A 71,241-nucleotide genomic window follows, 5' to 3' on the forward strand; every position below is an offset into this window, starting at 1 on the left:
CTGAACCTTTTACTTTTGATGAGGTTGGAGAATGGTCCAAGGTCACCTTGTCTTCATGGCACACAATTGTTAATTACAAATGCACACAACCACCCCACATCAGCAGGTTTGCTCGATCTTATAGTTTGTTAGTTAGTTAGACATAAAACAGATTTGTTACAAGGCATATTGCTTAAAATTTTTTAAACACTCACAGGCTCTGCCTTTCAGACCACATTATCACTGCACTTATACTTATGTTCTAACATTGTTAAGCGGTTATGTATTAAGTTAAGGTGGAATTCATGTAAGATTCTGCTGGAAGAATGGCACTTTTGGTCTAGAGTTATACAAAGGTGTCCAGTATCAATTGCAAACCTTATGAAAAAGGTGACATTCTTTATGAAGATTTTTACTTGAAATAAAAATGTCCCATTAATGTAATAGTCACACTGCTGAATTTGTTATTCATGAAGACAGATTAAATACTCAACTGCTGTTTTTTTAACATTTCTTACTATCTATCAACACCGGAACATATGAAAAGGAAAAATGCAAGAGCGCTTTTAGACTAAAAACAAGTCAAAAGATTTAGTAATATAAGCATATCCTTGTTCACTTGTTTAATGTTATTTAGTTGTTTGTAATATGTACTTTGATATCATAATTGTGCTGCTCGATTTGTACAGACAAACGTTAAATCAAATTAGTTGTATAATGGCACTTCGTATGTACATCTCCGAATCAGAAAACATAGCTAGGTGGATCCATCATAGTCTAGAGTGACTACGCCTCCTACTGGCCACGTATATGATGTACACGTGCCTGACGGTTTACTTAGTGACGTAAAGACGTTTCATATATACGGAAGTTGAGTAGGAAGTATGCGTGTGAATCAAGCAGAAAAATAATCTCGTTTGGTCGTATCTTATACCCGACAAAGGGCACAACAATTGCTAGAGTACATATTTCATTCATGATGCACTTTAGTTGATCCTCTGATTCTGCTCCATGTCACGTTTCATTATCTGGAGAAACATTGTCCCTGAAGGAGGACAAGCTTCTTCACAATGAGTACCCAAGATGTGTTGAAGAATGCCTCCACTCTTGCATCATACAATGTCTTACTTCAGGTAAAATAGCTAGCTGTGTAACACTGATCTGTGTCGAACTCCCATTTGTACCTAATGGCAAGAAAGATGGCGCGTTTAAGATGGTTTTGTATCATGCAAATGATTCGAGTAGTGTATGTGGCAAAGCATTGAGTAGCAAATGATAGTAATCTATTTCACATGAGAGAATCTTGGCTGAATTGATTTGTGTATTCCGTGTTTGTGTGCTACTCTTGGGACTTAAGGACAACTTAACTTCTTGGACATTTCTTTGCTAAGATCCGGGTCTATTTGTACTAAAGACATTTCATGTATTTGATATATTTCAGAATTTGCACACCTGATTAGATTTGTCAGCTAATCATCACAAGGTTGGTTAGTGAATTAGGTTTAACTGCTCAGGACTACAAAATCAGGGGATACCTAAGGAGTTAAAGACCTAGGAACTAGCTTACTAACGATTTCAATTATATGTCGTTAATAAACTATAATCGGGTCCCAGAACATGGATTGCAGCTATAAATCCGGAATCCCAGTTAGGGCAAGGGTTTGCCAACTATACCATCCATGTAATGTAACTAATCTATATACAATGTAAATTATGAACAAGTATGAATTAGTTAGTAAATATGTGCATCATACATACAAAATATGTATGATGCACAAGTACACAAGTATAAACCATGTGACCAGGCTAGTTATGGTATTTTACACAATTTACAGCTACGATCTGAGTAATAGTTCCAAGGGGAGGCAAGAGGATGAATTAGCTGGGGATCATTAGGGTAATGTTGGTATTGGTATTGACATTCGGGTTAACACAGCTACTTTAACGATCAGTTCCAGGACACCTACTTTACGTCCTATCTGAAAAATGTCACCCTACCCAGGGAAATGTCCCGTTTTCTGCCCTAGTGCATGGGATGTGATATTTATAACCGGGTAAGAGTGCCTCCTACTGGGATTCCAACACCACTTCCAGTTAGATCTGGTTTCCCATCCAGAAACTGACCACCACAGACCCTGCTTACTTGCATCTTGAACTTGCCACTTATCTGTAAAAAACTCACAAGTCTGTATGGTCTTGGATCAAATAAAGTTGGTGTATGTGATTCCATTCTCCAGACTCCCATAGACTCTCCCTGCGGAAAGATGTGGTCACAAAATGTTTTATTTATTTAGATATTTATGGCACAGTGGTCATGCAGACAGAATCTCCAAACCACAAATGCTCACTGTTTTGGAACTGTGTTCAGTCTGGCACTGTTTCATTCAATTAAACATTGAATACACAAATTAAAAAAACAATCTGAACACAAATTGTGACATCTGTGATCTTCGGGTAAGAAAAGTCCTGGGATTGAGTTTTGACTTGATTTGAATGAGCACTGAAAACTATTTTTCCTAATCGGAGATTGAATTTCCCAATTGTTCCCAACACGTTCCCAATTGTTTTGAAATTATTGAAGTCAGAGGTTGGGGGTTTCATTGTAAAAAGGCATTCATTTCATAAGTCTGAATTTGCTTCCTAATGAATATGCTCTTGGCTCTTTAGGTCATGTTTCGTGTGCTCACTTTTTTGCTAAACGCTTTTACACTGCGCTTTGTATCCAAAGAGCTGATTGGCGTAGTCAACGTTAGGTAAGACTAATTTCTTCTGAAAACCATTCCATGTGCTGCCCTATTCACTGCCTGAACTTGCAGTCAAACAGAAACGTGTTGTTGCTTTCAGGTTGACTCTTCTATATTCCACATTGGTCTTCTTGTCCAGAGAGGCCTTCAGGAGAGCCTGTTTGAGCGGTGGAACAGATCACAACTGGAGACAAGTCATCAACCTGCTATGGCTGACGTGAGTGGGACAATAGGGGAACTAGGTACTACTGGATTTGTTGGGTCTCGTCAGAACAGTGAGGTCTTTCATGAGCCCTGTCTGCTGTCTTACTATTTCTTCCACTCCATGTCTACAGGTTGCCGCTGGGCGTACTGTGGGCTTCCCTCCTGGTGTGTGTGTGGCTGTGGCTCCTGGAGGTTCCCGATCCTCACACCATCCCCCACTACGGACCTGCTGTGGGGCTCTTTGCCTTGTCTGCGCTGCAGGAGCTGCTGGCTGAGCCGCTCTGGGTCCTGGCTCAGGCCCACATGTTTGTCAGATTGAAAGTGATTGCTGAGAGCCTGGCCATGGTGGCGAAGTGCATTTTGACAGTGGTGCTGGTGGTCTCTGCTCCTCAGTGGGGGCTCTACATCTTCTCGGCTGCTCAGGTACAAAAGGCGTTGGATGATGCAGTTGGCCAATGAATGATGATCGGATATCTCTCCATTTTGTGTGTTTACCTACCTCTATCACTGCTTAGGGAGTGTGGTCACAGGGTTTTAATGGGAATGGTCCACAGGGTTAACCATTTTAATTTGCCGCTCCTTTCCAGCTGGTCTACACAGGTTTCCTGGTCCTGTGCTATGTTGTCTACTTCCTGCGCTTCCTAGGTTCTGAGGAGGCCAACAGCAAATGTTTCCCCCTCCAGCGTATGGCAGATCTGCTGCCTGCCAGAGTGGAAGGAAAGGTAGCACACCACAACTCCACATGAAACTCGGATACAGTACACCTGAAAGCAGTTGACTGACGGATTGGTTCATGCGTTTGCCAATTAATTCATCCAAATACTACGTTGGGTTTGTAATAGGATGTTGTCCCATTGTGTGCGTCCGTAGCTGCTGATTGACTGGACATTGGCCAGGCTGACATGGAGCTTTTTCAAGCAGTCCTTTCTGAAGCAGATTCTGACGGAGGGCGAGCGTTACGTCATGACCTTCCTCAGTGTGCTGAATTTTGGGGAGCAGGGAGTGTATGACATTGTCAACAACCTGGGATCCATGGTGGCCCGCTTCATCTTCCTGCCCATCGAGGACAGTTTCTATGTCTTCTTCGCTAAAGTCCTGACGAGGGGGCAACACATTAGGCAACAGAAGCAGGTCAGAGTTTGACGGTCAAAAAATTGTCACTTATGTCACCATTTGTCAGTGGCTAAAAATGTGTCAATTGCAACTGCATATTTAGAATCTAGAAACTGTATACTTTAAAGTGGAACCTGAAAAGGTTATGGTTAAACTCCAACATATGTATTAGACAGGACATAAAAATAAATGTATTATCAAATATCTTTTTTCATTTTGAGGAAGTCCAGTTGATTTAGAGTTTGGGCATACAGTATAGTATATATGAGAAACATTTCTTATATATAATTTGACAGATTTGACATCTGATGTGATACCAGATAGTTTGACAGCAAAAGAGAGAGAACACACAGGAGGAGGAGATTTGTCAGTAGCTAAATTATCATCCAAATTGGCTGACACGCCTTCATGCATGTGCATTGATAATGCTTGCTGATTGGTCTGCAGGAGGAGGTTGCCATAGCAGCTGAGGTTCTAGAGTGTCTGCTGAAGCTGGTTCTTGTGATTGGTCTGATCATTACAGTGTTTGGCTATGCATACTCTCACCTGGCCCTTGACATCTATGGGGGATCTATGCTGAGCAGTGGTGCAGGTGAGTCAATTTATGTTTGAAGTTAAAAGAATCAAACTTTATAGAGAAGAACTCTTTAGCAATGAACCGATTCCTGAAGATACTGGTTGGATGTGAGTGGTTGTGTGTAATTCATTATTTATTTTTTTGTTGAAGGGCCCAGTCTGTTACAGTGCTACAGCTGCTATGTTCTACTTCTGGCCGTTAATGGAGTGTCGGAGTGCTTTGTCTTTGCTGCTATGAGTAAAGAAGAGGTTGACAGGTGAGCTAGGGCAGGCTAACACATACACAGCCATCAGGAGCCAAGCACTAAAACATTATATATGACCCAAGCAAAGGACTATTCTCTATACTAGAGAATTCAACTAAATATGCACATATAACCTGTCAGATGCAGGACAGGTAACCATAAAAGAAAACAGGAATCAAACAAATGTATTTTATAAAGCTTTATTTTTATGTCAGTAGTTATCTGTTTACACAGATAGCTTGCCTAAAGCCCCAAAGAGCACAGTGGCTAGGAAACCTCCCTGGTAGGATCAGAACCTAGGAAGAAACCTAGAGATGAGCCAGACTTAGGGGGGTGGCCAGTCATCTTCCGGCGACGTTCCCCTACAAATCAATTCTCATGGAACTACTTGTATACAGCCATGTTTCTGTTATTCATGGAATGTTGTATTTATTTGAAGTTACAATTAGCATTTGACAAGTGAAATGTTGCTTCGCGCTGTGGTCTGTCCCCAGGTATAACATAGTGATGCTTGCCCTGTCCGTGTCCTTCCTCCTCCTGTCGTACGTGTTGACATGGTGGGCAGGGGCCATCGGCTTCATCCTGGCTAACTGTCTGAACATGGGCCTGCGTATCTCACACAGCCTGCTCTACATCCATCGCTACTTTCTTTCCAGCCAGTGGAGGCCCCTTCACGGCCTTAAGCCCTCCCCACTTGTAATGCTGGCCCTGGGTCTCAGCGCGACCCTCACCTCCCTCTCTGAGGTACCACGAGCCAATTAGGCTTCCCACTCACTCACTTCCATATCATACAGTCACACTCACCTGGAAGCGAGACCGTGGCCTCATTGTGACTCCTTGTTTAAATAAATTCTAAAAGACATACTTTATTTTACAGTTAGTAAATTCAGTTGATTAGTAAATACAGTTGATTCTGTCTCTTATCACACAAATGGGAGAATATAAACAATTGTATATTTATGTTCAGCACATACCAGATAATACTGAGCCTGGTTGCCTTGTCTATGTTCTACGGACAATCAGATCTGACTTTCATCTCTGCTCTGTTGTTTCAGGGTATGTTCTGTTGTGATGGAGGATGGTTGCTAAGGCTGGCTCACATCGCCGTGGGAGCTGGGTGTCTTCTTGGTGTACTGGTCACTGTCCTTCTCACAGAGACCAAACTTGTTCAGTTTGTCCAGACCCAGCTGTTACCTCGCTATGGGAAGAAACACACATAGTAGACATAATCAGAATGACCAAAGGATGGAGAAAGCTGAAGACAGTGACTTGTAGAGGAAAGCAGAAACCGCTGCTATCCAAATGAACCCTGTCATGGACTAGTGTGGAAGTCAGAATGTGAGTCACTGGCAAAACAGTTTCAGCTGGTGTGGTGTGTGTATGACCAAGCACTGAAAACATGTTCACCTGCAAATTACCATATTTTGTAACCAAATGTGTTTTCTGATTAATAAACACACACACACACGCAGATGCTGTTTGATGTAGCCTATGCCTGATCAGATGGAAGCATCTTGTCCCATGTTTGTTCCAAAACATTGCTAAATATTGACAAATATATCTACAAGCCCGAATTTGTAGGATGTCTGTGAATGTACACTGCATTGGGCAATGTTTTGCAGATGTACTTATAGAAAGAATTACCTGTTGTCAGGAGAAGGACTGGAGGAGGACTACTCTCCCAGTGGGGGGGAGTGGAGGGGGGGGACTCTGGACTGTCAGAAAGGAACCTTTCCTCCCTCTGTCTCACCCCTACTACAGATCCATACCCCCAGGACTGACCCCACTGCCAGTGAAGGAAACCCCTCGGCTCACCCTCTACTGCTACTTACACACAAACAGACCCGCGTTGACAGGAGTGTGTGTGCGCGGCTGTGTAACCCTGCTGTGTGTGTGCGCGTGCGTGCGTTCTGTCGGGGTCGAGATCCAGAAGCTCTGGACATCAGTCCTCTGGGCTGGAGCGTCGTGGACGTGGCCTAGTTCATCAGAACTGCTGAATGGGCCCCACTAGTACACATTTTCAGGGACCAGGTAGGGGGCTGGAAATATATTGACTCCCGGTGTTACGGAATAGGAGGATCAGTGGGCGAGGTGTCCAGGTAGAATGTAGGAGGGATGAGTTGGACACACACCGGCTACAGAGACCACACTCATCCCCAGGTGACAGCAATCAACGTGTGGTTCTGTGCTGTCCAGCCTGGTTAAGGACATCAGACACTGTCAGTATGTTGACTGTCAGTCCGAGTGCTGTTGGAGAGCTGAGTTTGAGTCCTTAGTTTAGGCTTTATATTGGCTTACCAGTAGACTGAGCTGGCCCTGAACTTGGATTGTTGCTGCCTCACTGGTACAACACCTGGTTTTACAAAACACCCAGCCCGAAACCCCAAAGAGCAAGCAACAACAATGTTGAAGCACAGTGGCTAGGAAAAACTCCCTACGAAATTAGATTTTTGTTTGTGTGGGCTGCAGGTGTGAAACTGAGATCTCGTCTGTTTTTCTTTACATTTTACACAGCGACCCAACTTTTGGAAATGGGGTTGTACTTCCAAAAAATACTTTTAAAGCCAAGCACCATGATTTCCCTGCTCCATCGTCTCCTTATTTAGTATTTTGGCTGACTGTAGTGTGCATGCCACCACCAATTGTGTACAGTGGTTCACCAACTTCCCCTGTTATGCACGAATGCTTATGCTCTCTTCCTGTGAGACCGGGTGTGCTTTCAAGTTATTATCTAGCTCATGTTAAGTGAGGTGTTAAAACATCAACACACTACTATTGCTCGACCAATACAATTTGCACTATTTCCTTCATTTTGAAAAAAATCTATTGTGAAAAACTACCAATAACTACCAAACGATATATTCAAATGCTACCAACAACTATCTATGATAGTATCCATTTCAAGACGTCTGGCTTGGTATAAAATGAAATGCCTCAAAATACTTAAATGTTCCTTTAATAATTTTACGTCTGAACTTCAGCTGGTTGATTTGATAGTGGATGAATTTGCCGTCTTCCTCACTGAATCTAGAAATCCCACAGTGTGCCTTTGGGGGCAGATCTAATGTGAGCTTTCGTTACTCAAGGATCTTTTCACCAAAACCCCTGGGCCGGCAGTATGGGCAGCAGGGGTTGATTTGGGAAGTGAGATCCCTACTCTCCACTTTCCAGTTGTTTTCTAAAACTTTTTGCAGCCTTCCTGTCTTCCCCCACAAAAACAATATTGGACTTGTCCTGCATGCAAGTAAACCCGTTATCGTCAAACAAACTTCCTCTGACTACAGAATGTTAATGCATGTGCGCTGCTGCCCGGCTCCTCTGTGTTACTTCAGTAACTTTAAAGTTTTTCATATCAAAATAATGTACAGGTACTCAAATACGGCGGCCGTTAACAAAAAGTCAAGCGGACTCATAATAAACGTCCTCAGTTTGTGTCTCAGTCGACGTGGTCTAAGACCCAGTCCATTCTGTCGGGGGTGTGTATGTAGCCCTTTAAATACGGACTGCGCTGTTTTGTTGCCCCCCATCTACACGTCTGTTACACACACATAACACGCACTTACTAATTCTTGTTTTTGTGTGTTGACAGGAGGTAGGCGGCCATACGCTGGTGTTGCTTAGCCTGACAACAGTACTGGAATGTTTGGGGCTGAAGCTGGGTCCTGCCATCTGTGCCACTTTATAGAGGGTCAAACTGGCATTTTACCAGCATTTATCATTACCAGAGTTATGTGTTGTGCGTGTGCACTGAAGCTCTTCACTAAGCCATTTTACCCAGTCCTGGCTCTTATCGGTTTCTCAGTTCCAAAAGGCAGCTTTATCAAATTATATAGAGAATCGTTTTCCATGTATTTCTACAGATTGAATATCCACGCTGGAGATTGATTTGAGGAAAACAGCTTTATCTTTTTTTTTTCTCCAACATGATCTAAAAAATGACTGGCACTGAGGGCAAAACTGAACAAGATCTTTAAGATGTCGTTGTATTTGTTACTCCTCTATCTACAGTAGTTCAGATTGTTTTTCTATGTTTTCGAATTATATATATTATATTATATTAGCTTGTTTTTTTTAATCAGGGCTGTCGGGGAATGTCTTGAAGTTTCAATTCAAGTTCACATTATTGATTACTTGATTTTACATTGCTTTTGCTAACATTAAAAATATGTTCTGGTTAATAAAGTAAACTAAAATGAGGTGTCATGAAACAACCTCAAAATTAATGTTCATGATCTGTTAGTTTCTTATCTGAATGTTAAAAGAATGATTGTAATTTCAAATTATTGTTTTTAGAAGTAATAAAATCAGTTTATTATCATCCAATAGTATTGTAATTTTTCTCTCAGGAAACTACCTTTAGTGAATTAAATCATAAATATAAAATAAAGGTAGGGCCCACCAATGAAGGTTTGGGCTAGCAACACTGAGGGTAATAACATGAAAGTTGAATACAATCCACTTTACATTTGACATTTAGCAGACATTATTATCCAGAGCGACATGGTAGTGAGTGTGTAGTTTTTATCATAATTACACCTCATGAGAATCAAACCCAAGACCCTGGCATCGCAAACACCAACTGAGCTACAGAGGACCTACAGTTGGGAGTCCACTATCGCTCCAGCTGTTCTCTCCATGATTCACTGTGTAAAAGGTTCTACTAGGTTTAATGTGAGACTTCTGTCACCACCCACCTCCAAATCGAGAGGAACAGCATGATGACAGAACAGAAGGAAGATGTGGGAACTGCACAAACATCTGACTGTTGAGACAGTGCTGAGTGTTAAATTGCTTTTGTTGTTATTTTTGGGGACAGGAATACAGTATGTCTTGGCAAAATAAGAAACAGAAGAGAAAATGTCATCAGAGGAGGTGTCGAGCATTTGACTGATTTGTGGTCTGTTATGTGTCCGTGGGGCGTTTCAACTATTCCAGTCCATTCCAACTATAGAGATTACATCATTCACTCCCGAAGAACAAACAGGAGAATGAGAGGGAAAGAATAAATAGGGGAGGAGTCCACTGGCCTACTGGATCATCTGCTGTGCCTGGGAACAGAATAACAGCCCCCCTGGAGAGTTACATGGTATGTTAGGCTGGACAGGACAAATAGGGAAAGATAAAGCTGAAAGACTGAGACAGAGAGCAGCAGTGATTCTAGCAATATACACACTACTTCAGTCAGTTGTCATGTCACAGGTAAGAATACAAGGCTGTGCTTGGGAGGGAGACATGGCAATTTCCCCAAGAGCTCATTGACAGTTTATCTGCCTAGTAAACATGGAGAAATACATAAGCAAATGTTCCTTTCTAATTCTTCCCACCAGCCAGAAGATGGGGAGGAGGGACAGCTGAAGCGTCCTGAGGTGAGCGCGGAGGATCTGATTGGAGCGAAGGATAACCTGAGCTCCGAAGGAAAGCTGAAGGGCAAAACCATACAAGTGATGGAGGAGTGCGGTAAGTAGTAGGACTTTTATAGCCATGCCTTTAGGATTAAAGTCTAGCGGGAAGGAGTGTAGTTAACCTCCAGTTTGTGCTTTTAATCACTGACGTAAGGTTGGAAACAACCATAGACTGTATGGTGAAGAGTGTTGTTGGACAAGAGTGGGATCCCAAGTGGAGGGGGCCTGCCTTACAGTGATTAGGTTTCCACTCCATATATAGCAGTTAAAGATGGTCAAGTCAGGGAAACTCACTGAACTGTGAAACAATCAACCATGGATGTTTATACATATCAGTCTTACATAGAGGCTGTGGTTGACTTCACAGTGCTTGTGGGATCTGTGTTGTGTTTACAGAGCGTATGGGTAAAGCTGCCCCGTCTGTGTTCAGCAATGTGCGTTCAGGGGGAGAGACCGTCTTCAACAAGCCCCAAGCTCGACCAATCAGGAAGTAGCAGAGACAGTGCCACCACTTGTTATACTCCAGCCTGGGCCGTGTTGAAACCCTCACAGAAGCCACATTAAAGGGCCTCGTGGTCTAGGATTATCTTCTATTAATAATGAATTGAAAATTGCTGTGGATAAGAGCATCTGCTAAAGGACTGATATGTAAAAGTAAAGTAAAAGCTTCAACCCTCATTGTTTCAGGAGTCTTACTTTCAAAAAAGGAGTTAATGTCAACTAGTCTGTTGACTAGCATGTGTTGGCTCTACTTAAACTTGGGCATGCATTTTAGGCAGACAAAGATTTTGGCCCTGATCCTTTTAAATGTGTTTAGTGGTGGATGTTGACATCACTGAGCTATGTAGTCACTTCCAGTCCTTGTTTTATTAGCTCCAGCTTTCACTGTCTTGTCTGATAAGTTCAAGCAAAAAAGACCAATATACAAATTTTTTATGTTTTCTTTTTTTATTGAGAAAAAACTAATCTTATTAACTTAAATCAGGATGTAAGAAACAACTACACTTGAGGTACAGATGGGGCAGCTTGAGGGGCTCTGATCAAGAGGATGAACGGATTGGGGGATAAAAGCAAGACTGCATGAACTTTATGCAAAACGCGGAGAGAGACTGCCAGGGTAATTCCTTTGAACAGATGCTAGCCTTATGGTAGACAGTGACGCTGGAGGGATGTGGAGGAAGGTTGGAAGTCCTCATTTCATGAACTTGTGTTGCTGGTCTTGGAGAATTTTGGCGGAGGACTTGGCATCGTAGAACAGTTCGTTGATCTCCTCCACCTGCTCCCGCTCCACTCCTTCCTTCCCCTGGACTCTGCCTAACAGACTGGCTGGGGTCAGCAGCTGCGTGGCATACCTGACAGGAGAGGAGGGGCAGAGTCAAACACACTGGGGGAGGAGGGCCGCTGCCTAGGGGCAATACGCCGGCACACGCCAATATCCACCCAGGCCTTTCAGTTTAAGTTCTTGATGATACAAAATGATACTTCATAATCTTATCCTGTGATGAAGTGGCTGTACACCGCATTGACAGTGTCTACACATACACCAATACATGTCTATCATGCCAGTTAATTAACATTGTGTCTAGTTGCAGTCTGGTGCTTGTTTCTGTCCCATTTAACACCTGCCGTTTGTAGGGGGGGGATGTGTTAGGTTGTGCCATGTTTGACTTACTTGATTAAGGTGAGGGAGGAAAACCTCTGTGAATATAGGACTTGGGTGAGCCCAATGGAAGGGCGTGTGTTTAACTGCTATTTAAGCAGGTGGTTTAGTTTAGCCAGGGTTGGGAGGCTGGTTTCAGGGGGTTACAGGGCCTGCCTGGCTATGTTGACAGTAACTTTACCCATTGCCAAGTAACAATTTTGGCTGCCTATAGCATGATTTGTAACTCAAGTTTACTGTCCAGTCAGGTCCTGTTTGAGGTTTCTTTCTGTTCATTTTTACATGGTATGCTAGGGTCTTATAATGTCACTGTACTTTTCAACATGGTGAAGACCAATTCAAATCATGAACAGATATTTGAGAAGTTGATTGTGCTGGTCATTGCCTGTCATCTCCCTTGGCTCTCAGCAACCCTGAGTTACGAGATCCTGTCTGTCCGACTAACTGCATGGAGATCAACACATAATCAAATGATAGGCTCCTCCGATACAGGCTCATCATACCGAAACCTAACCCACAGACCTTAATCACTGGACTTTGCCACCCCCAAGTGGACACACGTGAAATGTGACCCTCTTGCCCTTGTGACCAGACCTCAGACCGTACTGGACCTGGACTAGACACAGAGGAGTGTGTTCATAGTGGCAGTGGGTTACCTGAGGGTGGTTTTGGTTCCAATCTCTGATAGGTGACTGAGTGCCTCCTCACTAATGTTGATGCCCTCCGTCTGAGCACGGATTTTAATAATCTGAAAGAGAACACGTCATTAGTAACACAGGAGAGGTTTGGGAACCACTGCTCTAGACCACACAACTAAACCTTTACACGGGTAGAAATGGGCCTACATGGGTAGACTGTAATAAAAAGCTTTATAACAACAGTAACAATGGAAAGAACACTGGAGAGTAGATGTGCTCTAATTGTGTTGGTAACAGGTTTAAAAGCAATAAGGCATCTTGAGGGTTTGTGGAGTTTTTGTGATATGTTGCCAATATACCATAGGAAAGCGCTGTCCAGGCACTCCATATACCACACCCCATTGTGCCATATTGCTTACAAGGGCTATCAGCCAATAGGATTCAAACCACCTGGTTTATACAAGACCATATACCATGGGTGTGATATCACTACATCATTACTTTCATTATATCACTTTTTAATGCTCCAATTGCATTGGCAAACATTTTATAATAGCAAAAAGGCATCTCAAGGGTTTGTGTCAAAAGACCACAACCAAGTGCTGTGCCTTAGAAGAGAGCATAGCTGTGGTATGTTAGCCACACACCACAGCTCTTATGCCTTATTGTGATTATAAATTGTGTATCATCCTCATCTGATAGACAATAAACACACACCTGCTTCATTTCCTGGGGTGTGTACAGCATGGTGCGGATGATCATGACTCTGTCCAGCAGATCGAGGGGAATGCCATGAGGAGAGCTGATGTCCTCCGTCCCCCTGATGACACACACAGGCTGCTTAACCGGGCTATGTAATCTCCCAATACAAACTGTTACAGTAACACACACAGACTTCTAGATGCACCCCAGACACACCCACCTGATGAGGCAGTTGCCCCGATTGGAAGCGAACACGACGATGGGAGCGATGGTACTCTCCAAGGCTCGGTGCAGGTAGGTGAAACACTCGATGTCCAACATGTGCACCTCATCCACAAACAGCACCCCGGGAACCAGCTCAGCCACGCCCTGGTCAATGTAGCGGTTCACCACCTTGTTGATCTCAGCCCGCAGCTTGTCTGATGGACAGCAGGGAGAGTATATGAGGAGAGAGGAATCAGGCTCGGGAGCCAATCAAAAAGCCAGGATTTTTTTTATGATGGCGCATCATCACTTCTGTTGTACATAGCTCTCTGTGTTCATGATTCAGTCATCAAGTCTTTTTGCAAAGACACCATCACACTTAAAATACATGGATTTAAAACATACAGACTGGGTCAGCGGTCTACGTGGATTTAAAACATACAGACAGGGTCAGCGGTCTACGTGGATTTAAAACATACAGACAGGGTCGGCGGTCTACGTGGATTTAAAACATACAGACAGGGTCGGCGGTCTACGTGGATTTAAAACATACAGACAGGGTCGGCGGTCTACGTGGATTTAAAACATACAGACAGGGTCGGCGGTCTACGTGGATTTAAAACATACAGACAGGGTCGGCGGTCTACGTGGATTTAAAACATACAGACAGGGTCGGCGGTCTACGTGGATTTAAATCATACAGACAGGGCCGGCGGTCTACGTGGATTTAAATCATACAGACAGGGTCGGCAGTCTACGTGGATTTAAATCATACAGACAGGGCCGGCGGTCTACGTGGAGTTAAATCATACAGACAGGGCCGGCGGTCTACGTGGAGTTAAATCATACAGACAGGGCCGGCGGTCTACGTGGAGTTAAATCATACAGACAGGGTCGGCGGTCTACGTGGATTTAAATCATACAGACAGGGTCGGCGGTCTACGTGGATTTAAATCATACAGACAGGGTCGGCGGTCTACGTGGATTTAAATCATACAGACAGGGTCGGCTGTCTACGTGGATTTAAATCATACAGACAGGGTCGGCGGTCTACGTGGATTTAAATCATACAGACAGGGTCGGCGGTCTACGTGGATTTAAAACATACAGACAGGGTCGGCGGTCTACGTGGATTTAAATAATTGATAGGGTCGGCGGTCTACGTGGATTTAAATCATTGACAGGGTCAGCGGTCTAGGCCATACCTGTGATCTCAGTCTTCTTGGGCTTCATCAGTTGTCCCATCATAGACAGAATGTCTTGTCCTCCCTGGAAGGAGAGCAACCACATTTTAAGAACCAGAAATGAGGTGCAGCAGTGTGTATTTGTGCAGGGCAGTGTGGTACCCAGGGCCCAGGTTAGTGTGTTTATATGTACCTGAGGTCTAGCATTGGCCACATCCAGGTCGTGGAGTGTGACGTCTTGAATGATCTCTTTCTTCTTGTGGACGTCTCCCTTGGGCAACGGCACATACTCCTCAGCCTCCAGGTCAAACTCTGTGGCAAACGTGTCACATCGACCTTGTCTCTGCGCACACACACACACACACACACACTTCATTGAATTCCAAAAATCATGTGGCTTCGATTGCTTAATATCAGCAGGGTTCGACAATAACGATGGCCAAGGGCCAGTAAAAAGGTCGGATTAAAAAAGTCAGACTAAATAAAACTAGCAAGTCACTGTCCTGATCAGGCCACTGCAAAAACAATCGCATTAGAAAATGTAAATCCTCCAGTTGTTCCATAATCTGGCACACTCACTAATAAGTACCTTGCAGCTCTTTGTGCATGCTGTTGGCCAGTTAAGAGTTGGGCAGTGATATGCCCGTGGCTGTCTGGCATTGCTTTTCAATAAAACATTTAAAAACTTGTGCGAGACACTGAAATGAAGATGACAGCGAAGGATACCTACGACCTGTTTCAACTTTGATGGAACTCAGATGAACTGTCGTCTGCCGTCAGATCCCGGCTAAAGCGGACAAATAGGAGTCTTTTTACAAAGACACTGACAACTTTCGCAAACAGTCCTTGACCAGCCATGCCAATAGCAAACCGCAACTGGTCTGCATGACAGCCAAACGGGTGGCTGACAATCCATCTTCAGGGCCCTTTACCGTACTGATCAGGAGTTTAAATGCAGATGCCCATTGGTTGATTGCCCAACTTATAACAACCACATACCTAGTAACTAAGACAGACCAGCCATTTGCCTGGTTCCCTGGGGATGAATGAGTTAGTGTTTTGTTTGAAAGTCAAATGTTTTGTTGATTAATCCTTTTATAAAACTTTTTCTAATTAGAAAAGTGATGTAATATATATTTATATATCCAGAATGCATAACAGAAAGGATTAAACATGTAATCTTTTATGTAACAAAAGCATTTGGTAATATGATATAATGCTGATAAATAACAATTAGAAGGAGTGACAGTAAAACATTTTTTTGGGGCCAGTAATGTTGAGCCCTGATCAGTAATGAAAGCCTGCTCTGACAGAGGCCGTTCAGGCGTGTCACACGGGGCTGGTATTTTAGAATCTTGTCAGCTAGGACACACTCCATATAGCAGTCAAAGAGCATCCCTAACCCCTCCCTCAGGCCTGCCAACCCCAAGTCGTAAATTAACCGCATGTGCAACAGACTCCATTAGATTTAACTCGGTGATACACACTGATCAGCCATAACATTATGACCAACTGCCTAATATTGTGTAGGTCCCCCTTTGCCGGCAAAACATCTGGGTAATCTGGAGGCCAAGTCAACACCTTGAACTCGTTGTTGTGTTCCTCAAACCATTCCTGTACATTTTTGTTTTGTGGCAGGGGGCATTATCCTGCTGAAAGAGGCCAATGCCATCAGGGAATACCGTTGCCATGAAAGGGTGCACATGGTCTGCAACAATGTTTAGGTAGGTGGTAACAAAGTAACATCCACATGAATGGCAGGACCCAAGGTTTCCCTGCAGAACATTGCCCAAAGCATCACAGGGGCCAGTCTTCGCTCCCCACGCACATCTATGAGCCTTGGCCACCCATGACCCTGTCGCCAGTTAACCACTTTTCCTTCCTTGGACCAGTTTTGATAGGTACTGACCACAGCAGACCGGGAACATCCCACAAGGTCTGCAGTTTTGGAGATGTTCTGACCCAGTCGTCTAGCCATCACAATTTGGCCCTTGTCAAAGTCGCTCAGATCCTTACTTTTGCCCATTCTTCCTGCTTCTAACACATCAACTTTGAGGACAGAATGTTCACTTGCTGCCTAACATATCCCACCCACTAACAGGTGCCATGATAACGAGATTATCAGTGATATTCACTGCACCCATCAGTGGTCATGTTATGGCTGATCGGTGTATAGAACAGATCATGGTTTGTATACTACCAGAGTACTAGACAGAATTTTCTTCATAGAACCTGTAACCTCCTATGAAGAGTAAAGGTGAGAATGTATCTGCAGCAACATATACATGGAATAAAGAGAATGGTCAATACAGTCCATTACAGCGAGGGTTCCCTGCTGCTAGAGGCCAGTCCAGTGTTGCCATAGTTGAAGCCAGCAGATACCAAGGAGTGTCCTGGATTTAGGAAGAGATGATCCATCACAGACAATATCCAGCGAGACAAAACATCAGTCGGCTATGACTCCGTTAGAGGCAGTAAAAGAGGCCAGGAAGTCCTCAGTGTTCATGGCAAGTGGGAGCTCTCCTCCACCAGTCCAGTTGAAGGGAGGCACTGGCAAACTCTCTGAACGTTGCATTGTTACAGATAAGCATGTACAATAGGTGTTTCAGTCTGTTAGCAATATCAATGCATTGATCATTCAGGACTTCCAAAACATCTTTTCTGCTCAGGAACTTGACATCAAATGTGGTGTTTAATCATTGCCACTTCTCACTACTGAGAAGGGTGGTAATCCATTTCCCTCAGAACCTTTTGTAATATGCACACAGACATCAAATCCTGAGTCAATCCAAGGCGAGGTCAGGTGAATGAAACTAGGCCAGCCACTTAAAAGGGGAATCCGTAGAAGGGATGGGAGGGGGAGCAGGTGTCTGATTGGACTGAACTTGAGGAGAGAAGAGGCAGGGCATGAAAGAGATATAGGATGAAAGAGTGAGAAGGGGTCCAGCAGGAACTGTCAACAGCAACAAATGTATAGCGCACACTTCCCCCACCAGCCCACCTGCACTGATTAAAGAAGCCGTCAACACAGGCATCAACACAGGCCACGAGGCCAGAAGGAGCAGAGGACAGATGCACCGATAAGGGGAATAAAACCCAGGGGTGATGAAGAGCTGGAAGAATGAGAGGGGTCCCTTCCAGTATACAGTGAAGAGATTAAACAAAGCCAGCATGGAAGACTGACAGGGATCGAACAGAACAGGAATGAAAGACCACAGGACAAAGCACAAAGCACTGTGTTCTTTACGCGTTTCTGTAGTTACGACAGGCAGTTCCCTATTGGTTTGGAAGAGTAGAAGCCCAGGTCAAGTGCAATGTGTTACATGCCAAGAAAAGTAGCTTCATGATGCTATAACATCATCAATTTGTTGGCCAACTGAAAGTTGAGCGGGGAGAAACAGAATGGTTTCATTTAGTCAGTGCAACAAATATCCTCCATTGGTTGGGCAGGCATGTCTGTATAGCCTCACTGTCTTGTTACATGACTTGCTTAAACAAGAAGTCAGTAGAACCCATTGAAGGAAATCCTTTACGCTGTCAGCCATCAGCTTGCAGTCTCTCTACCCGACCACAGGGAGTCACTAGAAAGTCTTCCCGGCTGGCGAATCCTCCCCTAGCCCTGCGTGTTACAGGGCCAATTATGCACCTCTCATCGGAGTCTCCCGGATTGAAGCCAGGGTGTAGTGGCACTTCAGAGGCCAAAGTTTGTCACTTTGTGCTACTGAATACCTTGTGTAAAAGTACTTTGGCTTTGAACAGTTTGACCCAGTGTAAATGAGTAGTCTCTCATGAGTAGGGAGACTTTTTGAAGTGTTTATACAGTATAGAACTTTCATAGGAGGAAGGACATTGATACCTTAACAGCTCCACTGTTTGCTTCAATATAGATGACATCTCCCACCTCCACCCGTTCCTTCTGAAGGCTTTCATAGATACTGGGGTCCAGCTACACACAAACAATAAAAAACAGACAGACAATTAGACCAAGCTCTATGCATGCCCTTCAGAAGACAGAAGTTGCCACTATATAGAAATCTAAGGCTAGTCTTGACCCCCCCCATTAACTGATATCATTTGGATTTTAAGAGGTTATCGTCTGATCCTAGAGTTGTGTCTAAGGGAAACATCTACATGAACTGGTCTGCTGACTCATGCCTGACCTTGAGCTGCTTGGTGCCCTTGCCGGTCTTCAATCCGATGATGACGTGGCTAATTGTCTTCCCATAACCACCCATGGGGTTCTCTGTCTCACAGGGCGTCAGCTCCGTCACCTCACCCTCATACACCTCCTTGGTTTCCTTAATACGCAGGCCTGGAGGAAAAAAGCCAGAGTCAGACACACATCAGTAAAACAGGGAAAGTCTTTGGTCTACCTGGTTGACAATGAATTAGAAAATGTGTGTTTGGGTGCGCACGCGTGTGTGTGTGTGTGTGTGCCCAGGCCATGTAATGTGATTACACTGTAGCCCTTGTTCCCTCTGCGTGCAGCCTCTCGGTGTGAGTGACACACAGGTGGCTGGGCGCTGGAACAGTCGGGGGGAAGCCACGCTTCTGAGGGAGAGTACGTCTGTCAGAGGGTGTCGACAGGCTCAGAATGTACCCCACCCTTAACCTCTATCCTAAAGCCTGTCTGTTCCCCCTGGGGGAGGGGGGGGGCTCACCACCACCCCAGTCTCAAGCTAAGCCCCATTTCCGTCTCTTGCGACAGGTAATGTCAACAGTCTAGCAAACCCTATTCCCCTGGAAGGCTGCCCCCCCACGGCGTCACCTGCCACACTATCCCCGCCCTTAGTCCTGCTTCTTAGCCAAGTTGGACAAACACCTGGCGGTGGCGTCTATTCGAATGGTGGTGCAACAGGTGAATAAAGGGTGCAGCTTTTACAGGTCTTTTCAACCGGGACTGTGTGTGTTTAATCCGCTCCATGTGTCCCTGTGTGGTGCGTGCCCCTCACCTATGGCCCTCCTAAAGTTCTCCATGAGCACCTCTGTTTTCTTGATCTCAGAAGAGTAGACCTCACTGCCCACCATGGGGCAGAAGGGCACCTTGTTGCCCAGCTCCTGTGCCATAGCTAAAGCCAGGGCAGTCTGCATGGGGGATAGAGACGGGTCGGTATTAGTCTATGATGTTGTGTATTCTTTCTATTACTCTGGAGGCCATGGGAGACATTGTGGCATCAGACGAATTCACAATTATTTTCGGGTATCACTGACGTAGGCAGGAAGAGTTTGTTCACCTTTCCTGTACCGGGAGGTCCAGCCAGTAAAACTGCCCTTCCTGACATCTTCTTTGAGCGGATCAGCTCAACAATAATACCACAAGCCTGTAAACAGGAAAGGAAGTTAACGGGGGGAAATGTATATACATACACAAACATCCAAACACCTACGACAAAATTGCTAATAAATGCGGTGAGCACAGCAAAAACGAAACATACCCTTATGTCTAGCCGGGTTAGCAAATGGAGAGGATATAGCCAGCTAGCTGGCTGGCTAGCAAACTAACTAACTTACCTCTCTGGCGTTCTCCTGTCCAACAAGCCCAGCCGCATTTTGCTTTGCGTTCCCGGCCTCGTCTAGCCCGAGTCCTTTCACATGGCTGTGAGACGCGATACGCTGTGTTTTCGTGGTGCTTTTCACTTCCTCTATCTTCATGGCGGTACTACGTTTAACGTCTTCTATACAATAAAAGCAGACAATAATGCAACCTTGTTTGTTATTTGTTCACTGTTAGTTAGATAATCCGCGTCCAACTAAAAAATAAACACACAGAGCCTTTCTCTGTTACTATCCATGTGGGTTACCAAGGAAGTTGAAGGAAATACCGCTCGAACGTTTTTTGTCTACGATTTGTCTACGAGGTACACTATTGGATATAGGGATATTGTAATCTATGACGATTGGACAGAATCATTGTCAATTTTAATGACACGGTTTTTCCACGCCTCTTCTTTTTTTTTTTTTTTACTTCCGCTTGTATCCAATTGACCTACGTTACAGAAACAGGTGTACACTGTGATTTTGGTTCCTGAGAAAAGTGCATCCCATCTCATTAAAACATTTTTTTGCAACATAATTTGTGTTGGACCCTATACGGATATTTCCAACCATTTTATATTCAGCCTAATATTTTGTAGCCTACTTGTAATACTTGTAAAATAGACCTAAAATTCTACTCACGAAAGGACTGTTTTCACTGATACACAGGAAGACTAGTTGATCTGAAAACGTTGGAGTAGTTTAGCAGCTGATGTTAGCTAGGTATAATGTAAAAAATTATGAATGCGTTGATTAACCTTAGGATGAAAAGGCATTAACTTATTCAGTGAATGTTAGTTTAATGTAAAGGTTGTGAATATTGTTACGTAAACTACATTTCAAAGTCCAGCCACCCGCAATAGTGTCCGATTGAGGTTGCGACCCACAGCAGATAGCTACATTATCAGTCATGGCAGACTCGGGTAACAGCCACCCGAAAACACTAAATTTTAACGTGGGGGTACTTGGGCATGTCGACAGTGGGAAGACGTCCCTTGCCAGAGCACTCAGTAGCACATCGTCCACAGCAGCATTTGACAAAAACCCCCAGTCCCGAGAGAGAGGCATCACGCTAGACCTCGGCTTCTCTTCCTTCACGGTGGACCTCCCCGAAAAACTGAGGGAGGACTCCAGGCACCACGGACACGAGAATCTGCAATTCACTCTGGTGGATTGTCCTGGACACGCGTCGCTCATACGCACAATCATTGGGGGTGAGAGGATTAAATGAGAATAATCTTATTGTACTATTTAACTGCAGACACCAATCATGAATGAATGAATCGTAAATAATTTACACAGAAAAATACTGGTCCGATAACCGACATCTAGTACCACAGGATTAGCAAGTAGCAAAATCCAACATATCATTACTAATCCGATGACGATGTCCATATGGATAATTGATTGAGGGTGTAAAAAAATACCAACACTGTAGCCTATAACTGTGTCTAACTGTCTCATGAGTTCAGAGTTCAGATGGCTACGCAAAGCTCTGAGTTCAGATCCAACCGGTAGATGGCGACTGGGGAGTGCAGGATAAAGACCACACACACATACCCCATACAAATATATATCTACCGATATATACTAACCTTTTCACTTTCCAAGTAGAAGAGAGAGTGAGAAAGAAGTATATTGAAATTCTAATTCTATTCTATACATCACAATGAGGAAAAAGAGCAGTGTCTGTATACTTATTGAATTGACTGGTTTGTAAATGGTACTGACCCCAACGCTTCTCCTGACTCATTCTTCTTTTCTTAAATATTGCTGTCCCCTTCCCTCTCTCTCTTGCTCTTTCTCCCGAGGAATGCTTTTAAGATTGATTCACCTTGTTTTATTATTTGTCTTGATATCAGGATTTGACTTTTCTGTGGAGGGCTGTCAGTGGTTGGGTTCAGGACAGGCAGGAAGGACAGAGTTGAAGGAAAGCTGGAGACGGAATGTAGATGTATACATACACCCTTGCGCTGAGCAATTAGTTCCTTTTTGTGGTTGGTGTTTTTTTTTAAATGATAAAAATAATAAATATCCGTTTTCAATTGGTGTTTAGTTTATTTCCCTTGTGGGGTCGGATATGTTCCCTGCAGAACACTTCCCAACGTCTCTCAGTTCGTTCAAATCTTGACTTAATTTCCTAAATGCTTTGCTTAAGACAAAAAACACATTAAATGGAATGGAACCAATGTCTGTTGAATTAGTTAGCTAATCATTTAAATGTTGGTTAAATGCTCCACACTGACACACACACACACACACAGAGGGAGTATGGTGTCTACGGCTGGTGTACAGTATGCTGTATAATACCAGGGTGTCCCTGTGGATGGCACATGCTGTGGATTAGGGCGGAAGGAAGGTGTAGCGATCAGGGTATGTTCTAAACTTCCCCTCCTGTCCCCAATGGGGAGAGCACAGGAAAGAAAGACTGCCAAAGAGAGGCAGAGAAGTGAGGGGAGCACAGGAAAGAAAGACTGCCAAAGAGAGGGAAAGAAAAGAGTGAGAGGAAAGACAACCAGGGGAGCTGGGCTTCTAATTTCATCCCTCAAGCCCTCCTCAACGTGTTCCACTCCCCCATTTGTTTCCCCCTCTCTCTCTCCTCCTTCACTTGTTATTCTTGGTAGTGTTGTTCTGGTCCTGCTACTCCATTGGTTTCTCAACTTCTAACTTTGGTAATAGGGGTCCTCCCAGAATCCTGTGTAGATCAGCTGTAACCAAATAGTATGAGTTTTGGACAGGCTCATTATTATGGCGAAGTCATATAGCATACATTAACTGGGTGTGTGCGTGTGTTGGTGTGCGTGCGTGCGTGCTCCAGGGGCTCAGATCATAGATCTGATGATGCTGGTGGTAGATGTGGTGAAAGGCATTCAGACCCAGACAGCTGAGTGTCTGTTGATTGGAGAGCTGACCTGCCCCCGCATGGTGGTCGTCCTCAATAAGACTGACCTGCTGCCCCCCAACAAGAGACAAACTGCGGTCGACAAGATGACCAAGAGACTGCACAAGACCTTGGAGAACACGAGGTAACATACGCACACACACACACACACACACACACACACAAACACACACACACACAGTAATACTGACCTTTATTTCATCCCTGTTCGTCAGATTTAAAGACTGTCCTGTGATTGCGGTTGCAGCAAAGCCTGGGGGTCCTGAGGCCCCTGAAACTGAGGAGCCACAGGGAGTGTCTGATCTAATAGAGGTAAAACACAGTGGAGCTTTAGGGAGTGTCTGATCTAATAGAGGTAAAACACAGTGGAGCTTTAGGGAGTGTCTGATCTAATAGAGGTAAAACACAGTGGAGCTTTAGGGAGTGTCTGATCGAATATAGGTAAAACACAGTGGAGCTTTAGGGAGTGTCTGATCGAATATAGGTAAAACACAGTGAAGCTTTAGGGAGTGTCTAATCTAATAGAGGTAAAACACAGTGGAGCTTTAGGGAGTGTCTGATCGAATATAGGTAAAACACAGTGAAGCTTTAGGGAGTGTCTGATCTAATAGAGGTAAAACACAGTGGAGCTTTAGGGAGTGTCTAATCTAATAGAGGTAAAACACAGTGGAGCTTTAGGGAGTGTCTGATCGAATATAGGTAAAACACAGTGGAGCTTTAGGGAGTGTCTGATCGAATATAGGTAAAACACAGTGAGCTTTAGGGAGTGTCTGATCTAATAGAGGTAAAACACAGTGGAGCTTTAGGGAGTGTCTGATCGAATATAGGTAAAACACAGTGAGCTTTAGGGAGTGTCTGATCTAATAGAGGTAAAACACAGTGGAGCTTTAGGGAGTGTCTGATCTAATAGAGGTAAAACACAGTGGAGCTTTAGGGAGTGTCTGATCGAATATAGGTAAAACAAAGTGGAGCCCATGACAGGCCTGCTCTATTCTTCGTTTGGTTTCATACCGGTGGCTTCAGTTATACATACCATCCATCCAGTAACCTTATTGAAATGCTACAACGAAAGGTTGATATGAAGACACTGTCAGGAAGCCAGATGAAGACTGTCTCTTTGCTCCATGTGTGATTCTGAAGAACGCTTGTATCTATGATGACCATACAATGTTATGGCAGCAGTTTGGACAGTTCTCTGTCTGTGTCTCCATCTCCGCTAGCTGTTGAAGAGCCAGGCATACCTCCCTCGCAGAGACCCAGGGGGTGACCTGCTTATGGCCGTGGACCACTGCTTCTCCATCCGTGGTCAGGGCACAGTCATGACCGGAACTATCCTGCAGGGGGCGCTGGCTGTCAATGACACCGTGGAGATCCCGGTGCTCAAGGTACGGTCACTGACCACAGAACACTGATTCTCATGGCCTCTGAAAACAGCCCTCACAACTGGCCGTCAGTCACAACACCCACGTCACTGGGCAACAGTTAGCTGCGGTACTGCTGAACATCACAGAACATTACTCCATTACAGTGGTTCTCATTTGAAATAATGTGATATTACAGAAGGAAGCCATGGGAGGGTATTCCCTGCTTGCTATAGACAGGGGTTGAGAGTCATTGAGGTTGTAGGAGAACCCTAATGCAGGCTCAGTAAGGCTAGAAGCTCCAGAGTTGTTTTCAAGTTCATAAGTTGACTGAAAGCGCACGGAGAGGTAGAAGAAGGGATGGGTGAAAGGGGGAGGAGGATGTGTCTGTGTGTATTTTTGGGGAGGGCAGGATGGGGATCCTGGGAAGGAGGGGTGGGGTATTGGCACTACAGAGGCGCTCTAATTTAGACCAGATGCAGTCACTCACACTAGTAGGCCAGCCTAGTCTAAACACCATCTTATTGTATTGAACTATACCACTACTGGGGTGTCATTATAAAATCCTCCACCTGGTGGTGGCAAAAGCCTGGAGATCCCAAGAAATTAGTCAGATTCAGCGTTCACTGACAGGGAGAAGTAAACGGTGGTAAAGCCACACCAACCATTCTCACCAAGTCTTCAAACAACCCAATGAACGCTCCATAAAAAAACAACTTTCAGAGTTTATTCAGTGTCAGTTAATGTCTCACCGGCTTAAATTACAGTGGATTTTGCTGTTACTAAGAATATTGTTGAGGTTAAGGGGGGTCCTTGTGAATGTACCTGTATTTTAGGGAATCTATGAATTGTAATTTGTATTTTTTTTCCCATTTCTAAAAGCTGTTCTTGCACAAATATGGGTTGTTGAGTTATATTCTGACTGGCTTTGTCCTTTAACCCCTAGGTGACCAAGAAAGTCAAGTCAATTCAGATGTTCCGGCGGCCGGTGACTGGAGCCATGCAAGGTGACCGCGTGGGCGTGTGCGTGACCCAGTTTGACCCCAAATTGCTAGAACGGGGGGTGGTGTGTTCTCCGGGTTCTCTCCGTACCCTCCAGGCAGCCATCATCTCTGTGAGGAAGATCGGCTACTTCAAGGGTTCCCTGGCCACCCGCGCCAAGTTCCACATCACCGTGGGCCATGAGACCGTCATGGCCCGGGTGACCTTCTTCGGTCTGCCCCCCGAGGAGACCCTCCAAAGCCCCCAGCCGCCTGCCCCAGACGCCCGACCCCTGGACACACCCTTCTCTTTTGACCGGGAGTACTTCTACCAGGATGAGTATGTGATTGGCCAGCGGGAGGCCCAAGGGGCTGGGCCAGACCCGGAGCAGTGGGCGCTGCTGGAGTTTGAGCGTCCGGTCACGTGTCCTGTGCTCTGCTTGGTGATTGGTTCTAAGCTTGACACAGACATCCATGCCAACGCGTGCCGGCTGGCCTTCCAGGGGCGGCTGCTGGAGGGCTTCGAGGAGAAGAGCTACGCGGAAACGACACTACCCAGGCTACGAATCTACAAATCCAAACACAAGGAGGGCCAAGTTGAACGGGTGAGTCTGCCTCATCATTCACCCTGGTCTGACCTCATCCCCCTCAAGGCCCGGAGCTCCGGGCTGGTTCCCCTCTCCCGTTCTGTTCCCCCCTCAGTCCCCCTCTCTTACTCCTCCCCCTCCTCTCACTCCTCTCCCATTCTTTCACTCCTCTCCCTCCTCAGTCCTCCTCAATCCCCCTCTCTCACTCCTCTCCCATAATTCCCGTTGCTCCAGGGGCAGCAGGATCTTAGCTCCCATCGTACGGCCACATACCTCCAGTGTAGGGTATGCGGGGCCTTGATGTGTTTTCGCCTGTGACAGGCGTGTGGCCCTCTGACGCCAGTGGACAGACAGACGTCCCGGAGCTCTGACACACCTGAGTGAAACAGGAGCACACCCACATGGCTGTCTGCATTCCCCTCTGCCTACACTCTGCAGGGTTGGGCAACCTGTCCAAACATCCATACACCATGGAGTTGGCTTTTTCTTAGTCCAAATAATAGTAGCCTTGTAAGTTATTTGTTAATTCATGTGTAAATTGTTGGGAACTTTTGTTTCCCTTTTGGCTACTTTCCCACATATAGCCTACTGCTTTGCGCTAAATAATAAATGATACAGAGAAAGTCATTGTTTTTAAACGATAGTGAGGGAAAGAAAAATGCTTCCTTGCCCGTTTGGAGGCTTTTCTGATTCAGGCCGAATGTTTAAGGTCAGCCAGCGGATCTGAACCAAGACTGTTGCAGAAAATAAAAGATTTGTTTTCAAGCGTTCAAATAATTAATAAGAGCGAACATTTTTGTCGTGTGTTATTTCGATGAGTGAAACAAATATTTTATTTTGGCTACGTAATTTTTTTATATTCAAGCTTTATAAGGAATGTATACATAGCGTATTCATTTGTGTAATATTACTGTTGACTTGCTGTTGTAAATAAATCTTGTGAGACATCCTGTCAGGAGGCACAGGTATGGGAGGCAGGATCTTTTGCACTTAACGCTATCCAAGGACATTAATAAACCCTTCAGCCATATTACTACTGGTTCTATTTAAGTGGAACCTGTCATGGGAACATTTTCTGCATCCGTGTTTACTGAAGTCTATGGTTACTTTTAGGTTTTGCTAAGCAAGTAGTGATTTTCAACAGCAATTTAACCTCCCATTTTGATAAGTCTGCCTTACAATTGTTTCGCAATTCTCTCTCATTATTATACTCAGCAAAAAAATACTTTCTACAATAGAATTCTGTTAGGACAATAGAAACTTGGATTCGGTGGTTGATCATGAAAAGGGACAGTGATAAAAACCCTGTTCTCAATTAGACTTTTTGCACGGCTTTCAGCTCTCCACTCGCTCTTTCTGCAATATACATTGTCCTCTTGGATTAAAGGAATTGTCTAAATACCACGTACTGTATGTTTTGAAACATGAATGATATGGTCAATTGTAGATACAGGAGTTTGGTAAAACACCGTTTGACCTGTTGCCCTGCTTGTGTCTCAGGCTCCGGTTCCAACCCGGTAACAGAACACGGTGAAAGATCGTTTTCCGCATGGTGACGTCGTTGTCATTGACGGGCTGTGTAGCGTGGCTGACAGATGCTTGTGGGGATCCGTCACCCAGCGTTAGTCTCTCTTCATCTGGGGATTCTCTTGGTCTGTTGTCTGCGTCGGCTGGTCTGAGTGTTGTTTACCACCCAACATGTTGGTAAACAACACTCTCAGGGTCGCTGACAGGTCGGAGGTCAAGTGCGTGACTGCTGCTAGCTCCGCTGGCTGTCACAGTTACACAGCAGTCATTGACCCTGTGGTTGAAGCGCCTCTTTGGGGTCAGAATGGGGTTATGTGACATCGGCGTGGGGGCCCCTCCTAGAAAGAAGTCCTGTTTGTTATGGCTTTGTTTCTTCTAACAGGACGCATACCTGAGATGTTTCCTTGTCTAATTCATAGCTCAGTCATTGTGTCTGACATGTACACCAACTGTATCTCGTCTCTGGTCACGCATCACGTCAACCTGAACGTCAGAGAGAGGAGCAGCGCGGAGGTTTAGGGGAGGAGGGGACCAGGAGGGAGACAGAGTGGTGCCCTCCCTTTATCGGATCAGTGCCGGATCACAGAGTCTCCCTGATGGAGAGATAGGGGAAATATAAACACACAGAAGAAATATGTGAAGGAATGGAGAGGAGGGACAGACACATGGACGGCAGCTCGGGAGGAATGTGGTTCAGGGGTTTTGGGGTTCAGGGCCGTGGTACTGGGGTCAACACATCGCGCACATGCAGCAGTGTGTTCCCGACATCAAAACCAAACACTGGGGTATTATACTGCCTGCCTAAAGGAATGCAATGATATGCAGGATATTCATATCTGTATGATGTTGAAAAAAATCGTATATTACTTTCTTGTGTCTGTTACTGTAAACAGCTGATTTAATATTAGGTTTGCTTAGGCCTATTGCATTAGAATAATTCAGTCATTCATTTTATTAAATTATTTTCTTGTATGTGTCACTGGCGCCTCAAGTCTCCTCCTCCTCTGATCAGGTGACAGATGACTACACTGCGATTGGAAGGAACCTGTTCAAGAAGGAGACCAACCTCCAGCTGTTTGCCGGGTTGAAGGTCACACTGTCGACCGGCGAGGCGGGGGTCATCGAGGGCGGGTTCGGACAAAGTGGAAAGTTTAAGATCCGGGTGCCAGGTAAGCAGGCTGGGGTGTGTTAAGGACTAGACCCATTCTAACGATGGGTTAAAAACAGAGGATAAACGCGGGTATCACCATCATATTCTAGTTGTTTCCTTCATGTTCAAACGCCGCCATCCGTTGACAATCAGCCTGTGATCTGGGTCCATCATAGTGTGCCTTTCCTTGGGTTAATAGTTGAAATAAGTACTGTACAGCTACCAGTTTATTCAGAGTCTGTTGGTAATAAACATTCCATTAGTTTATTTGTTAGAATAACGCAGTTACGTCTCTAGTACAACCAAAGCATGAGAGGCCTTCTCTTCTACCCGTCTCTTTCCTGCTCCCTCTCTGCTGGTTGTCTGTGGTACGTTTGGTTGTCAGGGTCAGGATGTGGGGAGAGCGGTGGGCTGCCAATCCACTCCAGCATTCCCAGAATTCCTCTGGGGCTAGCTCTGGTTCCGGGGAATGTATGCTCCATGTTTATTTTACCTTGTGTCGCTCCGCTCTGGCCCACAGCTCCACACCGGGCCAGGCGGGACGAGAAAACAAAAACATTTAGAAAGAGAACCCTACTCACATCCTTTACGGGCTCTCACACTGGTGCATCCACACTGACACACACGCCCCTACATCCACACTGACACATACGCCCCTACATCCACACTGACACACACGCCCCTACATCCACACGGACACACACGTCCCTACATCCACACGGACACACACGCCCCTACATCCACACGGACACACACGCCCCTACATCCACACTGACACACACGCCCCAACATCCACACTGACACGCACGCCCCTACATCCACACTGACACGCACGCCCCTACATCCACACTGACACGCACGCCCCTACATCCACACTGACACGCACGCCCCTACTTCCACACGGACACGCACGCCCCTACATCCACACGGACACGCACGCCACCTACATCCACACGGACACGCATGCCCCTACATCCACACGGACACGCACGCCCCTACATCCACACTGACACGCACGCCCCTACATCCACACGGACACGCACGCCCCTACATCCACACTGACACGCACGCCCCTACATCCACACTGACACGCACGCCCCTACATCCACACTGACACGCACGCCCCTACATCCACACGGACACGCACGCCCCTACATCCACACTGAAACACACAACCCAGCTATGTGTTCATCTGACCTCTGCCCTCTACCCACCCTTGGTGTAGGTTTGTGCGTGCATCTCTCTCTTGTTGTTGTTTTTCTCTTCTCTTCCTACATGCCCTCCAGGTCACATGAGTGAAGATAGAGAGGGCATGGGAGGGAGACATTTGGAAAGGGCCCAGCTAGTTAGATCTCAGCGAGTCTTTGAAGGCCCTTTAGACCCCTCCACAACCTCTCACACAGCCACCACTGTCCAATCCCCCTCACTACCTCCCTGTCCCGGCCCTGACCCTAAACTCATCCCCTACAAGGCCCTCAGGCCCACCAGCCTGGCACCAGACAGTTATTCTAGAGGATCGACGAAGACATGGAGGGAAATTAGATGAGGAATGGGGGAGGGGGCAGATGACCTTTATACATTACGATTTGGGCTGTTCAAGCCAGTTGTGTAGTTTGTGTGTATTTCAGGCATTTAATGGATCTAATACATATACCCTAATCATGTGTGTTTAATATTCCAGCCAGCTTAATATGCATACACGTCTATAGTGAACCAAGTGTGGTTATTTAGGCTCTGTGTTTCAGCACATTTGATTTGAAATGAAACGATGAAGTATAAGTGTGACATGGGCTGTCAGAGTATTTACCATGAATTGTGAATTTTGTATGAATTACTGGCTTTTGTATGAATTACTGGCTTTTGCATGAATTACTAAATATTGTCACATTTAGTAGTTGGTTGCAAATCCTTTGTATCTGATAACTAGCTGAAGCCTGTGGCCCACTGACATCCCCAGACGCTGGGAATCTTCCCTGGTGAGGCTCTGCCAGCATGTACTATAGCCTTCTTCAGTTTCTGTTTGTTTGGGGCATTTTTTACTTCAGTCTTCAGCACGTGAAACCTAGGATCAGTTGGATTCAGGCCAACTGACTTGGCCAGTCAAGAAACTCCTTGGCTGCATTAGCAACATGTTGGGGGTCATTTTCCTGCTGAAAGATGCAGCGCCGTACAGTAAGTTTTGATACGTTTGGTTGTATCTGAGCAGATAATGTTTCTGTACACTTTAGAATATGTCAATATTTGCCTTATCTGTCTACAATACATTTTTAACAGATATTTAAAAAAAAGGGTATTTTCTGTATTTCTTTAGGCCATCCTATTTTTTAAGGTTATCTAGTGGTTTTGCATCTGATCTAATGAACTAGTCTGGCCTCTGTAGTTTGGTTGCTGAGGTATGATAGTGTTCCTGAGCTGTTGGACAGGTAATCGTTGTTGTTTTTTCACTGTGTTGAGCGTTTATTGGTCATCCACAGTAGTTTTTTTTTTCTTGGTCTAGCAGGTGTTTCGACACATTAAGCACTATTTAGTTAGGCTAAATAGTGCTTTCTTGTTAATTTACCAAACTGTTTATTTTGGCACACCTAATATTTTGGCTATGTCTCTGATTTATTCTGGTTTATCTGCGTCATGATGGCCATCTTGACTTGCATTGGAACTGCTCTGGTCCACATGTTGTCAGACACCAGCAAATGACTTACCCTTAACTCTTTTAATATTCGATGTCACGAGCGGTCAATCTTTTTAGTCTTCTGCTTAACCTTCTGAACACAATTTAATGATAATTCATACATTAAATTCTGTCTGAGCTTTCCGTACCTTCTTCAAGTCATATGCTGCACTGAGATTTTTCTGCAAAAATGTGTCATTCTTCCGAATTCTTAGAGAATTCTTAAAGATAAGTGAGGTTACTCTGCATTGCAAATGTTTACTGGAAATCTGTATGTTAGATGTGGTTAGATTAAATGTCACCTGCCGTTTAAATGATATCATTCTGAAACATTTATCTTTTCCAGTAATGAAGACAAGGGTAGTGATTCATTTACATTCTTACTTGGACTATGTACATTAAACGTAAGTATTTTTCTTGTGTGTGTATGTGTTTGTGCGTATGGGTGGGAAAGAGACATTTTGACAAGATCAGAGATATGTCAGCATTCTGCCTGCCCTTAATCTTAACAATCCTCACGCTGGCGTAACCATAACAACCTTTTTGGTGGCGCTGTGTGACGTTGGTAGACAAGGTCGGCTGATGGAGAGGTTTGCTCAGGGAACATTTCTCACCTCCATGTGAGCAGAACAACAAACACATGTATCACACACCCTCACACACACACACACACACACACACAAAGATATGGCCCAGTGGAATCCATGGCACATGCCCAATCACCTGGAGGACTTTCAGAACCTGGCAGAAATGCCAGCCAGAGCAGATTCACTACACTGAACCCTGACAGAAAGACACATGTTGTTTAAATTACACGGGAAAAAAATCATGAAATTGCATGTGCAATATATGGTCCTGTTATTGCTTTTCATTATGAATTTCTGTCTATAGACTGGTAGGCTGTTGGGGAGCACACTGTATCTACCACATTTCTATAGACTGGTAGGCTGTTGGGGAGCACACTGTATCTACCACATTTCTATAGACTGGTAGGCTGTTGGGGAGCACACTGTATCTACCACATTTCTATAGACTGGTAGGCTGTTGGGGAGCACACTGTATCTACCACATTTCTATAGACTGGTAGGCTGTTGGGGAGCACACTGTATCTACCACATTTCTATAGACTGGTTGGCTGTTGGGGAGCACACTGTATCTACCACATTTCTATAGACTGGTAGGCTGTTGGGGAGCACACTGTATCTACCACATTTCTATAGACTGGTAGGCTGTTGGGGAGAACACTGTATCTACCACATTTCTATAGACTGGTAGGCTGTTGGGGAGAACACTGTATCTACCACATTTCTATAGACTGGTAGGCTGTTGGGGAGCACACTGTATCTACCACATTTCTATAGACTGGTAGGCTGTTGGGGAGAACACTATCTACCACATTTCTATAGACTGGTAGGCTGTTGGGGAGAACACTGTATCTACCACATTTCTATAGACTGGTAGGCTAATGGGGAGAACACTGCGGCTACCATCATACTACATCTCCCAGTTTGTCTCTTTCTGGTGGTTTAGTGCTTGTAGCCCTACTACAATTACTGTACCTTCATTCTGCATTTCACAACCGTCTCATTTAACTTCCCAAAGTACTGCCAGACTTGGCTGCTGTTTCCTCTGGTTTTGGATCAGAGGAGACTGATAAGTTGCTGTACGTCCGAGAACACTTGCATCTTTCATAGCCAGCTAAGGAGTGTGTGGGGGGGAGGGGGGGCACAGACCGATTGGACACCAGGAACACTGAGTCAGCATTGTGGTGTATAGGGCGCCTACGTTACGCTTATCAACGGCTTTATCTCGCAATGGAATGCTGCATCTTACGATTTCTAGGCTTGCAATGTCTTGCAACTTCATTAAAGCACAGCCTATCATCAATAAATAGACTAGCTTAGATATTTTACACGCAACAAACCAATCCATCCCAAGCATCATGCCACGTCTTCTCCAAAACCAGCCTTACATTTGCCTCGTCAATGGATTTATGTAAATGTCTTTATAATCTATGGTCTAGTTAGGCTTCCTCAAAGGTTCACGGCCCTAGTACTTCCATGACGAGAGCTGGAACTAGGTTTAGATAGGACACATGAGACCGGACCATGTGTGGCAGGTCTGACCTAGTCTTGTCTCCACTCTTATCAGTAGGAGGATCAAGAGGCTGAGGTTGGTCGTTTAGGTTTTGCTGAAGCACTTTAGCTCTAAGCAGAGATATGACTCTGTCATCCTCAGTCCAAGGAGCAATTTTACTGTTGAGCCTGTACTGGATAACCAGGTTTAAGTTTCCAACTGGCATTCTATTCCACTCTAAAGAACCTCAGTATTGCCTCTAGTGGCCAGTTTATATCCAGTTGTTTTACCCACCTGCAGCATGTTTGAATGTGCCTACTGCTGTTTCAGTAAATGTTTCTGAAACACCTCGCATTTATATGCATTCAAATTCCTCGGTCCTACCCCACTACTTTGAAAATAAGGGGTCAGGGTGTGGAGAAAGTTACTTTAAACTAATCCTTCTTTAATACGAAGATGAAAACCTAGATTTCTATTTTTCACAGTTTCTGTTTTTTATTTGAAAGGTGTTTTCGGCCACAAAGCCTGCACTGTATGTTCTGCTATCATCCCAAACAATTTTGATTATGTCAATCTGACAAATCATGCAACTAAAAGCACATAAGTAGACATTTTGCTTTCTTTATTAGCTTTATTAGATTGTCTGTTTTCTGTCGTTTGGCTAGCCGGTTTTTACAGTTTAGACCATTATCTGAGGTGAGATGAACTGTGACTAACCTGGTCCTCGGCTATTGCACACAGCGCATTTTAGCCTGGGACAACCATTTGAATATGGCCTTTATGGAGTGAACATATCATTCTATTGGAGTGGACTTACTAAGTTAACTATGTCATCTTTTGATTTTAGCTAATCAGAATATTGTGAAGTGTGCCATCCTGTGGAGCAGCATTTCTGACAATTTCTCGTTCAAACAAACATTTCACAGTCACTCCATGAGATAACAAAGGTAACCAGTTTATAGCCTACAACAGACATCACAATTAACAGGTTTTAATGAAGCAAGAACTGCCTTACCGTAATTTCCAGTTTATAAACCGCATCTTGTGCACAGATTTTGAAAACATTTTCAACCCAACCAGTTAATTCATGGATGTGGCTAATATGAGTTTACATTTTTAAAACTGTTTCCAACGCCAAACTTTTTCACAGATGATTGCTTGACGACATACAGGTCTCAGAAACCCATGTAGCAAATATGATACCACTGGCATTACAGGGTTTTCAAAAACACTTTATTCTTCAACAAATACAATTTGATAGTGCCCTTTGACAGATGTTTAATATTAATATACAGTGCATATACAAGTTATAATTCTCCGGGCAAATGTGGTTTATACAGTTAGGTTTGGAAATATTTGGACACTGACACAATTTTCATAATTTTGTCTCTGTACGCCGCCACAATGGATTTGAAATGAAACAACCAAGATGCAATTGCACAGACTTTCAGCTGTAATTCAAGGGGTTGAAAAAAAATTATTATGAAACGTTTAGGAATTGCAACCATTTTCATACACAGTCCCCTTATTTCAGGGGCTCAAATGTAATTGGACAAATTATCACAAACATAAATAAATTGTTCATTTTTAATACTTTGTAGAGAATCCTTTGCAGACAATGGCTGCTTGAAGTCTGTTAGGCATGGACATTACCAAATGATGGGTTTCCTCCTTTGTAATGCTTTGCCAGGCCTTTACTGCAGCTGTATTCATTTGTTGTTTGTTCGTGGGTCTTTCTGCCTTAAGTTTTGTCTTCAGCAAGTGAAATGCATGATCGATCGGGTTGAGATCAGGTGATTGACTCTGCCATTATTTGCCTTATAAAACTCATGGGTTGCTTTTGCAGTATGTTTTGGGTCATTGTCCATCTGTAAAGTGGAGTGCCGTCCAATCAATTTTGCTGTGGTGAAACCTCTGTACTTGCTGTCTTTATGGTAGACTTGGATAATGATATGCCTACCTCCTGGAGAGTGTTGGCTGGATGTTGTGAAGGGGTTTTTCTTTACCATGGAATCCCACGATCATCCACCACTGTTGTCTTCCATGGACGTCCTGGCCTTTTTGTGTTGCAGATCTCTGGGGAGATCTCAAACGTGCGGTTCTTGCTAGACGACCAAAGACTTTGCATGACCTGTAGGCATTTTGCTAAGATGAATGGGCAGCTATACCACCTGCATGAATTCAGGGCCTCATAGACAACTATTACAAAAGACTGCATGCTGTCATTGATGCTAAAGGGGGCAAAACATGGTATTAAGAACTAAGGGTATGCGGACTTTTGAACAGGGGTCAGTTCATTTTTTTTCTTTGTTGCCATGTTTTTTTTTATGATGGTGCCATTCTGTTATGAACTACAGTTGAATCTGAATCCCATAAAAAATAAAAGACGTGTTTTGCCTGCTCACTCATGTTTTCTTAACATATGGTACATATATTACCAATTCTCCAAGGGTATGCAAACTTTTGAGCGCAATTGTACCTGCTTAATAGATGAAGAAATAACGAAGGAATAGCCCACACTTGTCCATGAAACAGTTTTTGAATCGGTTGTCCAATTACTTTTGGTCTCTTGAAAAAGAGGGGGCTACATATTGAAGAGCTGTAATTCCTAAACCCTTCCTCCAATTTGGGTGTGAATACCCTCAATTTTAAGCTGAGCCCATATTCATTATTTAACTGTAACGTGAATATATTTAGCTAAACAGCCAAAACAACAAAACGTCTGTCAGTGTCCAATTATTTCTGGACCTAACTTTATATGGGTGCGGTTAATACTCGGGTTTGTTTACACACAAAGCTATAAAATGAATGGTGCAGTTTATACGCAGTGGGTTATAAACAGGGAATTACAGTGTTTTCCCCTTCAATGCGGTGTCTTTGGAGACAGTTCAGATGTCCCACATCAATCTCAAAATATAGACTGGTGATTGGTTGCACAAGACACAGGTGAAGGTGTTGTGGGAGATGATTGGTTGATAGACTAAGGTAGGCCTCAGGTTAGGAATTTGGCATAATTTTCCTATTGGCTTAAGAAGGCCATGTTTAATGGTCCTCCAAATCTTATAAATAACCTTTTCACAAGCAGAGAAATTCTACTTGGCCTTGATTAGCCAATAATCAAGTTGTGAGAACATTCTCTCTAAGCATTGGCTTAATCGTTTGAAATATGCCAAGCAATTATCCCCCACAACAGCCTTTTCCACATATTGTGCCCCCAAACAGCAATTGCTACATTCATTGCATACTGATCCATTCAATGCCACATCATGGAGCAATATTTTGGTTTACGAAAGTTAAAAGATGTCAAATACCGAATTTCTCAGTATGGTCATTCCCACAGAATGATCTGGTCAGTCCCGTGAAGCTCCAGTCTGTAGCCTAAAGAGAAGGAAAAAAACTAATTGTCTGCATATGCTTGAGAATTATTGCATTATTCAATAGTAATGTAGTTTGGTTCCATTATTCAAATGAATGTAATATGATTAAGATGAGAATTTGCTTGCATAGACCTACAGTACTAGTGAAATACTACTATAAGTTGCTTGCGTAGACCTACAGTACTAGCGAAATACTACTATAAGTTGCTTGCGTAGACCTACAGTACTAGTGGAATACTACTATAAGTTGCATGTGTAAACCTGCAGTACTAGTGAAATACTACTATAAGTTGCTTGTGTAGACCTACAGTACTAGTGAAATACTACTATAAGTTGCTTGTGTAAACCTAAAGTACTAGTGAAATACTTCTATAAGTTGCTTGCGTAGACCTACAGTACTAGTGAAATACTTTTATAAGTTGCTTGTGTAGACCTGCAGTACTAGTGAAATACTACTATAAGTTGCATGTGTAAACCTACAGTACTAGTGAAATACTTTTATAAGTTGCTTGCGTAGACCTACAGTACTAGTGAAATACATCTATAAGTTGCATGTGTAAACCTACAGTACTAGTGAAATACTTCTATAAGTTGCTTGCGTAGACCTACAATACTAGTGAAATACATCTATAAGTTGCTTGTGTAAACCTACAGTACTGGTGAAATGCTTCTATAGGTTGCTTGCGTAGACCTACAGTACTAGTGAAATACTACAAGTTGCTTGTGTAAACCTACAGTACTAGTGAAATACTTCTATAAGTTGCTTGCGTAGACCTACAGTACTAGTGAAGTACTACTATAAGCTATATCCTGTTCAGACCACTGGCTACGGTGAAATGCGCAGTACTTAAACATAAACTAAACCCATTCTCGGCTCATGCTATTCCCATTGCAATTCATTTACATGTCATTTAAATGTTACATCACTTGACATTTCTGGAAATGTGATAAGGGCTTTTGAGTTTGCTGAGTAGTTCTAAACACCTTGAGTGCCATCTTCTCCTCTGCAGTTTACATGGAATTAGGAAAGTAAGTCACTCTTATTGTTACATCAGAAACATTTTGTGATTAATGGCCCTAACACCTGGCTAGATCTGGCTGATGGCACGTTAACATGAACACAGTCAACATGAAACTGTCCTGCTTCTTGCTGGAAAGAGCAATGGCTGTATAAAAGGCAACTGCTGAGATAGAAAAAAAAATATGATTTGCGTACAACAAATTTAAAATCCTCAGCGAATCCTATGATTGATCTCTTCCTTCCTCCCTCCCTCTTCTCTTCAGACGGTCTCAGTCTTGAGACCAAGCAGCTCCTCGCCTCTACCAAGAAAAAAGGAAAGGGCGTTACTAAGGGGGACCCAGGCAAAGAGGAAGAAGCCAAGGCAGAGTCTCAGCCAATCAGCATCAACCTCCAATTCAAGAGATACATCTTTGACCCAGACAAAAAGATGGTCCAGTCCTGACCTGTGCAGAACCCACAAGAGGATGAGATGAGTGATGTAGGCTTTAAAACAAATATAGTTAAACACTGATTGTGAACATATTGCTCACTATATTTTAAATGCATTTTTCTGTGATCGATGAGTAAACTCTCCTGCCAAATTAGAAGGCGGGTAATCAGAGTGTTTCCCCTCCTACCACACCAGACCCTCTGTTGCACTGATGAAGGATAGACTGAGGACACTGGTTAAGGGGATATCCTTCATTTGGGCTCCATCATCTCCACCCAGATCAATGAACCAGCGCGAATGTCTATCATAAGGGTCTGCTCAGAAGTGAAAAGCACAGAATGTCTGGGGATGTGTCTCTTTGCCAGTGGCAGTAGTGGACACCTGGGTTCATAGTGTCACATTACTCCCAAGGGTTACCAAGAGTTACTTTTCTGAAAGATACTCAAGTATAACACAGCAAATGTCCATATCTTGTCTTTCTGTTATGCTCTGTCTTCTCCTCTATCTACTTCTGTCTATCCACTGTGCCTTAACGGGCATATCCATGTTAGGTGGTGTTGCCAAAAGAAATGATCATCTCTACACTTGTCTCACGTTGGGGGAATGGTCACCTCTGAGTTTGGACCCATTCACTCTTCTCATGTGATTTCAATTTAAATGTTTCTCTTTTAATGACATTTTCATTTTTGGCTTGGTTCATTTTTGGCAAGTCCAAGTGAAGCAGCCCTTCATTTGGACTTGATTTCCAGCTGGAATGGGAGAAGTTAGTCTTGAGTTTTCATTTGAATAGTTGTGTATTTCAGAGAAGGAATAAAGCAAACACATGCTCACTACTGCCTGTCTTTAATCTGCTTGCCTGTGTGTTACAGTTACTAATCAATACATCCCCAGGAGTTCACAGTGGGAAGGATAGTGATTGACATATTACTCATGTGCATGACTGTGTGATATGAATACTGTTTTGTGTTTTACTGGGTGTTTTTGGAGCGGTGTTATGTCATTGGTTGGCTCATTCTGAGTGACACTGAAAAAGTCTTTGCCCAATGATGACATCATGATTGACAGTGTTATTGGCTTTCTGTGGTATTACTGTGTGTCCCCTGTATGTATGTGGATTTCTGTGGTATTACTGTGTGTCCCCTGTATGTATGTGGATTTCTGTGGTATTACTGTGTGTCCCCTGTATGTATGTGGATTTCTGTGGTATTACTGTGTGTCCCCTGTATGTATGTGGATTTCTGTGGTATTACTGTGTGTCCCCTGTATGTATGTGGATTTCTGTGGTATTACTGTGTGTCCCCTGTATGTATGTGGATTTCTGTGGTCCTGGGAGGTAAGTGGCCATATTGACGATGCAGCGTGTGACGTCACCACACAGCCCCTCGGACCCCGGCCTTATCTGACCGTGAATCAGTGGGGGCAGGGTGGGGGGGTGGGGGGGGGGTGAGTGGGGGACACTGCTAGGATTGTTCCTCTGACTGACAATCCTTTTAGTCTTATCTCCTCCTGTTCCTCTTATAGGAATCCAAATGGAGGGAAAAACCCAGTCCTTTCTCCTCTCTCCTCTTGCTCCATCATGTCTCATCTACCCATCCTGTTTCTTTCTCCTTCACTAACCTCCCCCTTTCACCATGTCTTCCTACTCCCCCAGTGCCTTGTTGCGCCTCCTCCTCCTAGCACCTCGCTGTTCTGTGGAACCGCTCCTCTCCACCGATTCCATCACATTTCTGTCTGTGTTGGGGAGTTGACTAGACGCCGTTACCAGAGTAAACAGAACAGGTTTTTCCACATCTACGTATGTAGGCTGCCAGTGTAGGTGTGTTCCTATGTGGTCCCGACCGTGTGCAGATCACGTGTCATTGTCAGAGTCGTTCAGGCCCGAAGGGGGTTGTGGAATGTTCTAGCTTCTCCCCCTCGTCCCTCTGACATGTCTCTGTATTGTGTTGGTCTGTAAGGTGACGGATGAGACTGGCTGCTACTGGTTGAAACGTCCTACGTCGAGGATGTGACTGGAAGTAGGAGAAGAGTGTGTTACCGGACTAATACATCATCCTGTCATTTGCGTCAGGCTGACACTGTCATCCATCCTATTGCTCTTATGTTGTTTCTGTTTATCACGCGCGCTTACCGCAGTACCATCTATGATAAGCTGCCGTTTCCTGTGTCATCTGCGTATAAGTCGTACTCTATGCATCAGAAGTTGTCTGCGCCACCTGAGTTCACGCGAAAAACAGAACATGTTTGTTGTAGGTTGGAGGAGCTGTTGGGGAGAGAGAGCACGGGGAAGTTATCCTCTTCAATCCCTCTCTTCATTCTTCTCTCTGTGATAAAGATCTCTCGGTTCATTAAGACAGACAAGCCAGTGTGCTTTCTTCCCCGTGTGTGTGTATATCTGTGTGTGTGTTATAACACGCTTGCTAATCCTGTTGGCCTGTGTGAGTGTGTTCTGGAGCCCTGTCTAGGCTTAGGTGAAGAGGGTTAACGTCTAATCCGGTCTCAGAGCCATGGCTGCTTGTGGCAGGAGGACGATGAGGAAGGGGGTGGTGGGGGTGGGGGGGGGGCATGTGACTGGGACTGTGGATGTGTTCACGCCCCCCCCAGAGAACTCCCCCTTCTGATACACCAGACGCACAGGAAGACTTCCAGCGTAGGTCTCCAGTCACCCCGGCGTGTTTCTCGGTCGACGACCTCTGTCACGCTGGGGCCAAGGGGTCGACTGCTGAGCACACACGTTCAGACGAGAGAGACTGAAAAGGACGTGAAGAGCAAGAGGCGGAGAGATGGAGGAAGACAGAGGGATGAAAAGAGATGGCCAGGGGAGGTGGAGAAGGAAAGGGAGAGAGAGAGATGGTGAAGGAAAGGTTGAGAGAGAGATGGTGAAGGACAGGGAGATGGACAAAGATGGAGAAGTATAGGAATATAATGAGAGAGAAGAACAGGAGAAATGAGACTACAGAATAGTGGTAAAAGAAAAATATGGGGGAAGGAGGGTAATTGACAAGGGAAAGGAAGTGAAGAAAGAAGGGGGAGAAAGAAAGTAGTGCCAGACAGAGAAATAAGGAGATTAAACAGAGTAATTAGCGGGCGTTTGACTGATAAACCAGTGTGTGGTTAATTAACAGCCCTTTAACCAGCGGGGATGTGGTTAGTCTGCTAACACGTTCTCGGTTTCTGCTATTTCTTCCTCGCTACTTCTGTAGCTCTGGTATCAGTATTTTTACTCCGTGATTTATTACTTCGGATCAGTGACTGACTGGGCCTTTGGATCGTTGAGGGTGTGCTCAGAAGTTAACGCGGTGAATGTTCTCCATTTGTCGTATGCCATGGCAGACCTATAGTGCACGACTGTGTTGTCACAGTGCTGTGGTCACAGCTCTGTATTTACATGTCATCCATCCTGCTTTATCATCTCTCGTTGTCATAGAAAAAGCAACAACAACGTTTGTTATTGATGATATGAAGACGGAAATATGTTCGCCGCTTTTACTGAACAAAAAAAGCCCAGAGTAGTGTTGATGAGGACTAGTGATCAAATAAAACACGGGTGCCGATAGAATCATCCCCACTCCCTCTCTCTCGCCGGGAAATGTAATTAACTATGATTAAAATGGGCATTCTTTAATTAATACCACACCCCTTTATTTCTCTCTACCTCTCCATTTCCTGCCTCCCCTATCTCTCAACCCCATCACCTGCCTCCCCCTTCCTTTAAGCTCTTGTTCTCTTTGCTTCGCTTGATTGCTTGTATTTCATCCTTCATGTGAACAGGAATGTACATATGCAGATTCTGCATTTGTCTTCAAAAGGACAGTAAGAGCTTCGGGAAGTTAGGATGTCCGTCAGTTCATCCTATTCTGAATCTTGCTCAACAATGCTGCTTGGTTTGCCAAGGATTTGATTGATGGATTGATCTCAACAGGCTACAGGACTACAGTATGCATGTGAGAGTGCATTTCAATGTAGCGGTCATGTGATCGTTTCAACGAATAAACGTGGCCTCTGCCATGCTAATAGAACTAATGCCCCGTAATGTTCCAATGTCTCAGCGGAACGTTGGAGTTTTAAGTCTTTTTGACTGAATCTATACATGGACATGGAAAGTATGTTAAGTAGATTAGCTTTTTTTGGGAACATGAGAACACAGTATGGTTTCAATAAAGTAGCAAACTGGTCGTTATGGCATCCATCGTACTTCCATTTTCACCCTCCTTCAAACCTTGGCTCTCAGAGTGGAACCGAATGGGGGAGAAGAGAACGGAGGGGTTTGGGATTTAGGGTTTAGCCCAAGCTGTATGGGAAGAATGGCTGTTGGGGGGAGGAAGGATCCTTCAGTATTGATTAGAACTCAGATATCTTCATGACCCATTCAAAGGGAGAGGCAACTTTGCAGTCGCTATTTTTCTGACAGTTCCCTTGTTCCATGTTCATAACTGCCCTTATTTTCCGGATTTTTGTTGACATGATTTAGTACAGATGAGATTTTAAAGCACTTTATTTTAATACAGTAGTGATAAATGTCCTTTGGGTATACCACATGACAAACAAGCAAACATCTTTGACAGAACATCTTCAACATTATTAAATAACTTAAATAACCCTAACCAAGTAAAGTATTAGAGTGCAACTGTAGTTTCATGTTTCATGTGTGCTTTATCATTGGTCTAAAAGCATTATGAAGATCAGGTTTCCTAACTAAAATATTATAATCATGAAGTGTACTTAGTCTTCTACATTAACTCATTAAAACATTGTGGTCCAAAATTGGGAGGGTCTTTATCAACATGAACACATTATCATTTCTAGTTATTTTCATCATCAAAGTTAGAGAAACAGAAAAGTCCCGTTTTGACTTAGTGTAGGTTGTCCTTGTTCTGACTCAACAAGCTAACCACTGATCATAACAGATTGGAGTAGGGAGGTGTCCCTTTTATCGCAAGTTTTCATTGCTTTAATTTTACTAACATTTATTTACTGACCACTTTTATGGCACAGGGTAATGAGAGACATGCCATGATTAACACACAGTTTCTCATTCATAGCCCCCCCCCCCGCAGAAGCCCAGCTAGAACTATATCGTCTCACATTTGAATAGGCAAAAAGAAAATGTGTTTTTTTTTCATGACAGAAAATAGTACAGGTGACAAAACACGTCCTTGCTTAACCCCTGTGTTTGGAAACCATCGGCTCTGATTCACACCGTTAGTGTATTCTGTCTGTAGCCCACTAGAGAGGAACTCCCTGATCCATAGAATGAGACCATCGTTCACCCCCAAGTTGAGGAGCCTTTGCAAGATAATGTGTTTTTGTTGTGTTAAATGCAGAGCTAAAATCTTTGAATGAACCTGCAACAACATCCTTTGATTGCGTGACATGGTTGGTTGGAGTATTGAATATCTTTAGGGAGGCATCCTTTCTAACACCGTGACTTCAAACAAGTCAACTGAAAACGTCTGGGCAATTAACTACACAAGCTGTTAGGTGATTAATTTAATAACCCCCCATGTATTTGCACAGAACTGAGGTGAGATGCAAATGGCAACCGGAAAAGATCAGAAGTAATCTGCTATAGAGTTCTGTAATGCTGAGTTGTAACTCCAATGAGTTGCTATAATAACGTGAATCCATGAGTCAGTCAAGTTCAGTTCAGTCACTTGTGTTACATTTCTGTTTTATTTACATACAAAAGAAAGCCATTAGCTGATGCTGCAGTAAAACTGTTGCAAGGCAAAAAGCAGAACACCCTTATGAAAGAAAAGCAAATGACCCTTCAAGGCCACCATTGTTCTCCCATCACCGCTGATTTGTTTGCATATCTATTCCTGTCTCATTACTCACACAGAAAAACAGTCATGCAAATTAGTGCTGCCACCCCAGTAAAGCAATGTATTGATATACTGTTTCCATATCCCTGACTGGCACACGCACCCACACACACACACACACTATCCTCTCAGAGTCAAAGGTCCAATGTGCGCGTGTGTGTGTGTGCGTGCGTGTGCATGTGCACGGTAAGGGAAGGGGAGAAAGAAACTGACGGCTAAAGAATAACCTCATTATCAAGACGACTGAACGGTGCTTTACAGAACCCATCCACTGAGGTCAGATGTCAGGGGTCAGCGGCACCTTGAAGAATGCCAGGCAGCCCAACTGTACCACTGACGCCGTGCCATTCTATCCATCCCAGACCCCTCCACCACCCGCACCAGGCGGCTTTGTGGGCTTGATGATGAGCTGCCTGAACACTGCCCCCCTGCAGCTGGGAGCCAGAGATTGGTCCCTCTGTGACTGGTGTAGTCAGGCAGACTGGGAAGGTCAGGACAGGCTGAAGGTGTAGAGCGCTGAGGATGAAGGGCCGAGGGGATCTCAGAGTCTTCGTCCCTCGCCTTCCTCGCCCGTGCCTGCTTCACCTCTCCCTCTCTTGGTCACATCTCTCTCCTGTGACTTGAGCCCCTCTGCAGGACTCTGCTGGCAGCCAGGCGCTGCTTTGGGAAGTTTGGACCAGAGAGTCATGGAGTCATGGGCGGGAAGAGAGATGGAATGACAGCGGAGTGGTTGTGTATCGTATGTAATGGGGTTTGCGCCAACCCTGCCCTGTGATTAGGAACCAGATCCCCCTTTGTTATCAGCGGAGAGAAACCTTGCTGATTTTTCATAGACATGTGATACCTCTGTCTCTCTCTACCACCCTCTCTGCAAGCAGCCACCCACACAAACCACAACAATGATCCAAAAAGAGAGTGGCAATGAGGGAGATGGAGAGATAAGAGAGAGCTATGGGGGGCAATATGGAGGCTGGCTAATGAGGCGAACAAGGATTAAAAAAGCAGAACTTTTCAGACAAATTCTAATGAGTCTAGAAGCAGGTAGTTTCACTGTTGTTGTTTTTACCACAGTTTGTCAGGGAGACAACAGGAGTGTCTCCTCTGCATTTACTCCTCTGCATTTTGTGATGATACAGAAGAAACAACTGTGGCACCATTTAACCCTTCACATTCCTCCCTCCTAATTATGCCCATGCCACATTGTGTTTTGTCACAGTTAACCCCTGAATGCCCTGTGTAGGCAGTGACCTGGCCGCACAGAGAGGAGGGGTGTGGAGGGGGGGGCATTGTGTGGACCAATCTGGCAACCCCACCATGCTGCTCAGTCAATGTAACCTTTCATGAGGGCCCGTTGGGGCATCGTGACATCATGGTTCTGGACTGTCGTTGTCAGAGAAGTATTTAGGACAGAACAGTCCCCCAATGATACTTTCTCTTTACTCTCTATCTCTCTCAGTGAATCATCATGAAGTTTGGAGGTTTCAACATGTTCAGACAGGGTCCAGGGTGTGGTGATGAACACAGGGACTTTTCCTGGCCTATGGTCTGCTGTTTTTAACTGACTGTGTTTAGTAGTCAGAATGATGTAATCTTACACCAAGACTTCTGCTTAGAACAGCATGCCATGCAAAAAATCCTCTTCCTCACTGGATGACCTAGAAGAGTAACCTGCACACTCTTGTTGGAAACCTGTAAGGTGTTTTAGGGTTGCTCCATAGGAGAACCTTGACTTGTCTAGAGAGATATTGTTCATATTATGTTCCATGCACACTTATGTAACCAGGTTATTGTAAGGGTTTTCTTTTTAATTTTTCCCCCTCAAAGATTTCAGTTTGTTTTTCAATTGAATTGTTCACTTTATAGGTCACATTAAAAGTGGAAAAAGTTCTGACATGATTTATCTTTGTCTCATTCTTTTACATCACAAAAACCTGACATTTTAACAGGGGGGTGTAGACTTCTTATATCCACTGTAACTATATCACTATACATATCTATATCACCAAGATAATCCATCCACATCCAACAGGTTTGGCATGTAAGGAAACTGACAAAACAGCACAATCAGATGCTGGGGACAATAAAATGCCCCTCTAAAAATAGGAGATTTGTCCTACAATGTTATGGCAGAGATGTCTTCCGTTTTCAGGGATATGGTTTACTAATCGTGCAAATCCCAACCAGAGCTGTTTCCTGTCATTCAAATGTTGAATGTTCTTACCGAAGTCAGCACCGCCGGTGGCCAGAGAATTTGACGTCTGAAAAGCCGCCCCGGCTAGCAGATAAAACAAGGTTGTCCTCACCAGGGCCCAGACATGACTGCCATTTGGTGTGGTAATCGCCTTCAGTGGGCCAACGCTCACCTTCGATGGCCGATGGCACGCTGTAGAGGTGTAATCTTCACGGATGACTCATGGTTCCAGCTACCGGGCAGATGGTGGAGAAGGTGAGGCTTGAAAAGTTATCCGATTAGTGCAGTAGAAGATATACACTGTGACCTAGCCTGGAGGCAGTGTTATAGCAACAGACTGCATACAACGTTAATCTTAGTTCTGGGGGCCCCGGTGTGTGTGCGTTTGTAGGTTGGGGGGGTGGAGAAGACGTCTGGGGTCGGCCTGCATCTCGGCTGTTCTAAGCGTCTGCAACCCGTCTAGGGCTGTCAGAAAGGCCCAAACAGAGGTTTCAGGGGGACTTGGAAGGGACCTGGGAGGGACCTGGGAGGGGTACAAGCAAAGCAGAGCTGCTGAGTGAACCTACTTCAAACAGCTTCTACATACATTCTTGTTATCTAGTCTCTCTGTCCTTCTTGGCTTTTAAAATCTTCAGTACTGAACTGATCTTCTTTCCATCCTTTTCTTCCTCTCCCTTTTCTCTCCCCTCCATTCATCTCTCTTTCTCTGTCTCTCGTTCTCCTTTTTTCTCCGTCTCTCTCTCTGTTCATCGCCCCGTCTCTCTCTCTCTGTCAGTCCCTGCCCCAACCCCAGTCAAGACCCTATCTGATTGGCATCAGGCCGCTGTTTTCATAAACACGATCTTGGAGGGCCAGTGAACGTACATAAACAGCAGCTCTCTAGTGTGCCGTGTCAGGTCTCTCCTATAGCCCTGTCACGGCCACTCACTCTGCCCGCCGCTCTAAAGCCCCCATCAGGCCCTTGTCTCCTCCACCCGCGTGTCAGCCGAGCTCAACTCCCGCAGAAGTAACGCAACTTCAGTCTGTCTCGCTAATCCTCCTGTGCCATTTCATTTGATTTGTTTCTGTTTTGCCCTGACAGACAGTTGTCTTCTCCCTGTAATTAGATCCTCTGCTTCCACAGATTGGAAGTGTTGACTGGCACACGGCACTGCCCCAAATCAACTATATCTATGTCTTCCCAATATTTCTCCCTCTCCACCCCATCTTACTGCCTCCTCATCCATCCTGTTTCCCTGGCACTCCGCGAGCCAAAATATCGTTGTCGTTCCAACCCCCCCCCCCCCACCCTACGACTAAATTGCTAACCCACTGGCTGCAATCGCCTGAGTTCCCTTGCCTTTGAAGTGGCACATGCAGAATGGAGATTCTGTGGCTGTTATGCCTGCTACTATAGCCTGCTGGCAGCCCCGTCGGTCTGCAGATCTCTGACAGAGGAGTCATATTCACCGCCCATGACCATTCCTGTGTGCAAGGAGATGTTGATTTCTGTGTCTGTGTTGTCTAATTTGTGTCTGTGTGCGTACTCATTCTGAATTCTTTTAAACTTTCTGTAACCAATTCCAAATTGTGTCAGTGTGCCCTACTTTATATTGTATTCTGAATGTTTTGGGAGTGAAATCCTGTGTGAGTTTGTTTAGTCGATGATCTTTCCTCCCTTTGTCACTTTCAGTGTCTGCTTCATTCTGTCAGTTTGTCTTTGTAGAATCACATCTTGGTTGGAGCCACCTCAATATGTTTTGGAACTGTGACAATATATTAGAGGGTACAGCAGGACAGGTGGGGGGGACACACTGAAGTGAAATGCTTTACGTAGTTCAAGAGCCCGTTTCAAATGTCCCTAATTGTTTTGAGCGCTTTTATTTCTGTCTGTAATACACAGAATCCCCTGAAGCTGCTTTGTGGCTTAAACACTGTTTACTTCCTTTGATTTTGAATTCTTTGGCGTTTTACTGCTAGCGTTAATTAACCTTCAATAGGAAAAATTAGCAGGGAGGCGGAGAGGGGCACAGTGTAATTGGGCACACATACACACAGACACAGAACTGATGAAAGTATTCTCGGTTTTCATCTGAGATATATCTCCCAGACGTATTTATTTTCTGTCTTCAAAACTCTATTACAAACATCTCTCTCTCCTTTGCTCTCTACTTCACTTTCTTTCTGTCTCTTTCTGTTGCTGACAAACTCCCTCGTTCCTCCTCTGTATGTACAACGGTCTGTAATTTCATCTGGTCTTTGTTGCATCCTTTCAGTGATTCTTTGAACTTCTGTCAGAACAGAAACAACACAACCAGTTTAAAGATGAAAAACCTTTTTACTTTTTACAATAAATCCCTCTATGCTGTTAACTCTGTCTATGGCTGTCTTTCTCTCTGTATGTGCTGTGTTTCATCATCTTCTCTCATGTTATTTCCTATACATGGCTCTTTGTCTGGTAAAACGCTCCATCATTTTGATACAGCCTCCCATTAGCCGTTCAGTTTAATTAAAAAGCTCATTCATATGAAAATGGGAGACTGATAGTGATTTTCCTCCCTAGCAACAATCATCTACCTCTCACAGCAACTTTTAATTAGAATCCTGTTTGATTGACGTCAGGCTCGCTGACTGTTCTCTCCATGGACACACAAGAGCAGGGACACACACTCACTTTTTCAGCAGTATGACAGCCTACTAGCATTGCTCTTTTACTTATTGTAAATTACTATTTTTGTATTTGCATTTTGTCTCTATCCTCGTTCCCTCTCTCCTCGTTCCCTACCCGCCCTCCTTCTCTCCTCATCTGCTTTCTAAGCTTGTGTCAATGCTGTGATAGGTTTATTCACTCAGTGTTTACTGTGCTGAAAAGATTCCTGTCAGGCCTTTTTCTCCCTCACTCTTTCTCCTTTGCTTTTTTTCTTCCCTCTCTTCGTCTCTGCATCTTAATCAGGTGTGTGTGCACAGCTTCATCGCGTGGAATGGTGGAGACAACAGAGGAGGAGGAGGGTGACATTGAGTAGCAGACACCAAGAGTGATGATCTAGGACAAATAACCCATCTCCTGCTCCTCCTCGTGTGAGGTTGACAATATGTTGGGTCGAGGCCTCCCAGATGGTACATTAAGGCACTATTTAGTGGCCTTAATGATGCCACATGTTTCTTGTAGACTAATAGTGAAATGCTCACTTACAGGCCCTTAAAAAAAATGATGTATAAATAAATAAATAAATATGAAATCTAGACTATAGTAACAAGCAATATCTACAAAATCATTTGAAGTAAATCATTTACAAGTAATAAATGAAAAATGTAATTAATAATAATCAAGCCAGAGCAGGGAGGCATGGTCAGCAGGGATTTCTTGGTCTCACTGCGCTCTAGTGACTCCTTCAGGTGGATAGGGTGCCTGCAATGTTGCCTGTTCAACAGGTGAGTTGGCGTTGACCCACTTCATTTCTAGTTTGGAAATGAAAGTGGCTTTTTGTAGATGCCAATGAGGAAGGCTTTCTGCGATCATCAAACCTCCTGAATACAATGGGAGTTGTTAGTGATCAGACAGCTGTAATTGGAAATGATAAAATGAGGGAAGGCAGGAAAAGGGGGTAAAACATATAAACACAGTGTTGTTGATGGTGGACTCATATCAATATTGTTAGCTACAGTTAGATTCCATCCAGCTTCACTTCTGTGTCAACTAAACAGTTGGGTCTCACTGAGGCTGTGCTTGGGGAAGTGAAATGCAGGAGGAAATCAGATTAGACACACTCCCAACTCAGATTCCTGTTCTGTAACCAAGGGGGGAGAGTGGGGAGCGATGGACTGACGGGTAGTTCGGGGGGTGGGGGGGGCAGAATGGGTCTCCACTAGAGCCAGGCTGAGAGCTGCAGGCTGGTGTCCCACGGAAATGAGCCATTAGAATTGAGGATTTATTTATTTCTCTTTTTTCTCATTTTCCTTTTCTGCGGTGGTGATGGGGTGGGGGCTAAAGGAATGGGGGCTATTGACTGAAGTTTGGGAATTATTTGGAGGACAGACAGGACTGCCCCCACAGCAGCCGTGTTGGGGTGGGGTGGGGGGGGGGCTGTTTCTACTACCGTATGTCTTTGTTATCTAATCGCCATTATTCGGGGATGAGAGGAAGGAAGGTCTTGGACATTTCCCCTCAAAAAGTATAGACAGAAACCCTTGATCTCCATCCACGGTCCTCCCAGAAACATCCCATGAAGGTGATTCAGGGTGAAGCAGGCCCACGCGCCACCCTCCTCCACACCTAAAACAACAAGGGGCTTCATATCTCGTTCCATATGTTGCAGCAGTGAAGCATCCATTTCCCAGACCAATAGTCCTGTTCTTTTCCCACCCTGAATGTGGCTCTTCTCGACACTTTCTTGACAGTTTTGTCTAGTCGGGCTGAGGACAATCCTCCCCGTCCCCTGCTCCGACCCGCTCCAGCGTTGAGGAGATGGGACGATAGGATCCGCTGAGAGCTGAGGGAGGTGTTTGAAGTTACGGATGAGGTGTTGCCTTATCGCTGGGAGCAGGTCTGCGGCGTCTGCCGGGCCCTTTGAAGTAACAGATGAGGCAGACAGTGTGGAGATGGCAATGAGTTGAGGGATCGCCATGACGATGAGGGGTGATGAAGAGCCGAGACACGCGCAGATACAGATGAGCTCCGCCACACCAAAACATCAACCAACCTCCTGACAACAAACATCCAACACAACTCTACTATTGTACAACTGCTGGGTTATGAGGACATCAGACAACCTCCCCGCAGGTCTCCAGCTCTGACTACACAGCATATCAATTCATTCTAATTCATTTCCCAGGATGCGTTGGTTCGCTTCTTCACTGCCGTGAAGTGCCTGGGCGCTGACCACTGGGCTCACTCATTTTCATTGTATTAATGTTCACACAACCTCCCTTTTAATCTGGTTAACACTGCAGCATCGGCCTGTAAGGGAGACAGCCATTCAATGACTCTGATGTCAGACTCTATTCACCCTTCATGCTGTGCATTAATATCCATGCTCCCAGTGTTTATTGAATGGAAGGTGCAGTTGATTTAAGGCCTGGGTAAACTTGGAGAGAGGAATAGACATTAGGACTACTTCATCTGGAACAGGTTACCTAGCCAGGCCTCCTCCCGCTGTCATCTGGATGTAGTTCTGACTTATGGAATACACATTTTGGACTCGTTCATTTTCTTTCCCTGTTAATCCTTTTTTCCCTCTTCATCCTAATGAAGCGAAACTGTTTGCAAACACGAACACGGCTTCTATTTCCTGTGCCTCTCATCTCTGGATCCGTCCCACTGCCCTCTGGTACCAGTTCAGACCTGTCCTTCTCCTCTAACCCCTTCCATGACGACTCCTCATCTGAAACCTACAACTTTATTTATTCTCCTCCTCTTTCCAAAAAGATAATAAAATCAGAAAAATCTGCACCAAAAAGGTCCAAAAATGTCCTGGCTAGGTTCTTTTACGGTTCAAATTTAGAATTGGACATAGAGTTAGAATTGGGCTTTGGACAGTTAGGTTTGGATTTGGCGTTTGGGCTAGGTTGACTTCAGGTGTATTTAGGTTATTGAAGTTAAGTTAAGGTTAGGTTTTGGATTAAGGGGAATAGGAACATGGATTTCTGAATTAGTGTTAGGTTTCAGGTCTCCACTAGAATTGAAAAAGAAGAGTTGGTGTGTGTGTGTGTGTGCGTGCGTGTGTGTGTGTGTGCGTGTGTGTGTGCCGGAGTGCGGGAATCGGTTGGTCTGCTGGATGTTGGGTGGTCAGGGTGTGTGTTGCTTGATTAAGTCCCTGCTGCATTGATGCCTGCCCAGTACATGAACAGTTCAAACATTAAGAGTGTTTCAATATTCTAATGCAGGTTGAGGTTAGATCACTCAGATGGGCTCTCTGTGTTCCACAGTCATGTGGCCCCCAGGCCCCCTGTGGCCCCCCAGGCAGTCCAGACCTATGATTGGTTGGACTCCAGCCCTTGGGTTCTGCGCCTGTCTTCCTGTTCCAATCAGGAAGGAGGGATGAAAGAAGGGCGCGTGCCGTTTACTCCAAGAGGCCTCAGAATATGAAACAGATCTCTCAACATCTTTGGTTGTGTCTTAATCTCATCTCTCTCTTTCTCTTTTTCTTTGTCTCCTCTATCTTTTTACACACTCTCTCTCCCTGTTTCTTTCTTGACTGCCTCTCTAATGTATTTTCTGGTTCTTTGTGGTTTAGACCATTTGGAATGCTCTGGCCGGAGCCTTTGTTCTGAGTTCCGTTGCCGTGTTTCATTGCTGTGTAGCGTGACTGGTTCTCTCCCCGTAGGATTCTGTCTTTCCTGTATAAATATGAATGAATCGGCGCAGTTCAGCAGAGTGCAATTTCATTAATTAGAACATGTTGAGTAAAGAAAGCTTCTTTCAGTTTGGTCAATCTAACTGAGCTTATGAAAACACTGTTAACACTGTTTAAACACTGCAGGCAAGACAGCCTACATACATTAGTATATGATATACATGTATATATAGTGTACAGATACACACACACACACACACAGACACACACACAAGCCACATCGGCAAATACAAAGACATGCATAATCGGCCTTTAATAAGTTGATTTGTACTTCCACCCCTCTTGGCCCTTGTGCCCCCTTGCCCGTGTTCATTCAGCCCAGACCAGGCTCATTACCTTGGGCAGGGTGAGCTGTAATGCCCCCTTAGATAAGTCCCATCTGGAGGAGCAGGGCTTTGAACAGCCATGATTAGTCCTGCTGCAGAGATAACAGAGCAGTTAGCTGAGGCTGATCATGTCATGGCTACTGCAACAACAAGAGAGACTGCTCCTTCTGGACATGAACCCAAATCCTTTTGAATTTAGAGAGACCTTTGTTCAATGTATGTGTGTGCGCACGTGTGTGAGTGTGTGTGTGAGAGAGACTGTGTTTAGGGTGAAAGGGGAGTTTTTCTAATACATAGTCACACTGCATTAAGGTTAAATGAGCCTGACGTCTTTAGTATCCATGACGGCAGAAAGCAGGGCAGAAAACCAAAAGAAGAGAAAAAGTGTACCGGGTGGACCTGGGAGAGGAGATCAATAGAGTGGAATGGAGGATTGATTCAGCCTCTCAGATCTTCCAGATTAGCTGCTCGATGAGCGACAAATATGGAGTCCAAGTCATGTGACCTTAGCAGTGACAGGTTGAACTGAGTGGTCACAAATGTAATTAGAGTTAACCCCTGTGGATGGAGGACACTATAGGACATGGGAGGCTCCTACTGCTACGCTCAATACAGTCTCTGTTACTGAAGGAGTCAGGCTATGGCGTTCTGATGCCAGCCTACATTATGCTGGATTCTGCACAATTCTTCTGGTTTTCCTCTCCCTGGCAAGTCATTGATCATTATATCATTTATAGACAGTAGATGGTCCACATACCTGGTTTGACGCCTTCTGGATTCTGGAATATGCTGTGCTGGTGTCCTGTATGGGTCAGTCATGGTGGGTCGGTTGGGATGACAGACTGCCCGGCACTCTGGACCTCCCGATCCCACAACACACCAGGCCAGTGTACCGGCCCGCCAGGCAGATGACACTGGAGCCGCCGCTCAGACACCGGTGACACACACATCTGAGATCATTCTGAAGACACTACAGTACACTATTTCCATTCAAAACCCTGTTTATCCTGACCTTAACTCACTCCCAACGCCCAAACTTCACCCTTACCTAAACACAAGCCCAAATCTTAATTCTAACCCCAACTGTAACTGTTGCTTTAAAACATACCCCTACATTGAAAATAGCACTTTCCTTTGTTGGAACGGTGAATGTTTCCAAATTCTCCTGGTTTTACTACCTTGTGGGGATTTTCAAGTAAAACATGAACATACCAACTAATATTCACTCACTTTTACACACATACACACACACACACACACACACAGAAACAGACACACAGACTCTCGTCTATCTCTGTCTCTGGGTCTAATACACATTGTGTTGAGATTCCTCAATGCCCTCTCTTTGTTTGGAATATTAATACCTAATGGGACAGTTTGATTGGCAGGTGAAGTCTGTGTCTGTTGCTGTGGAAGCTGGCATCACTATGCCAGTGATATTATAGTAAACAACACTTAGAGCCAGAATTAACGTAATCAAGACCCTTTCTCCCATAAACAATGCTAGGGTGTGGACAGCCATTTTAAATTAGATACATTTGAAAATCTAATTAGTTTTGGCGCTTTGAGCAATTATTCTAAACTATAGAGCAGGGAGGGGTAAATGATCCTTAGAACATACTTCCACAGCCACATATTTTCTGTCTCCACACTTCTCATTTCTATCCTTTCACTCTTTCTCTCGGTTTCTTTCTAGTAGACATAAAATTGAGATTTGAACATGTTCAAGACCTGAGAAAGAGAGAAAATAAAATAAAACGACACTCCCGTTTTCATAGAATTTCCAAACATCATGAATGTATGTGTTTGAAAATTTTTGGATTTCTTTTGATATTTTTTCTATAACATACATAAACTTCCTATATTTTTCTGAGAAAAATAAACAACCCTGTAAAATCTCTTATGTTTCGGCTGACTTAGATTTGGTTATACATATTCTTTATATGTGTTGATTACTAAAATATTTTTATATACCAAAATAATATCTGGTTATTTAAACATGTATTCACGTATCATGTGTCCATTCATACATGTTACGTGATTGATGAAATGGCTAGAGAACAGCAGGTTACAGTCCACCAGTAAGCTCAGAGAATAAGTGGACCAATGATAAGTGATCAATATCCATTTTGGGACGTTCCTCAGTATCTCATTCTCCATCACTACATGTCGACTGAACACAGTCTATATTAAGCCTGTCTCCCCATCACTACATGGCTACTGAACACAGTCTATATTATCCTGTCTCCCCATCACTACATGTCGACTGAACACAGTCTATATTAAGCCTGTCTCCCCATCACTACATGCCTCCTGAACACAGTCTATATTAAGCCTGTCTCACATACACACAAAACAAACACAATTGAATGATGGACTTATGGCCAATGACTGTTCCAGTGATTGTTCCAATGACTGTTCTAATGACTGTTCTAATGACTGTTCCAATGTCTGTTCCAATGACTGTTCCAATGACTGTTCCAGTGACTGTTCCAGTGACTGTTCCAATGACTGTTCTAATGACTGTTCAAATGTCTGTTCCAGTGACTGTTCCAGTGACTGTTCCAGTGACTGTTCCAATGACTGTTCCAGTGACTGTTCCAATGACTGTTCCAATGACTGTTTGAATAAAGTTATTTCATGCCACTGTATTCTGTAGACCTACAGACTTCATGCACATGACGTTTATAGTAGGCAAGTCAAGGCTGTTTGACGTTAGTTTAGTGAATTGACACTGGATCTCCCTCCCTCTCGCTCCTCCTCTTATTGTCTTCCTTCTCCTCTTGTCCATACTACGTTTGTGCTTCAAGTGCAACAACCAACAGACCAACACAGATTTAGAAAAAACCTAGGTGAATAATGCACAAAATTACACTGATTGTCCAGATGAGGCACTACAACAACAGACATCCCAACCTGCAAAAACTCATTTCAGGGAGCTGGCTTTATCCGCTACAAATTGCCTGTAAATTGGGCCTAACAGCCAGTTATTACACTTCCGTTAGTACATAGGACACACAGTCTCATGTGGTCGGAAACAGAAGTAACATTCCTTACGTCCCCCATCCGTGTCTCCCTCCAAAAACCCATTGGACGGCAAGGTCATTGGCGCCTCTCCTATATTCCTCTTCGGCAACTGGCCCTGAGACGCTGTGTGTGCACGAATCCACCTGCAAACACCTTGCTTGTAGCATGGTAAGTAACCATTATTTGATGTTTTTTCTAGCCTAACCATTTATGTCGTCGCCAGTTGCGTTTCCACCAAGTTTAATATGTTGAATATGAAAGCTGTTGAATATGCAAGCTGTGCGTACATTACAGATCTTTTATCTCATGCCTACCTCATTCCTTTGCCTATTATTCAAGTAGGCTTCCCTCCCTACCTTATTCATCAAATGCCTGCACACCCACCAGCTCTCCACATAAAAGGGGCTTATATTTGTTTCATGCTTTAGCCTAACATAACATGTATTGTACTTGGTGTCTTGATCAAGAGCACAATGATAGGAGATGATCGAACTATGGGATCAGAGACCAGCAACTTTCTATTTAGATTTACATGGGTATCGGGCTAGAAATAGATGCTGCCCCTTTGTCGTGGTAATTTAGGTTTGATATTTAACATCAATAGTTTACAATAAAACATGGCATGTCTTAAACATGCCCTGCTTTTTAAACAGAAAAACCAACATGAACAAATAAAAAAATTGCAGTTAACAACAGACTATGTGATTATGCGATTAATTGCCATTAATTATTTGAATTGTTTGATCACACTAATTAATGCATACAAAATCAATCACTCAAGTATAATTGTTTTGTAACAACGTTTGATGCACATATCATAAACACTGTCAAGACTTAACATAATCAAGAACATTTATGTCAACCGCAAAGTTGTGCTAAAGCGAGCACGTTTATGCATCTTGATCTTTTTTTGCCATGTTTAAATTTGGTACACATGCTTAGGGATTTGAGTCTTGCTAAACCACTTAATGTCTCAGACGGCACTAGTACAACTTTGACGTAACTTTGGTGACATCTGACATTTACAAAATGACACTGATTGGCCCACTGGGGAGATGGTAGGGGGGCAACATGTTTTCTCTTGCCTTGTTTAATTGATTCCCTATCTCATGTCTCAGAGTGGAGGGGTGGCTTCCACTGGGAGTGAAGGCTTGGCCGCACTGGGACCAAAACTCCCGTGACTAGGAAACAATTGCTTCCCCCCCTCACCTTCCTGCCGCCCTTCTTTCCCTTTTGATTCTCTCCATCATATTCAGCTGCTCCTCTCCCTCTTGCCCCCCCCCCCCAGTCCTGAGGCACTGTACTCTTCCATTTATTTATATATCAGGAGAAGGAAATGGAGTCCCACCCAGAGAGGAGGGGTGAGCTAGAGGTAAAGTGTGTGTGGAGGGATCCAGGGGAGCTTCATTGGAAGTGTTTGGCGTGCTTCGTAATATCAAGTGGGATCTCTGTAGACATGTCATTTTGTGTAGGTTCAGTGTTCATGTTAATCCTTCTGTATGGACAACACTTTGAGGATGGACTGGGTTTTTTGGGAATGTGCTGTATATGTACAGTATATGTGTTTGTGTGTAAAGTGTGTTCATTGTAAAGCAGTAACACTTTTTTTTTTTCTTATTGTCTATCTAAAACTAAATTACAAGAAATCTTGACATAATAAGATAATCTAGAGCGTGTAGTTCACAGAAACAGAAAGTCATGCTGTGATTGACTAATTCATTGGCTGACTGATGTGTTTTGTTGTTGGCTCCCCTTATGACACACACATCCATACCTCTCCAGCATGAACACCTCTGGTCTCTATGGTACTGTGATTGGACTGTGGTCAAGACGGACTGGCCTAAAAGAGATGGACTCATTCTAGATTGAGGGAGTGCTTGTGGTATGGATGCCTACATCAGTCTGCTGTTTTTCCCTGGATTTCTATTTTCACGGTTCTGGACTGACAGAGTTCTGTTTGCACACAGAGCTGTCATAACGCCCTCTCATTTCCCCCCATATCTTTTACCATGTATCCTGAGCCTGTCCCCACTTCTCTGAGGATCCCCACTCGGTCTCTAGCCGCTCTGCTTTTAACACTGTCAATGGCTGACTTTCGTGGTCTCTTGTAAGTAACATTCATTATTTACACGCCATGTACATAACCAAAGTTTTCCTGTTTCCAGTCAAGGGGAAGGCCCTGCCCATAATGTCTGTGTTAAAAGTCACAATCCTGAGAAATAATTAGAAAGGTAAAAAAAAAAGGGGGATTTTTTTTTTCTAAAAGCGAGAGTGCCATGAGATGGAACTGGTGATTGGGCGTCCTGCCCTCCCCAATTCCTTCCTGTACCTGACCCCCGGCTGACCCTCGGACGACCCCTTTGAGAGGAGTCAAGGGCTCTATTCTGCTGCAGGGGGCTGGAGGGAGGGGTGCTGAGCTGTGCATTCCTATGCTGTTAGCTTCAGCGCTACAGTGCTATCGCCTCCATCACTGACTGCCACACTGATATAATTGCAGCCTGTGATCTCGGGCGGGCCAAAACGCTCTAATTTTCCTCAAAGATTTGCTTCAAAGTCTGAAGTTCCTCACATCCCCCCGTCCGCCATTTTGTCCCCCTTCAACCCCCGAATCCTTCCCAACACCCTCCCCTGCCTTGGTTTCCCTCTTGTTAAATAATACGCATGATATCCCTTTAATATTCCCCTCCCTCTTCTCACTCAATCAAAAAGTCAATGCATTGAAGTTTAAAGGTACTTGGAGACCTAATTTCTGTTTATCTCATTATGCCTTATTAATTTAACTATTATTCATCTTGGAATCGAGCCCTTATTTTCTTGTTTAGAAACCCATCCAAACGTAGCACACACCTTCCTGGACTTTCTACAGCTGTCTACAGAGTTAGACTTCTACAAGAACTCTTGTTGTCAATCTGACTGTGCAGGGTAAAGCTCTGGCGTGAACTTATAACTTCCCATTCTGCAAAACTGGATTTCAAACAAATAGTTGGTACTCTTCATTTCCCTGCTTGTAATCATGCATCTCTTTGTGGAAAATATGTTGTTTGGAGATTTTGGAAAACCATCAAATCATCTGTTGTGAATTTCCATATCATAAATGATAAGACATGATGTAAAATGGTTGAATAGGTTGTGATATAACCCTCTGCTTCTCATCTGGACACAAGTCAATTAGAGGTTGGGATTGAGAATGCAATATAAAATGTCCCTTTGGTAGAACTTCGATAAGGCAAAGATGACTGCCCTGTTCTCTGAGAGAGCAGGTTGATTATCTTGGCTTGATTTGCTCTAGAAATCACATGGGACATGGTGTGGAAGTGTTTGTATGTGTGTGTGGGGGTGTTAAACGGGGCTGTCTGAACATCCACTGGAGGAACGGTGGACCTTCAGCTGGTCCAGTGTTGTGAAGGTCCAGTGAGTAGAGTACAAAAGCATTCATTCATCTCTAACAAATGATTGGGAATGGAGAGTTAGCAGGATCAAGCGTGTCCACTTGGACTTATTGAGAGACAGATATGGTGTGTGTGTGTGTGTGCGGGTGCCTGCGTGTAATGTTGCATGCCTTGATAGATACTCTATCTTTAGTGGTCATTTGCATGTTTCTGTGACTGGTTTTTCATATTTGCACATTTTGTTTATGTTTATTTTTTTACTTGTATACATTTGACATTTATTTTTACACCTGTGTGTGTGTATGTGTGTGTGTATTTGAATGTGGTTTGTAAGGGCCTAAGCCGAGTCTGTCCTCGTTTGTTGAGATCCTAACTCACCTGCAGAACAGGTCTGCTTATCACCATCCTGTTCTGATTGGCTTTTATCAGCCCTCTGAGCTCTGATTGGCCCTTATCTCCTGGGCCCACTCTGATTGGGGGCCCATACAGCAGTGCTTTAATGGACCATGAACCAGCAGATAACACACTGATACTAACCTGAACACAACCGCAGGGATAACGCAGCCACACGCATCCTTCTCTCCACGGTTTGACATCACCTCCCACCACAGGGGTGATTGAATGGCCATACAGTGTGTCCTGTGCTGTCACAGTCAGTCACTATGTACTCTAGGTAGGTGGTCGGCCTGGGATGGCCTATTTGTCATGTGTTAAACATATACATTTGCCTGCTGGATGCTGTAGTGTAGTGCTATACTAAGTCTGTTGGGTTGTCACCTGATCATTGTCCTCGAGGGTCGTGTCTCTGTTGACCCTCACCGGAATGTCTGACATTCCTTTATTTGACACAACCGGACTAACCCGAGTGGCTCATTGGAATTGTTGTGATATATTTGTTTCCTCTGGGGGGCAGTAGTGATCTACAGTGGTAGATATTGTGGTCATCTTAGAGAGAGGTGTGTGTTAGGGAGAAACATAGAAATAGAGTTTTATAAAGGATGAGTGTGTTGTTAAGCTTGTAGGGCCATAGAGAGACAGTGATTCAGGTGATTTATAACAGGGGAACAACTTCACTGAACAGAGAAAAATCAGGCAGTTCTCACCAGATCCAAGTCTATATAAGACGTTTTTCCAGGTAGGGAGAATGTCTATATATGACCTGAAAACAGCTCACTAGGGGCAGTAGTGAGTGCTGTTCGAGTTAAATAGACTTTCTGTTTCCTAGGGTCTTGTGGTTGAGGATTTTGAGGATGGTTGGTTATGCCACAGGCTTCAAAGTTTCAATCATCTGCTGAAAGAAAATAAAACATATTTTCTTTCAAACCATAATACTTATTTCAATTGGGATTAATACCTTATCATTGTGAAATTATACTACAACAAAATTATAGTAAATCTGCTTTATAGTACCAAAATTGATTTTATTTAGGAAAAATATGAAAATTGAAAATATGAAAATTTACTGTAATTGTGCTAATATACAGATTTATGTAGATGTGCTTGTTGCTCGCTGCTGATCTTGTTGAAACATAGTGACTGTTGGTAGTTTGAGTGTTTGACCCTCCTCCAGCTGGGCAACAGGTGGTTAGGTGGGGCAGTGGTTAGGTTACCTAGTGGTTAGGTGGGGCAGCGGTTAGGTTACCTAGTGGTTAGGTGGGGCAGCGGTTAGGTTACCTAGTGGTTAGGTGGGGCAGCAGTTAGGTTACCTAGTGGTTAGGTGGGGCAGCGGTTAGGTTACCTAGTGGTTAGGTGGGGCAGGGGTTAGGTTACCTAGTAGTTAGGTGGGGTAGTGTTTAAGTAACCTAGTGGTTAGGTGGGGCAGCGGTTAGGTTACCTAGTGGTTAGGTGGGGCAGCGGTTAGGTTAACTAGTGGTTAGGTGGGGCAGCGGTTAGGTAACCTTGTGGTTAGGTGGGGCATTGGTTAGGTTACCTAGTGGTTTGGTGGGGCAGCGGTTAGGTTACCTAGTGGTTAGGTGGGGCAGCGGTTAGGTTACCTAGTGGTTAGGTGGGGCAGCGGTTAGGTTACCTAGTGGTTAGGTGGGGCAGCGGTTAGGTTACCTAGTGGTTAGGTGGGGCAGCGGTTAGGTTACCTAGTGGTTAGGTGGGGCAGGGGTTAGGTTACCTAGTGGTTAGGTGGGGTAGTGTTTAAGTAACCTAGTGGTTAGGTGGGGCAGCGGTTAGGTTACCTAGTGGTTAGGTGGGGCAGCGGTTAGGTTAACTAGTGGTTAGGTGGGGCAGCGGTTAGGTTAACTAATGGTTAGGTGGGGCATTGGTTAGGTTACCTAGTGGTTTGGTGGGGCAGCGGTTAGGTTACCTAGTGGTTAGGTGGGGCAGTGGTTAGGTTACCTAGTGGTTAGGTTGGGCAGCGGTTAGGTAACCTTGTGGTTAGGTGGGGCAGTGGTTAGGTTACCTAGTGGTTTGGTGGGGCAGTGGTTAGGTTACCTAGTGGTTAGGTGGGGCAGCGGTTAGGTTACCTAGTGGTTAGGTTGGGCAGTGGTTAGGTTACCTAGTGGTTTGGTGGGGCAGTGGTTAGGTTACCTAGTGGTTAGGTGGGGCAGTGGTTAGGTTACCTAGTGGTTAGGTTGGGCAGCGGTTAGGTTAACTAATGGTTAGGTGGGGCAGCGGTTAGGTAACCTTGTGGTTAGGTGGGGCAGCGGTTAGGTTACCTAGTGGTTAGGTGGGGCAGCGGTTAGGTATCCTAGTGGTTAGGTGGGGCAACGGTTAGGTTACATAGTGGTTAGGTGGGGCAGCAGTTAGGTTACCTAGTGGTTAGGTTACCTAGTGGTTAGGTGGGGCAGCGGTTAGGTTACCTAGTGGTTAGGTGGGGCAGTGGTTAGGTTACATAGTGGTTAGGTGGGGCAGCAGTTAGGTTACCTTGTGGTTAGGTTACCTAGTGGTTAGGTGGGGCAGTGGTTAGGTTACATAGTGGTTAGGTGGGGCAGCAGTTAGGTTACCTAGTGGTTAGGTTACCTAGTGGTTAGGTGGGGCAGCGGTTAGGTTACCTAGTGGTTAGGTGGGGCAGTGGTTAGGTTACATAGTGGTTAGGTGGGGCAGCAGTTAGGTTACCTTGTGGTTAGGTCCATTTCTTTCATTTTCTCTTGCTGTCATCCTCAAAGGCCCTTAGGTTTATCTCAGCACTTTGGCCATTGTTTTATCATGCCCGCTTATCATGATTACACTCTCTCTGCCTCCTCTCTCCTTTCCATGTTTTGATTCCTAACCTCAGATACAATCAGTCAATCACATGGCGTTAACCTGCCATTCCCATGAGTGACGTATGTGGCCACTTACTCTGTTGGTTCTAAGTAATGATATGCTAATGTTAATACAGTGCTAACTGAGATTTGTGAAGAAAGGGATGATAACAGGGATCCTCAAATCAAACACGTCTTGTTTGTCTCTGACTTACACAACCAAACATGCTTTGTGTTCAACATTTTTACTAAATGTTATACTTCGCTTTCTTGTGAAATGAAAGTAGTTGTATTCGTGTATGCATTTAAATATAGTGAAGTGCATTAGGTCTGTGTAAACTACTTAATGTGGAAGATCTTAAGTGTGGTGTATAACAGGCTGATCGTTATGTCACCTGTCTCAGTCAATGACCTTTGGTTCTTTGATCTATATCAAACCCTTCACAACCTCAACTATTATGACTTATGAAAGAATGACTCCTGAGGAGTCCCTTCTCCCTCCACAACCTTCAAACAACCTTCAGAGCACGTCTGAGACAGAGGGTTTATCTGGGAAAGTTTCTCTTTAATTGGAATAATTCTGTGAATCGGCCAGAGGGAGATATGGGAGTGAGGAGTGAAGTCCTAAAATCCTGGAGCTGAAATTAGATCTGAGAATTGGCTGGAGGGATAGGGGAGGGAGTCTGTGATATGGATTAGAGCATAGGGATGGATGGAGATCTCGTGGACACACACAAACACACGCACATACTATGCACTCACAGATAGACAAACACACACACACAGACACATTGACACACTTACACACTCAGCCATGTACACACGCATAGATAGACAAACACACACACACAGACACACTTACACATTGACACACTTACACACTCAGCCATGTACACACGCACAGATAGACAAACACTGTAAATTGAGTTTTAGGTGTCAATGGAAAGCAAAAAGGGGATGAGATGAGTGTGTGAGAAGGCCTGTATCTCATTACTTACAAGTGTGATAGCCATCAGTCACAATAATATTTAACACATGCTGCCTGTTAATGAAGCACTAATATCACTGCTGAAAATGGGAACCAGAGCTCTCTCTCTCTCACTTTCATTTCTTTTTTCACAGCACATCCCCTTCCCTCATCTCCAGATAATTTGTTTTCACAGGAAGATGGACTAAAGCAGCAGAGAACCTTCACTCTCCTCTCCTTTTCCTTACTTTCCCCCTCTATGCAGTGGGGGTTTTCAAACATTTTTACTGCACTTGTACATTTGTCACCTGGTTTTTGGGAATGTTACATTTACTGTAGCAAAACTGATTTTGTTCAGAAAATTAATAAAATTCTGAGATAAAAAAACAGGTTGTAGAATTTAAAGTGCTACTCTCACACAGAAAGACGGGAACCTAGGAAGAAACATAGAGATGAGCCAAGGCCATGGTCTGACGAAAGTAGCCACCCAACCAGTTAGGATATGAACAGCCGCAGAAAGAGTCTTCCAGCTGAGGTTCTGGTAGTTCTGAGGTACAGTCCTAGGGCTCAGGTTCTGCTGGAGGTAGTGAGTGTGGGAGAAAGAGAAGAGATAGTTAGGATAGAAAATAGAATGAGGGGAGAAGAGGGAAGAAACTGTCCCTGTCCAAATATATCCATGGATAGAGCCAAAGGTACACCAATCACTAAGAATAACTAACTACCCCGAGAAAAGGTTGAGTGGAGCCCAAAGAGTTATCTTCCAGTACACACGTCAGAGAGGATGAAAAACTGGCAAAGAGTATCTTGCCAGAGACTCAACTCACGTCAAGTATGGTGATATTTGTGTGTGCACTCATGTTGGTACATGTCCTGCTCCATGATACAAAGAAGTGTCCTGTGACAGTGGTTTTTCCAGCTAATGCAAATGTGTCCTCTGTGAGAAGAGTAGATATGTCAGAGGCAAATCAGACCTACAGTTACCCACACTTACAGCCTGACCCCTGGTCACCTCCATGGCCCGTAGAACACAGGAAACCTATCCTTAACAGAGAGATGTCTGCCTGAAGAGTTCATCACAATGAAGGCATTCTTCAGTTACTGTATAATGTTCAGAATTGTTGAGTCGGTCATTTCCTTATTTTTCTCATTGTGTTATGTGAGTGCGATCACTGTGCATTATTTAGCCTTGTCAATATGCAGAAATCATCACAGACGCGTTTCTGTCTCCTTTTAACACCGATTTCAACAACAAAGGATTTGGTCCAATACATAACATTTCCAGTTTTGAATGTCTACCGCATTGAAATGCAAGTTTGCCACAAACACACACACACACACACACACACAAACGCACGCATACAAACCCACGCACACACAAACACACCCACCCACTCACGCACACACCCACCCACGCACGCATAAACACACCCACACACGCATCCACAAACAAACCGTCCCAGGCATGTACAAACAAACCCTCCCACGCATGCACAAACACACCCGCACACAAACACACCCACCCACACACGCACAAGCACACACACTCACACATGCACACACGCTCACAAACAGACACGCATAAACACACACATGCTAACTTTAAATGGGGACACCAAAGTTGACTCTGCTTAACAAATCTTACTTTAACAAATCCTAGCCTCAACCTAACCTTAAGGTCAATAACCTAAACATCTAAACATAGTTTAAACATAAACTAGCCCTAATGCCTAAACCTAACCAGTAATGCCTGACCCTAATTCCAACCCTGAAACCTAAAAATGTAAGCCAAAACATTTTAAAAATGTACATTGGAAACAGGAAAAACCTAACCCCAATTTTTACCCTAAACCAAAATGTAATTAAAAACAACGTCTTTTTCAAAATGGGATAGGTAAAAAAGTCCCCATTGCTAATCTTTTTCCAAATTTTAAATGAAGATACCACTGCACCTTTTTCTTTCCTTTCTGAAAATTCTTTAAAGGAAAGTTTTGAGTGAGGAACAGAAGGCATAAAATTAAGAGACCACTGCAAATTGAACGCTTCTGTTCCCCACTCAAAACCTTCCTTTTCGACTTTTTTGGAAAGGAAAGAAAAAGGTGCAGTGGTCTCTTAAATTTCTCCAGAGCTGTACACTCATAAACCACTGTTGTCATTCCTTTTGAAGATGTTTAGACCACCCTAATACCTCTGATTTGGTAGTCCTTGTTTATAGTTCATATAAATTAGTTTTATGGTATACCAGTAAAACAGTCATGATTGTTTTCTTTCAGATGTACTGAAACTCCTCTACCAGGTTTATGTGCTGTGTTTCATGTAGTTAATGGTCAAATGCATGCACACACCTGTGATGCTCGCCCATCTGACAGATTTACCAGAAGATTCACAGATAGGGATCGTGGCTTTGATCAAATAAGAAACAATTCTCATGTTTAGACAGACTGAGAACAGATGATTAATATCAAAGAACATACAGTGGGGAGAACAAGCATTTGATACACTGCCGATTTTGAAGGTTTTCCTGCATACAAAGCATGTAGAGGTCTGTCATTTTTGTTCTTGAGGATGGTGAGGGATCAGCCCAGAACTACACGGCAAGACCTGGTCAATGACCTGAAGAAAGCTGTGACCACAGTCTCAAAGAAAACCATTAGTAACACACTACGCTGTCATGGATTAAAATCCTGCAGCGCACGCAAGGTCCCCCTGCTCAAGCCAGCGCATGTCCAGGCCCATCTGAAGTTTGCCAATGACCATCTGGAAGATCCACAGGAGGAATGGGAGAAGGTCATGTGGTCTGATGAGACAAAAATAGAGCTTTTTGGTCTAAACTCCACTCGCCGTGTTTGGAGGAAGAAGAAGGATGAGTACAACCCCAAGAACACCATCCCAACCGTGAAGCATGGAGGTGGAAACATTATTCTTGTGGGATGCTTTTCTGAAAAGGGGACAGGACGACTGCACCGTATTGAGGGGAGGATGGATGGGGCCATGTATCGCAAGATCTTGGCCAACAACCTCCTTCCTTCAGTAAGAGCATTGAAGATCGGTCGTGGCTGGGTCTTCCAACATTACAACGATCCGAAACACACAGCCAATGCAACTAAGGAGTAGCTCTGTAAGAAGCATCTCAAGGTCCTGGAGTGGCCTAGCCAGTCTCCAGACCTGAACCCAATAGAAAATCTTTGGAGGGAGCTTAAAGTCTGTATTGCTCAGCGACAGCCCCGAAACCTGAAGGATCTGGAGAAGGTCTGTATGGAGGAGTGGGCCAAAATCCCTGCTGCAGTGTGTGCAAACCTGGTCAAGAACTACAGGAAACGTATGATCTCTGTAATTGCAAACAAAGGTTTCTGTACCAAATATTAGGTTCTGCTTATCTGATGTATCAAATACTTATGTCATGCAATAAAATGCAAATTAATTACTTAAAAATCATAAAATGTGAAGAGTACCTATGATAAAAATGACAGACTTCTACATGCTTTGTAAGTGGGAAAACCTGCCAAATTGGCAGTGTATCAAATCCTTGTTCTCCCCAGTGTACAAAGGTTATTTTGTTTCATTTTATTGACACATTGGTGCACTGCTGTGAGGCCTGAAGGCCACATGCAAATCTTCAAAAAGTTAAACAAGGCAAGGAGGCAGAACAATGCTCATCTTATTTGGTTAATTCCATTAACTCTCTTGTACACACACACAAACACAGGCACGTGAACACCCCCCCCCCCACCCACACACACACATCTCACACCCAAGCACCTGCAAAAAAGGCAGTCATTGTTTCAGTCTTCACCACTACGCCCCCTCCTCTACCTCATGGTCTTCCCTCTCTCCCTCTCCTCCCTGCTGGGAAGATTTACTTGCTATTCTTTTCTCTCTGTAACAGGAGTCCTCCCTCTGTCTGTGAGCCCCCCACCCCACCCCCTCCCTCTCCTGTCACTGCACAAACACAGCTGACGGGGGGGGGGGGGGGGGGGGGGCTACTGGTATCATGACCTGCTCGCGTGCCGCCCCACAAATCCCCCTGAATCCTCTAGCCAGCCAGCAGGTCCTGATGGATCTGTTTGTATGTGTGGATTTTGTCCAGAGATTTAAAAAACTCCTATAATAATTGTGTCTTTGATTCATAGTTTAAAACACTCCCTGTTTTTTTCTGAGGTTGTTCTTATTATAGATATGTTCACAAGACATTTGAAGCCGAAAAAAGGGGATACTAAAATGTATTGCGCTTCAGATAAAAATACACTTAATTATGCCGTGTGGGAGAAACAATCGTTAGCAGGGAACAGTTTTTCCATTTGAGAGTATTGAACATTAGATTAGATATGTCCATCAATCCTCTGTCAATTCCCTTACTCTCAAACAATCTATTTATCAGGTTGATCAATATCTACAAATCAATCAGCCGTTACTTTGTTTCCTCTAACTGTTGATGTCAGAAGTCCCTTAGTTGGAGTGCAAGCTGACTTCTCCACCAACACAGGATTTAATGTTCTTCAGCGCACAACCCCAACAGAAAACCAGGATAGGTGAATATGCTCACAGGAGTTTTATGATACTAGTTTCAAAACTGTAAAAATTCATAGGCTCTGTTCACCACTTCTCAAAGCAGGATTTACTATTCCCTAGACTACATGGGGAATAAGGAGAAGGCACTGCAAACAATCAAAGCATGGGAAGGCACTGCACGCAATCAAAGCATGGGAAGGCACTGCAAGCAATCAAAGCATGGGAAGGCACTGCAAACAATCAAAGCATGGGAAGGCACTGCAAACAATCAAAGCATGGGAAGGCACTGCACGCAATCAAAGCATGGGAAGGCACTGCAAGCAATCAAAGCATGGGAAGGCACTGCAAACAATCAAAGCATGGGAAGGCACTGCAAACAAGCAAAGCATGGGAAGGCACTGCAAACAATCAAAGCATGGGAAGGCACTGCACGCAATCAAAGCATGGGAAGGCACTGCAAACATTCAAATCATGGAAAGGCAGTGCAAGCAATAAAAGCATGGAAAGGCACTGAAAGCAATAAAAGCATGGAAAGGCACTGCAAGCAATAAAATGGCTGAATAATGCTTGTCAGTTTGAGGTGGTCATAATGGCTGAATAATGTTGGTGAATTTGAGGTGGTCATAATGGCTGAATAATGCTGGCCAGTTTGAGGTGGTCATAATGGCTGAATAATGCTGGTCATTTTGATGTGGTCATAATGGCTGAATAATGCTGGTCATTTTGATGTGGTCATAATGGCTGAATAATGCTTGCCAGTTTGAGGTGGTCATAATGGCTGAATAATGCTGGTCATTTTGATGTGGTCATAATGGCTGAATAATGCTGGCCAGTTTGAGGTGGTCATAATGGCTGAATAATGCTGGCCAGTTTGAGGTGGTCATAATGGCTGATTGGTACTGGTCACTTTCCGCCAGCCATAATGGCTGAAATATGGTGGCCAGTTTATGGTGGTCATAGGGTCTGAATGATACTGGTCAGTGGTGTGTTTGTGTTGGATTCAGTGATCACTGGGTCTTTCTCATGCAAACTAAGCTGTGTCATTCTTTTGTATAAAAGTGTGCCAGGAAAAAAACACTTCTCACTCAGGAACACAGCCTGTTGGTTTAGTATTGTGTGTATTGTGTGTGTTCAGTGTGTGTTTGTGTGTAGTGTGCCTAAACATGCTGCTCTACACAACACTCCTTTAGAAAAGGCCTATGCAGCTGCCTTTTGCCATGCAGCACTGTGGGTCAAACACACACACACTTCACCCCTCCAGCCCTCCTCCTCTCCTGCTCCTCCTCATCCTCCCCTCATCCTCTCCTCCATCCAGGGGGCAGTAAACTGGTTATCTCTCTCTCTCAGATCCTAATCTGACAGCAGATCCTGCCTGTTGCCAGGTTACCCCTAGGGGCTCAATCTCCATTTAAATCCCAGGCTGCCCTGCCTTGAGCAGGGAGCTATAGGCCCCACCCTCCCCCAAACGGCAACATCGGCATTGTACCCCTGTACACCCCCTCATTCCCCACTCCGCCCTGGCCCCCTCCCTCTCTGGCCAGAACCATTACTGACCCGGTTCGGCTGACTGGAACACTACATAACACAGCAGGTGATACATCAGCTATGGGCCTCATGGACTCCAATGGATGCTGATGCAGCCTATTTGAAATCTGATTTACTGTGGGTGCCTATAATGGGTACCAGGGCTGTGGTGTTTTATCTAAAAAAGGCAAATGTACAACTAGCACCTGAATGGATAGGAGCTGATACGTCAGAAAGCAGCCATTTGTACAGCGGTTCCACCTGAGCTTCCAGGGGAGCAGGGGGCTCTAGCCTTAGGATGGGAATCCCGGGATGGGGCAGCTCAGAACTGGACCACTGGGTCTGGGAACTCACAGTGATCTGAATGATGGGGAGCTGAGTGGGGGAAGGCTTCGTCGGGGAAGAGGCCGGGCGCTAGACGAGGGGGCTATGGCTAGACGGATGTGGGCGGAAGCTAAGGGGGCCACCGCTGGTCAGACAGATGGAATAGAGAGATATGGCCTCCGCTCCTCCAGTCTCCTTCTCCTCCTCTCCTGCTTCTCTCCAGGCCCATGAATGGAGGTCCATTGTATGTGGGGGGTGGGGGGGGGGGGGTGTCCAGGGGTGTGACCCTTTGCTAGAGGTTACAGGGGAGCAGGGGCGGATGAGAGAGAGGCGTAATTGCAGCACAAACACAAAGCCCAGAGAGGGAATGGGAGAGAGAGGGAGAGATAGAAAGAGAAATGGAGAGAGAGAGAGAGGGAGACTGAGACCAAAAGAGAGATATACATGTATACTGTATATGACTGCCCCCACCTGGCTCAGATTGGAGGGTGGGCTGGATTGTCTTGTATCTGATGATAATTGTTTAAGACCCCAAGCACAGGAAGTGTCCATCTTGATTCTCATGGGCCAGTAGAAGGAGAGAGAAGAAGAGGGGAACAGAATCCGAAAGTGTGTTCAGGATTGGTAATAAATTTGGAGAGTGGTGGGGGGTGAGCGAGTGGGATAGAGTGGGGGAGTGTAGTAGAGTGTGATTAAGTGGTAAAGTGTGGTAGAAAATGATAAATAATAAAGAGTGGGGGAGAGGGTTTGAAAGTTGGAAAAGAGTGGTAGAGAATAGTAGAGAGTAACGGAGAGAGTAGTAGAGAATAGTAGAGAGTAACGGAGAGAGTGGTAGAGAGAAATAAAGAGTAGTGTAGGGTGGTAGAGAGAGTAGTAGAGAGTAATAAAGAGTAGTGTAGGGTGGTAGAGAGAGTAGTAGAGAGTAATGAAGAGTAGTTTAGGGTGTTAGAGAGAGTAGTAGAGAGAAATAAAGAGTAGTTTAGGGTGGTAGAGAGAGTAGTAGAGAGTAATAAAGAGTAGTGTAGGGTGGTAGAGAGAGTAGTAGAGAGTAATAAAGAGTAGTGTAGGGTGGTAGAGAGAGTAGTAGAGAGTAATAAAGAGTAGTGTAGGGTGGTAGAGAGAGTAGTAGAGAGTAATAAAGAGTAGTTTAGGGTGGTAGAGAGAGTAGTAGAGAGAGTAGTAGAGAGTAATAAAGAGTAGTGTAAGGTGGTAGAGAGAGTAGTAGAGAGTAATAAAGAGTAGTGTATGGTGGTAGAGAGAGTAGTAGAGAGTAATAAAGAGTAGTATAGGGTGGTAGAGAGAGTAGTAGAGAGTAATAAAGAGTAGTGTAGGGTGGTAGAGAGAGTAGTAGAGAGTAATAAAGAGTAGTGTAGG

At 44.4% G+C, this 71,241-nt stretch overlaps 4 protein-coding genes across 4 annotated transcripts; 3 read left to right on the forward strand and 1 right to left on the reverse strand.

The window, feature by feature from the left end:
• The first annotated feature begins 838 nt into the window (after positions 1-838).
• rft1 (RFT1 homolog) lies at positions 839-6,334 on the forward strand. The gene is made up of 10 exons (XM_010881600.4): positions 839-1,112; positions 2,647-2,732; positions 2,824-2,940; positions 3,059-3,350; positions 3,515-3,649; positions 3,798-4,058; positions 4,488-4,632; positions 4,768-4,873; positions 5,356-5,605; positions 5,917-6,334. Exons 1-10 carry the CDS (start codon positions 1,050-1,052, stop codon positions 6,079-6,081), a joined length of 1,620 nt encoding a protein of 539 aa, XP_010879902.2. The 5' UTR covers positions 839-1,049; the 3' UTR covers positions 6,082-6,334.
• Positions 6,335-9,908: 3,574 nt separating this feature from the next.
• Positions 9,909-10,941, forward strand: mustn1a (musculoskeletal, embryonic nuclear protein 1a). Its single transcript, XM_010881599.4, has 3 exons — positions 9,909-10,060; positions 10,189-10,318; positions 10,660-10,941. Exons 1-3 carry the CDS (start codon positions 9,950-9,952, stop codon positions 10,755-10,757), a joined length of 339 nt encoding a protein of 112 aa, XP_010879901.2. The 5' UTR covers positions 9,909-9,949; the 3' UTR covers positions 10,758-10,941.
• A 274-nt stretch (positions 10,942-11,215) lies between these two features.
• Positions 11,216-20,303, reverse strand: ruvbl1 (RuvB-like AAA ATPase 1). The gene is made up of 11 exons (XM_010881598.5): positions 20,163-20,303; positions 19,886-19,972; positions 19,604-19,736; positions 18,812-18,963; positions 18,508-18,597; positions 14,845-14,994; positions 14,673-14,736; positions 13,484-13,682; positions 13,279-13,381; positions 12,580-12,671; positions 11,216-11,615 (listed from the first exon to the last, which is right to left on the reverse strand). Exons 1-11 carry the CDS (start codon positions 20,301-20,303, stop codon positions 11,456-11,458), a joined length of 1,371 nt encoding a protein of 456 aa, XP_010879900.1. The 3' UTR covers positions 11,216-11,455.
• A 566-nt stretch (positions 20,304-20,869) lies between these two features.
• eefsec (eukaryotic elongation factor, selenocysteine-tRNA-specific) lies at positions 20,870-39,098 on the forward strand. The gene is made up of 7 exons (XM_034287135.1): positions 20,870-21,400; positions 23,005-23,212; positions 23,304-23,400; positions 24,309-24,473; positions 25,396-26,034; positions 28,556-28,712; positions 38,099-39,098. Exons 1-7 carry the CDS (start codon positions 21,097-21,099, stop codon positions 38,275-38,277), a joined length of 1,749 nt encoding a protein of 582 aa, XP_034143026.1. The 5' UTR covers positions 20,870-21,096; the 3' UTR covers positions 38,278-39,098.
• Positions 39,099-71,241: the final 32,143 nt, after the last annotated feature.

The sequence above is a fragment of the Esox lucius genome, chromosome 17 (assembly GCF_011004845.1).
Source record: "Esox lucius isolate fEsoLuc1 chromosome 17, fEsoLuc1.pri, whole genome shotgun sequence".
Classification (NCBI taxonomy): Eukaryota; Metazoa; Chordata; class Actinopteri; order Esociformes; family Esocidae; genus Esox; species Esox lucius.

Excerpts from the sequence above, each read along its gene's own strand:
- eefsec (XM_034287135.1), top strand. The coding sequence starts at position 21,097 with ATGGCAGACTCGGGTAACAGCCACCCGAAAACACTAAATTTTAACGTG. Across the intron at positions 24,474-25,395 it reads TGGAGATCCCGGTGCTCAAG|GTGACCAAGAAAGTCAAGTC; the intron begins GTACGGTCACTG and ends TTTAACCCCTAG. Across the intron at positions 26,035-28,555 it reads AGGAGGGCCAAGTTGAACGG|GTGACAGATGACTACACTGC; the intron begins GTGAGTCTGCCT and ends TCCTCTGATCAG.
- rft1 (XM_010881600.4), top strand. The coding sequence starts at position 1,050 with ATGAGTACCCAAGATGTGTTGAAGAATGCCTCCACTCTTGCATCATAC. Across the intron at positions 2,733-2,823 it reads ATTGGCGTAGTCAACGTTAG|GTTGACTCTTCTATATTCCA; the intron begins GTAAGACTAATT and ends TGTTGCTTTCAG. Across the intron at positions 5,606-5,916 it reads CCCTCACCTCCCTCTCTGAG|GGTATGTTCTGTTGTGATGG; the intron begins GTACCACGAGCC and ends CTGTTGTTTCAG.
- ruvbl1 (XM_010881598.5), bottom strand. The coding sequence starts at position 20,303 with ATGAAGATAGAGGAAGTGAAAAGCACCACGAAAACACAGCGTATCGCG. Across the intron at positions 18,598-18,811 it reads AGGGCACCAAGCAGCTCAAG|CTGGACCCCAGTATCTATGA; the intron begins GTCAGGCATGAG and ends GTTTGTGTGTAG. Across the intron at positions 13,683-14,672 it reads CAAGAAGACTGAGATCACAG|ACAAGCTGCGGGCTGAGATC; the intron begins GTATGGCCTAGA and ends GCTGTCCATCAG.
- mustn1a (XM_010881599.4), top strand. The coding sequence starts at position 9,950 with ATGTTAGGCTGGACAGGACAAATAGGGAAAGATAAAGCTGAAAGACTG. Across the intron at positions 10,061-10,188 it reads AGTCAGTTGTCATGTCACAG|CCAGAAGATGGGGAGGAGGG; the intron begins GTAAGAATACAA and ends TCTTCCCACCAG. Across the intron at positions 10,319-10,659 it reads ACAAGTGATGGAGGAGTGCG|AGCGTATGGGTAAAGCTGCC; the intron begins GTAAGTAGTAGG and ends TTGTGTTTACAG.